This window comes from Oncorhynchus clarkii, chromosome 9, assembly GCF_045791955.1.
Source record: "Oncorhynchus clarkii lewisi isolate Uvic-CL-2024 chromosome 9, UVic_Ocla_1.0, whole genome shotgun sequence".
In the NCBI taxonomy this organism is placed as follows: Eukaryota; Metazoa; Chordata; class Actinopteri; order Salmoniformes; family Salmonidae; genus Oncorhynchus; species Oncorhynchus clarkii.
The window spans coordinates 70,697,854-70,769,942 of NC_092155.1; the positions used below are offsets into that span (position 1 = coordinate 70,697,854).

Genomic DNA, 72,089 nt, shown 5'->3' on the forward strand with positions numbered 1-72,089 from the left:
CATTTGTGAACAGCAGTTTTCAGTTCTTTCCACAGATTCTCGATTGGATTCAGGTCTGGACTTTGACTTGGCCATTCTAACACCTGGATATGTTTATTTTTGAACCATTCCATTGTAGATTTTGCTTTATGTTTTGGATCATTGTCTTGTTGGAAGACAAATCTCTGTCCCAGTCTCAGGTCTTTTGCAGACTCCATCAGGTTTTCTTCCAGAATGGTCCTGTATTTGGCTCCATCCATCTTCCATTCAATTTTAACCATCTTCCCTGTCCCTGCTGAAGAAAAGCAGGCCCAAACCATGATGCTGCCACCACCATGTTTGACAGTGGGGATGGTGTGTTCAGCTGTGTTGCTTTTATGCCATACATAATGTTTTGCATTGTTGCCAAAAAGTTCAATTTTGGTTTCATCTGACCAGAGCACCTTCTTCCACATGTTTGGTGTGTCTCCCAGGTGGCTTGTGGCAAACTTTAAACGACACTTTTTATGGATATCTTTAAGAAATGGCTTTCTTCTTGCCACTCTTCCATAAAGGCTAGATTTGTGCAATATACGACTGATTGTTGTCCTATGGACAGAGTCTCCCACCTCAGCTGTAGATCTCTGCAGTTCATCCAGAGTGATCATGGGCCTCTTGGCTGCATCTCTGATCAGTCTTCTCCTTGTATGAGCTGAAAGTTTAGAGGGACGGCCAGGTCTTGGTAGATTTGCAGTGGTCTGATACTCCTTCCATTTCAATATTATCGCTTGCACAGTGCTCCTTGGGATGTTTAAAGCTTGGGAAATCTTTTTGTATCCAAATCTGGCTTTAAACTTCTTCACAACAGTATCTCGGACCTGCCTGGTGTGTTCCTTGTTCTTCATGATGCTCTCTGCGCTTTTAACGGACCTCTGAGACTATCACAGTGCAGGTGCATTTATACGGAGACTTGATTACACACAGGTGGATTGTATTTATCATCATTAGTCATTTTAGGTCAACATTGGATCATTCAGAGATCCTCACTGAACTTCTGGAGAGAGTTTGCTGCACTGAAAGTAAAGGGGCTGAATAATTTTGCACGCCCAATTTTTCAGTTTTTGATTTGTAAAAAAAGTTTGAAATATCCAATAAATGTCGTTCCACTTCATGATTGTGTCCCACTTGTTGTTGATTCTTCACAAAAAAATACAGTTTTATATCTTTATGTTTGAAGCTTGAAATGTGGCAAAAGGTCGCAAAGTTCAAGGGGGCCGAATACTTTCGCAAGGCACTGTATTTGTAAACAACAGCTGGTGCACGAAATCTAAGGAAGTCTTGATTTTGCTAGCCTGAAGTAGAGTATATTATGATAAATTGCAGGCCACACTACTTGCCTAGAGAGTTTTCAGCTATACTTTTCGTGGCTGCTTATTTACCACCACAGACAGATGCCAGCACTAAGACCGAACTCAGCCAGCTGTATAAGGAAATAAGCAAACAGGAAACCACTCACCCAGAGGTGGCGCTCCTAGTGGCCGAAGACTTTAATGCAGGGAAACTTAAATCAGTTCTACCAAATCTCTATCAACATGTTAAATGTGCAACCAGAGGGAAAACAATTCTAGATCACCTGTACTCGACACACAGAGATGCGTACAGAGCTCTCCCTCGCTCTCCATTTGGTAAATCCGACCACAACTCGATCCTCCTGATTCCTGCTTACATGCAAAAATTAAAGCAGGAAGCACCAGTGACTCGGGTCTATAAAAAAATGGTCAGATGAAGCAGATGCTAAACTACAGGACTGTTTTGCTATCACAGACTGGAACATGTTCCACATCCGTCACTGGCTTTATCAATAAGTGCATTGAGGACGTCGTCCCCACAGTGACTGTACGTATATACCCCAACCAGAAGCCATGGATTACAGGTAAAGTGTCAATACAGGGCTAAGATTGAATCATACTACACCGGCTCCGACGCTCTTTGGATGTGGCAGGGCTTGCAAACTGTTACAGACTACAAAGGGAAGCACAGCCGCGAGCTGCCCAGTGACACGAGCCTATCAGATGAGCTAAATCACTTCTATGCTCGCTTCGAGGCAAGCAACACTGAGGCATGCATGAGAGCGTCAGCTGTTCCGGACGACTGTGGGATCACGCTCTCCGTAGCCGACGTGAGTAAAACCTTTAAACAGGTCAACATTCACAAGGCTGCGGGGCCAGGTGGATTACCAGGACGTGTGCTCCAGGCATATGCTGACCAACTGGCAGGTGTCTTCACTGACATTTTCAACATGTCCCTGATTGAGTCTGTAATACCAACATGCTTCAAGCAGACCACCATAGTCCCTGTGCCCAAGAACACAAAGGCAACCTGCCTAAATGACTACAGACCCATGGCACTCACGTCCGTAGCCATGAAGTGCTTTGAAAGACTGGTAATGGCTCACATCAACACCATTATCCCAGAGACCCTAGACCCACTCCAATTTGCATATTGCCCAAACAGATCCACAGATGATGCAATCTCTATTGCACTCCACACTGCCCTTTCCCACCTGGACAAAAGGAACACCTATGTGAGAATGCTATTCATTGACTACAGCTCAGCGTTCAACACCATAGTACCCTCAAAGCTCATCACTAAGCTAAGGAACCTGGGACTAAACCACTCCCTCTGCAACGGGATCCTGGACTTCCTGATGGGCCGCCCCCAGGTGGTGAGGGTAGGTAGCAACACATCTGCCACGCTGATCCTCAACACTGGAGCTCCCCAAGGGTGCGTGCTCAGTCCCCTCCTGTTCTCCCTGTTCACCCATGACGGCATGGCCAGGCACGACTCCAACACCATCATTAAGTTTGCTGACGACATAACAGTGGTAGGCCTGATCACCGACAACGACGAGACAGCCTATAGGAGGAGGTCAGAGACCTGGCCGGGTGGTGCCAGAATAACAACCTATCCCTCAACATGATCAAGACTAAGGAGATGATTGTGGACTACAGGAAAAGGAGCACCGAGCACGTCCCCATTCTCATCGACGGGGCTGTAGTGGAGCAGGTTGAGAGCTTCAAATTCCTTGGTGTCCACATCTACCAAGAATGGTCCAAACACACCAACACAGTCGTGAAGAGGGCACGACAAAGCCTATTCCCCCTCAGGAAACAAAAGATTTGGCATGGGTCCTGAGATCCTCAAAAGGTTCTACAGCTGCAACATCGAGAGCATCCTGACCGGTTGCATCACTGCCTGGTACGGCAATTGCTCGGCCTACGACCGCAAGGCACTTCAGAGGGTAGTGCGTACGACCCAGTACATCACTGGGGCAAAGCTGCATGCCATCCAGGACCTCTACACCAGGCGGTGTCAGAGGAAGGCCCTGAAAATTGTCAAAGACCCCAGCCACCCCAGTCATAAACTGTTCTCTCAACAACCGCATGGCAAGCGGTACTGGAGTGCCAAGTCTAGGACAAAAAGGCTTCTCAACAGTTTTTACCCCCAAGCCATAAGACTCCTGAACAGGTAACTAAATGGTTACCTGGACTATTTGCATTGTGTGCCCCCCCAACCCCTCTTTTACGCTGCTGCTACTCTCTGTTTATCTTATATGCATAGTCAATTTAACTATACATTCATGTACATAGTACCTCAATTGGCCCGACCAACCAGTGCTCCCGCACATTGGCTAACCAGGCTGTCTGCATTGTGTCCCACCACCCGCCAACACCTATTTTACGCTACTGCTACTCTCTATTCATCATATATGCATAGTCACTTTAATCATACCCACATGTACATACTACCTCAATAAGCCTGACTAACCGGTGTCTGTATATAGCCTTGCTACTCTTATTTTCAAATGTGACAGCTAGTATTAGTGGGGTCTGACAAATAACGAAAAGACATTAAAGACAAAAGACTTGATAATTTACATACATTTAAAAACATTAACATGTAGTGTGTGTGTGCATCTATCAGTTACACATACATGTCAGTACATACACACAAGTAGGTCACACGGGGGAGAGACGTTGTGGCGTGAGGTTTGCACACTCTTGTCATTCTCTCAACCAGCTTCATGAGGAACGCTTTTCCAGCAGTCTTGAAGGAGTTCCCACATATGCTGAGCACTTGTTGGCTGCTTTTCCTTCACTATGCGGTCCTACTCATCTCAAACCATCTCAACTGGGTTGAGGCTGGGTGATTGTGTAGGCCAGGTCATCTGATGCAGTACTCCATCACTCTCCTTCTTGATCAAATAGCCCTTAAACAGCCTGGAGGTTTTGGGACATTGTCCTGTTGAAAAACAAATGATAGTCCCACTAAGTGCAAACCAGATGGGAGGACGTATCGCTGCTGTGGTAGCCATGCTGGTTAAGTGGGCCGTGAATTCTAAATAAATCACTGACACTGTCACCAGCAAAGCAGCCCCACACCATCACACCTCCTCTTCAATGCTTCACGGTGGGAACCACACATGCGGAGATCATTGGTTCACCTACTCTGCGTCTCACAAAGACACGGCGGTTGGAACCAAATATCTCAAATTTGGACCCATCAGATCAAAGAACAGATATTCACCAGTCTAATGTCCATTGCTCATGTTTCTTGGCCCAAGCAAGTCTTTTCTTATTATTGTTGTCCTTTAGTAGTGGTTTCTTTGCAGCAATTTGAGTTGGTGCCCCCCCTTGGGTTGTGCCGTGGCGGAGATCTTTGTGGGCTATACTCGGCCTTGTCTCAGGATGGTAAGTTGGTGGTTGAAGATATCCCTCCAGTGGTGTGGGGGCTGTGCTTTGGCAAAGTTGGAGGGGTTATATCCTTCCTGTTTGGCCCTGTCCCCATCCTCAGTTTTCTCCAGTCATAGCCATTATTTCAACTCTGTAACTATTTGCCTCATCGTAAAACCCTTGAGCAGTTTCCTTCCTCTCTGGCAACTGAGTAATGAATGACACTTGTATCTTTGTAGTGACTGGATGTATTGAAAGAACATCCAAAATGTAATTAATAACTTCACCATGCTCAAAGGGATATTCAATGTCTATTTTTTTTACCCATCTACCAATAGGTGCCCTTCCTTGTGAAAACCTCCCTGGTCTTTGTGGTTGAATCGGTGTTTGAAATTCACTGCTTGATTGAGGGACCTTACAGATAATTGTATGTGTGGGGTACAGAGATGAGATAGTCATACAAAAAAACACTATAGTTGCACACAGAGTGACTTTTATAAGTAAATGTTTACTTCTGAACTTTCTTCTGAAAATGTAGGCTTGCCATAACAAAGGGGTTCAATAATTATCGACTCAAGACATTTCAGCTTTCGAAAAACTTAATTCCACTTTGACATTATGGGGTATTGTGTGTAGGCCAGTGACAAAAAGATTCAGGGTGTAACACAACAAAATGTGGAAAAAGTAACAACAAAACCTGGGAAAAAATTAAGGTTTGTAAATACTTTCATAAAGTACTGTATGAGAAAAGATACTTGAACAAGGAGAGGATGCAGGGCGGTAGCTCCACCCCACTCACTCTGCAAGTTTCGCGTCAAATCTATGGGCCAAATGTCCCCTGCCTTTTCAAATTTCAAAAGATGCTTACACCCTGCTAAATCGTGATTTGTTCCAAATAACCAGTGAGGAAAAACCTGCGAGCCGGAACAACTACAGATAGCTGAATAATCAAAATGTCAGAATGAACTAAATCTAAACTTTTGCATGATAACCAGGCATTTTCTGAACTCTTCCACCACATTTTGTTCTATGAATGGTTGTGTTTGATTACCACCTCCTGCTACTCACGAAAGCTGTGAGAGCACCTTCTGGTCTGCCATTGAAAGATAATGTGTAGTGTGGTCTGGCACAGTGCTGGGGATAAAACATTAAGCAGCTGAGATGTGTCTCTGGAGGTTTTGGGTAGAGATGTCTATCATAATCTAAGCATTAGGTCAGACACAATCAGTTTGGCTACTGTAGTTATAGGGAAACATAGAACTGCCTTTAGAAATGCACAACAATTACTTGTAGCCTAGATTATACATGATATTGGCAAGGAACATTCAAATCATACAGAATTTCAATGCTGGGTGACAGGTAGGGGCAAAGTTACTACATGAAGCAGAAACACTTACATTTGTGTATAGCCAAAAAACACTGATGGGAGTGAAGACAATACTATCTCTCATTGAGCTTGTCGGAAACATCACACAATGTCTGTAAATGTTAGCTATTTAATAAAAAGTAAGACTTAGAAAATGTGATTCAAAGAAACAGGAGGCATTCGATGACAATAGCGTCAATGCACTAACTGCTATTCAGTTCTCTCCAGTGCTGTAAGCTTCATAAATCAATTTCCTCCCAGTAAGACTGACTTCCTGTTGCAGAGACTCTGCAGCCATGCAGAGAGTTCAACAGCACTTTGCTTACTTACTCAGAATAATGTCTATGTATCTACACACTGAGCATTAGCGGGAAAATGTAGTCAGGTTGCCATGGAAATGTCCTGTGCAGCTCATCAGGAGAATCTATGATCAGGAACTCCACAAGGACGTGGCTACTGAGTGCCCCTCAACCATCTTCCTTCTTTCCTTCCTTCAGTCTGCCAAAAGGAGAGGAAAGTCTCACCCTGTATGAAATCACACCCTGTATGTTCATTTCACTGTGTCTTCCTCCTTTTCACACATTTCTTTCATTTGGGACTACTCATCTCAGCTGTTGTCTTCTTCTAAGTGTCGTAGCCTGTCCCCTGTCTCAGGGCCACTCTGTCATCTCAGTGTTGTGGCCTGTCCTCTGTCTCATGGCCACTCTGTCATCTCAGTGTCACGGCCTGTCCCCTGTCTCAGGGCCACTCTGTCATCATAGGTCAGTGACTTTATTCTCCACGGCAGCCGAGATCTGCTGGAGCCTGTATCCCAGCTGCATCTTCTGAGCTGTAGAGTCCTCCTCTAGAGCAGTGATGATCTGGGAGGAGGGAGTACCAATAACAGGTTCAAGTAACTGTCCAGTGAAAATCACACTTTTTTAAATGTTTTATTTTTCCCTTTCTTCATTTTTTTACACTCCAAAAACAAACTCATACATTCGAACGACAACTTACAGACACATACAAACAATGACTACATCTCATCTGTCCAGACCAGCCTGCTCACACCCCCATCTCTCGTGCATTATTGTTTGCAACTTTTTGTCTCAGTCGTCCATGCTATTACAATATTTAAATAATACATAAGTAGATGTTTCCATTGTGTCAATGATTGGGATTGATTGACTTCCACGTTTTTAGTATACATTTTTTTCAAAATGAGTGATGATAAGAGAATCGTCCAGATCATTGTGTATCTCACTACACCCTATATGTCATGTCTTGAAATATGCAGACTGATGGATTAAAAGTAAGTTTATATTGTAATACTTCCAACAGCAAACGTTCTAGCTTCTCCCACAACTTCAGAATTGAATGGCATTCCCAGAAAGAATGGATTATTCAGTCATTATTAGTCTTACACTTTTCCAGCCTTTGTGCTGTATAATTTGTGAATTGTCTTATGCATAATACATTCTGTACATTCGTTCATACTGGAGCGTTAACTGTCATTTCATTAGTTATGCTCCAACTTTCCCTCCATTTTATGCCAACATCAGTTCCTTTTAAATCTTGTTTCCAACAGTTTATATATATTTTTTCTAATAGATGGTCAGGTGGATATGGTCTCTGCAAGGTTTTGTAGATCTTTCATATGAACATCCTTTTCTGACTCAAATAAGATTCCCTCAGGTTGCTCTTGTCACGAGTCCGACCGAGTGTGTTTCCCTTTCCCGGGCGGGTGGCGCCGGGTGGCACCGGCCTATTAGCTGCCACTGATTGTTTTTCCTCCCCCTCCTTGTATGTTGAGTGGTAGCACCTGTGTATGTTTAATTAGTTTGTCTTTATTAGACAGCCGGCCCGCCTGGTTGTTGTGCGGGATTATTTCTATGTAACCTTCGGCTCTGTGGTATAGGCACGTGTTAGTGCCCGGTCGGGATTGTTTCCCATTGTACATTTTGATTCCCTGTGTTTTGGGAACGTAACTTTTGTGAGCACCCTGTGGTGCGTTGGTGCGGTTAAAAGACGCGCAGCATTGAACTCTCTGTCTCCTGCATTTGACTCCACACCCACGACACCCGGAGCATTACAGAATCCCGCACCTATCAAATTGAATGGAGTCAGCAGGAGCAGCAGCCAACCCTCTCCCATCGATGGAGGAACGGGTTCTCCACCACACCACCGTCCTTCATCAGATCGGATCCGCGATGGATCAAGTGATGGAGAGAATGGACAGATGGGAGAGGAGTGGGCTCCTCTCTCCACCTTCGGCACCCACGGTTCCGGACTCCCCATCTCCCGACTCCAGCACCCTCCGTCTGACGCTACCGAGGGCTTATGATGGAGCGGCGGCGGGTTGCCAGGGGTTTCTGCTTCAGCTGGAGCTATACCTGGCCACCATCAGACCCACTCCCTCAGGAGCAGAGAGGGTGAGTGTCCTCATCTCCTGCCTCACGGGTCGTGCCCTGGAGTGGGCGAACGCAGTCTGGAATGGCCCAGACTCAGCGCGGGAGCACTACCCAGCGCGGGAGAACGACTATTTCACCTCAGGCAGGAGAGGAGGAGCGCCCAGGATTACGCGCTGGAGTTCCGGACCTTGGCAGCCGGATCTGGGTGGAACGACAGGGCCCTTATGGACCACTACAGGTGTAGTCTCCGAGAGGACGTCCGCCGGGAGTTAGCGTGTCGGGACACCACTCTGTCACTGGATCAGCTGATTGACATGTCCATTCGACTGGATAATCTGCTGACTGCCCGCGGGCGTTCAGAGAGGGTCCTGTGCGTTCCACCACCCAGCCCCTCCGCTCCCATTCCGATGGAGTTGGGAGGGGCTGCGCCGAGGGGTACCGGAGGAGGAGGCCTTCCCTGCACCAACTGTGGTCGGAGAGGAAACACGTCTGATCGGTGCTGGGGGGGTCCGTCTGGGAGTAGAGATGGCAGGCGGAACGCTTCTCGGTCACCCCAGGTGAGTCAGCATCAAACTCACCCAGAACCCTCTGTTGGCCACATGTTTGTCTTAACTTTTTTCCTTCGCTTTTTTCCCTCTTCCCAGCATAGGGCGTTAGTCGATTCAGGTGCAGCTGGGAACTTTATGGATCGCGGACTCGCCCTTAAGTAAGGGGTTCCGCTGGTGCCGATAGATTCTCCTTTCCCCGTGCACTCCCTAGATAGCCGGCCATTAGGGTCAGGGATGGTCAGGGAGACCACGGTCCCACTGGACATGGTGACGCAGGGGAATCATAGGGAGCGTATCAGTTTCTTTATTATTGATTCGCCTGCGTTTCCAGTGGTGCTGGGGACTCCCTGGCTGGCCCGGCACAATCCTAAAATTTCGTGGAGACAGGGGGTTCTCCAGGGGTGGTCAGAGGAGTGTTCTGGAAGGTGTTTGGGAGTTTCCATCGGTGCCACGTCGGTGGAGAGTCCAGACCAGGGTTCCACGGTGTGCATTCCCCTCGAGTATGCCGATTTGGCAATCGCTTTCAGTAGTGAAAGCGACTAAATTACCACCTTATCGACCGGGAAGGGATTGTACGATAGATCTCCAGGTAGACGCTGCGCTTCCCAAGAGTCACGTGTACCCGCTGTCCCAGGAGGATACGTTGGCAATGGAGACATATGTCACGGAGGTGCTGGGACAGGGGTACATTCGGTCCTCCATTTCACCCGTCTCATCGAGTTTCTTTTTTGTGAGGAAAAAGGAGGGAGGTTTGCGTCCGTGTATCGATTATAGAGGTCTAAACGCCATCACAGTGGGGTATAGTTACCCTCTACCTCTCATCGCTACGGCGGTGGAATCGTTCCACGGAGCGCAGTTCTTCACAAAACTGGATCTCAGGAGCGTGTATAGTTTGGTGCGTATTCGGAAGGGAGACGAGTGGAAAACCGCATTTAGTACTACATCAGGCCACTATGAGTACCTCGTCATGCCGTATGGGTTAAAAAATGCTCCAGACGTTTTTCAATCCTTTGTAGACGAGATTCTCAGGGACCTGTGCGGGCAGGGAGTGGTTGTTTATATCGATGACATTCTGATCTACTCGGCCACTCACACCGCGCATGTGTCTCTGGTGCGCAAGGTGCTTGGTAGACTGCTGGAGCATGACCTATACGTCAAGGCTGAGAAATGCGTGTTCTCTAAACGAGCCGTCTCTTTTCTGGGATATCGCATTTCCACCTCGGGGGTAGTGATGGAGGGTGACCGCATTAGGGCCGTGCGTAATTGGCCGACTCTGACCACTGTAAAGGAGGTGCAGCGGTTTCTGGGTTTTGCCAACTACTACCGGAGGTTTATCCGGGGTTTTGGCCAGGTAGAGGCTCCCATCACCTCACTGCTGAAGGGGGGCCCGGTGCGTTTGCAGTGGTCAGCAGAGGCGGACGGAGCATTCAACAAGTTGAAGGCGCTGTTTACTGATGCGCCCGTGTTGGCGCATCCGGACCCCTCTCTAGCATTCATAGTGGAGGTGGACGCGTCCGAGGCTGGGGTGGGTGCCATGCTATCACAGCGCTCGGGTACGCCACCAAAACTCCGCCCCTGCGCTTTCTTCTCAAGGAAGCTCAGCCCAGCAGAGCGTAACTATGATGTGGGGGACCGGGAGTTGCTAGCGGTGGTTAGAGCTCTGAAGGTGTGGAGACACTGGCTTGAGGGGGCTAAACACCCCTTTCTCATCTGGACCGACCACCAGAATCTGGAGTATATTCGGGTAGCTAGGAGACTTAACCCACGTCAGGCAAGGTGGGCCATGTTCTTCCGGTTTACTTTGTCTTATAGACCCGGCTCCCAGAACGTGAAGGCTGACGCACTGTCCCGCCTTTATGACACGGAGGATGGGTCCACCGAACCTACTCCCATCCTTCCCGCCTCGAAGCTGGTAGCCCCAGTGGTATGGGAGGTGGACTCGGACATCGAGCGGGCGTTACGGGCTGAACCCGCGCCTCCTCAGTGTCCAGCGGGGCGAAGGTACGTGCCGCTTGGTGTTCGGGACAAACTGATTCAGTGGGCTCACGTCCTACCCTCCTCGGGTCACCCTGGGGTGACGAGGACAGTGGGGAGCCTTCAGGGGAGGTATTGGTGGCCTACGTTGGCTAAGGACGTTAAGGGTTATGTCTCCTCCTGTTCAGTGTGCGCTCAGAGTAAGGCTCCTAGGCACCTTCCTAGAGGGAAGCTACACCCCCTCCCCGTTCCACAGCGGCCATGGTCACATCTGTCCATAGATTTCCTAACCGATCTCCCGCCGTCTCAGGGGAACACCACGGTTCTAGTGATTGTGGATCGGTTCTCTAAGTCCTGCCGTCTCCTCCCGTTGCCCGGTATCCCTATAGCCCTACAGACTGCGGAGGCGCTATTCACCCATGTCTTCCGGCACTACGGGGTGCCGGAGGACATCGTTTCTGATCGGGGCCCCAAATTCACGTCCCGGGTATGGAGAGCGTTCATGGAACGCTTGGGGGTCTCTGTCAGCCTGACCTCCGGTTATCACCCCGAGAGTAATGGGCAGGTGGAGAGAGTGAACCAGGAGGTGGGTAGGTTTCTGCGGTCGTATTGCCAGGATCGGCCAGGGGAGTGGGCACGATACATTCCCTGGGCTGAAATGGCTCAGAACTCACTACGCCACTCCTCTACTAACGTGTCCCCTTTTCAGTGTGTGTTGGTGTACCAGCCGGTCCTGGCACCATGGCATCCGAGCCAGACCGAGGCTCCTGCGGTGGAGGAATGGGTACAGCGCTCCAAGGAGACCTGGAGGGCCGTCCAGGAATCTCTACGACAAGCGAGTGGACGGCAGAAGAGGAGTGCTGACCGCCACCGCAGTGAGGCCCCCGTGTTTGTACCGGGGGACAGGGTCTGGCTCTCGACCTGAAACCTACCTCTCCGCTTGCCCTGCCGGAAGCTGGGTCCGCAGTGTGTAGGGCCCTTTAAAGTCCTGAGGAGAATAAACAAGGTGTGTTATCGATTACAACTCCCTTCCTATTATCGTATTAACCCCTCGTTTCATGTGTCTCTCCTCAGGCCGGTGGTAGCTGGTCCCCTGCAGGACAGTGAGGTACCGGAGGTCCCTCCCCCCCCGCTGGACATCGAGGGGTCCCCGGCGTACACGATCCGGGCCATTCTGGACTCAAGACGCCGGGTGAGGGGCCTGCAGTACCTCGTGGACTGGGAGGGGTACGGTCCGGAGGAGAGGTGCTGGGTACCGGTGGGGGACATCTTGGATCCCTCCATGTTGAGGGATTTCCATTGCCTCCATCCGGATCGCCCTGCACCTCATCCTCGGGGGCGACCTCGAGGCCGGTGTCGGCGCGCTGCGGGAGCCGCGCGTCAGGGGGGGGGGGGTACTGTCACGAGTCCGACCGAGGGTGTTTCCCTTTCCCGGGCGGATGGCGCTCGGCGGTCGTCGTCACCGGCCTATTAGCTGCCACTGATTGTTTTTCCACCCCCTCCTTGTATGTTGAGTGGTAGCACCTGTGTATGTTTAATTAGTTTGTCTTTATTAGACAGCCGGCCCGCCTGGTTGTTGTGCGGGATTATGTCTATGTAACCTTCGGCTCTGTGGTATAGGCACGTGTTAGTGCCCGGTCGGGATTGTCTCCCATTGTACATTTTGATTCCCTGTGTTTTGGGAACGTAACTTTTGTGAGCACCCTGTGGTGCGTTGGTGCGGTTAAAAGACGCGCAGCATTGAACTCTCTGTCTCCTGCATTTGACTCCACACCCACGACACCCGGAGCATTACAGCTCTGATGTCCAAAAGATTTCAAATCGAAATTTTGTGATATGTAACTTTTACGCTGCATGTATTTGAAACTATCTACATTGGTCAGTCAAAAATTACTTTTAATCCTGTCATGGAAAAAAAAATATTTTCGGTTACCAAGTAAATTACGGTTTCTACGCCTTTTGATTTCCATGTGGGCCTATTCCTTGATTCATTCTGTAAAGCTATCCAAGGATTATTCCGTAAGGTTGTGTTTCTAGGGAGTGATATTGGTTCTCGTAAAATATTTTTCATTTTCTTCCATATCGTTATAGTGTTCTTAACTATGAAGTTGTTAATGTTCTTAGCTCTATCCTCCGAAAATAGACACGTAAAAAGATTCTGAGGATGAGCATGCACATCTTAAACATGTACCCGTTGTTCTTCTTTAGTGCATTTACCTATATGTCACATGTAAAAGCCTTGGGTAGCGAGTTGATACAATTCCAAGTTTGGAAGGTTAAAACCACCCTCAGATTTAAGAAGATGTAAAACTTGTATTTTTATTCTAAGAATTTTATGTGCCCATATAAAGTCTATAATGATCGAGTATACTTTTTTACAGAATGTCTTCGGTGGGATAATTGCTATTACCAAAAATAATACAGAAAATGTATACAAAAACGTTGGCAGCCATTCTAAAGAGGTTTATTCTACCTATAAGATTTTGGGGAATATTATTCAATTGAATTAAATCTCAACTTTATTCCATTACTCAACAATATGAATTATCTTTATATATGTGTTGTTTATGGTCATTTATTAAGCATCCTAAATATTCCATATTTGTTTGTGGTCCATTTAAAGGCTTTAATTCATCAGTTATTCTTTTCCTTTTTTCCTATTGCCATTATTTTGATTATTCCACGTTAATTTTATAACTTGAGATTTTTGAGTATTCTGAAAAAATCCAATAATGTATTTTTTTTGTGTACATTTTTGCTTTAGGATATTTATACAATATCTTTAATTACATGTATTATTTCCGCTGGAAAGTTAAAAGCTTCCAAAGTTTTGAATAGAAAAGGCCATTCAAGACGATCAAAAGCCATTATTGATTAGAAGTTAATATTCTGTTAACTCATACCCAAATAATGTTGCTGACTCATCCTATACTCTTATTTGTGGCAAAAATTGAAAAACATGTATATCTGAAACAGACCGATTTAAAAAATGCTTGCTATTTCCTCATAGAACATGATGTCATTCTCAGCGGTCTACTCGCTTCTTTTTTAACATACTTAATCAAAACTATTTGGAAGGAAAACTATTTCACTCATATTGTAATTAATTATAGGTCATATTAGAGAAATCTGGAAACACTGGACAGTTACTTTAAGACAGACAATTGATTTTGTTTATCTCAGCTAGCTTAACATCTAATGGAAATTACAAGGAAGGGGCTGAAAAGCCTCGATGGATAGAAATGGAGGACTCACCTGATCATAGTACTTGTTGATGTACTTATACAGTTCATGCAGGGCCACAAGGTAGTTCACCTCGCCAGCATAATTCTGTAAAGAAAGAAGGTAGAAATACTCAGTAAAACTTTGTTGGTACAAAACTTCTACGTGATCTATAGAAAAACAACCTAAGACCTACAGCACAATATTCATCTCAAAACATGCACCAAGGTGTAGTTATTTTAAAATGTAACATACTCGAGACAGTTCTGCAAGTGCAGAATTCATTTCCTGGTCACTGGCAGAAATGGTCTGCCTGATGTCAGCATAGTATCTGAAAGGAGGGGGGGGTAGTGAAGGAATGGGAATCTGAGATTATTGCACCTTCCATAATATCCATATGCTATCCATGTCTCATACAACACTAATTCATCAATTTCATGCAAATGAATACATTACAATTCTTCTGACATGAGTTCCCTATATAGCTACGGCAGTGGTGTGTGCTGCCAAGCCGACAGACTCTCCCCAGAAGAATCCCTGCATGCTCAGTGAGCCCGCTCCATGGCACTGACAGATTGGCTGTGCCCTCTCTGCCTTGCCCAGGGTCATATTCTCACCTCTCTACCATCTGCTTGTACCGTGGGATATCTCTGGCATACAGCAACTTGTTGATAGGAGAGTCCTAGAATGAAAAAATAAAATGTTCTACTCAAAACACAGTACGGTTCCATGAGTGTTTAGCACCTGCATGCTCTCGTACTCTCTCTCTGTTCTTCTTTATTTCATTCAATCCCCCCTGGCATCTCTACTTTCCCTTCATTTCTGCTAGACCTTCCATTCCTCCAGGCCATTAACCTTCTCAGTAATGTCTCCTCTCCGTGTTTGTCTCACCCTGCCCAGCTTGTGCTCTGCAATGGTACAGGAATCCATGAAGGTCTGGGCTATGACAGACAACACAGCATCCACGTGGTCTGATGCCTGAACGTCAAAGATGAACTGAGGGTTCTTCAGGATGTTAATCCAGAACCTCAGGGGTAAACTGGTGGGAAAACAAACAAGTAGCTCAATCAATTTAGGAGTCTACAATCTCACCATGTTCAACCCGTAGACCAATGTGCCTCACAGAGTGTAGTCTAACATTCGCAATCGCAGATGTACTTTCGAGAAGATGGGTAATATTGCCCATGCTACGTCAATGGGCCACCCGGTGCATTCTGGGCTATTGTGGGAGTGAATGTGATTCTATTGAGTGCAAGCTTAAAAATCTAACATTAGCACAAATTTCCTCAACAAGAACTTCAACATTACAAATATTTTCTGAGATGTGAGATAATTGTAATAATAATGTAAGTAAGATGGAGCAGAAGGCAGACGTTTTATGTGCCCAAACCGATTGTGTTATTTTGGTAGGTTATTTGCGTTGTTTGTAACATATTTGTTTACTTGTTTTGTACATAATGTTGCCGCTACCGTCTCTTATGACCGAAAATAACTTCTGGACATCAGGACTGAGATTATTCACCACGGACTGGCAGAATAATTTTCTTTAACGAGTCTGGCGAGGCTGACGCGAACGATATACTGCTTTCTCGGGAACAGACCCAGATTCCCGTGATTTGTGTGAAGAGGAGGCGGAGAAAAAGGGGCCGGAGGGCGGGCTGCCTTCTGAGAATTCGTAGGCAATCGAATAAACCCCCACTTCCTTTCATTCTACTAGCAAACGTGCAATCTTTGGACAACAAAATAGATGATCTACGCGGAAGATTAAACTACCAAATGGATATTAAAAACTGTGATATCTTATGCTTCACGGAGTCGTGGCTGAATGATGACACTATCAACATACAGCTGGCTGGCTATATGCTGCACCGACAGGATAGAACAGCGGCATATGGTAAGACAAGGGGCGGCGGACTGTGTATTTTGTAAATAACAGCTGGTGCACGATATCTAAGGAAGTCTCGAGCTATTGCTCGCCTGAGGTAGAGTATCTCATAATAAGCTGTAGACCACACTATCTACCTAGAGAGTTTTCATCTGTATTTTTCGTAGCTGTTTACATACCACCACAGTCAGAGGCTGGCACTAAGACAGCATTGAATGAGCTGTATTCCGCCATAAGCAAAAAAAATAACTCCTAGTAGCCGGGGACTTTAATGCAGGGAAACTTAAATCTGTTTAACCAAATTTCTATCAGTATGTTAAATGTGCAACCAGAGGAAAAAAACACCTTTACTCCACACACAGAGAAACATACAAAGCTCTCCGTTGCCCTTCATTTGCCAAATCTGACCGTAATTATATCCTCCTGATTCCATAAAAAATTAAAGCAGGGAGCACCAGTGACTAGATCAATGAAAAAGTCTGATTAAGCAGATGCTAAGCATGACTGTTTGGGATTCCTCCAATGGCATTGACAAGTACACCACATCAGTCATTGGCTTCATCAATAAGTGCATCGATGACGTCGTCCCCTATGTGACCGTACGTACATACCCCAACCAGAAGCCATGGATTACAGGCAACATCCGCACTGAGCTAAAGGCTAGAGCTGCCACTTTCAAGGAGCGGGACTCTAACCCAGAAGCTTATAAGAAATCCCGCTACGCCCTCCGACGAACCATCCAACAGACAAAGTGTCAATACAGGACTAAGATCGAATCGTACTACACCGGCTCTGATGCTCGTCGGATGTGGCAGGGCTTGCAAACCATTACATTCTACAAAGGGAAGCACAGCCGAGAGCTGCCCAGTGACACAAGCCTACCAGACGAGCTAAACTACTTCTATGCTCGCTTCAAGGCAAATAACACAGAAACATGCATGAGAACACCAGCACAACAACACTGTGATCACACTCTTCGCAGTCGATGTGAGTAAGACCTTTAAACAGGTCAACATTCACAAGGCCACAGGGCCAGACGGATTACCAGGACGTGTACTGTCCGGGTCTGTAATACCAATATGCTTTAAGCAGACCACCATAGCGTCTGTTCCCAAGAACACTAAGATAACCTTCCTGAATGACTACCTGTAGCCATGAAGTGCTTTGAAAGGCTGGTCATGGCTCACATCAACACCATTATCCCAGAAACCCTAGACCCACTCCAATGTGCATACTGCCCAAACAGATCCACAGAAGATCCTTTCCCACCTTGAAAAAAGAAACACCTATGTGAGAATGCTATTCAATGACTCAGCATTCAACACCATAGTGCCCTCAAAGTTAATCAATAAGCTAAGGACCCTGGGACTAAACACCTCCCTCTGCAACTGGATCCTGGACTTCCTGACGGGCCACTCCCAGGTGGAAAGGGTAGGTAAAAACACATCCGCCACGCTGATCCTCAACACAGGGGCCCCTCAGGGGTGCGTGCTCAGTCCCCTCCTGTACTCCATGTTCACTCATGACTGCACAGCCAGGCACGACTTCAACACCATCATTAAGTTTTCCGACGACACAACAGTGGTAGGCCTGATCACGGACAACGATGAGACAGCCTATAGGGAGGAGGTCAGAGACCTGGCCGTGTGGTGCCAGTACAACCACCTCTCCCTCAACGTGATCAGGACAAAGAAGATGATTGTGGACTACAGGAAAAAGAGGACTGAGCACGTCCCCATTCTCATCGACGGGGCTGCAGTGGAGCAGGTTGAGAGCGTCAAGATCCTTGGTGTCCACATCACCAACGAACTAACATGGTCCAAGCACATCAAGACAGTCGTGAAGAGGGCCCGACAAAACCTATTCCCCCTTAGGAGATTAAAATTATTTGGCATGGGCCCTCAGATCCTCAAAAGTTTCTACAGCTGCACCATCGAGAGCATCCTGACTAGTTGCATCACTGCCTGGTATGGCAACTGCTCGGCCTTCGACCGCATGGCACTACAGAGGGTAGTGCGAACGGCCCAGTACATCACTGGGGCCAAGCTTCCTGCCATCCAGGACCTCTATACCAGGCGGTGTCAGAGGAAGGCCCTAAAAATTGTCAAAGACTCCAGCCACCCTAGTCATACCGGAGCGCCAAGTCTAGGTCCAAGAGGCTTCTAAACAGCTTCTCCCCCAAGCACTAAGACTCATGAACAACTAATCAAATGCCTACCCAGACTATTTGCATCCCCCCTTCTTTTACACCACTGCTACTCTCTGTTGTTATCATCTATGCATAGTCACTTTAATAACTCTACCTACATGTTTTGGCCTTTCTAGGGAGTTTTTCCTAGCCACCGTGCTTCTACACCTGCATTGCTTGCTGTTTGGGGTTTTAGGCTGGGTTTCTGTACAGCACTTTGAGATATCAGCTGATGTACGAAGGGCTTTATAAATAAATTTAATTTGATTTGATGTGCATATTACCTCAATTAACCTGTTCCCCTGCACATTGACTCTGTACCGGTAACCCCTTGTATATAGTCTCGCTATTGTTATTTTACTGCTGCTCTTTAATTACTTGTTACTTTTGATTTCTTATTCTTATCCATATTTTTTAAAACTGCATTGTTGGTTTGGGGCTCTTAAGTAAGCATTTTACTGTAAGTTTCACACCTATTCGGCGCATGTGACTCATAACATTTGATTTGATTTGAATTAACTTGCTATCTGTAGTATCGTATAGCTTTGGAATCGTAACATTACGTACTTTAGAGAAAAATAGACGTTTCTCCACATATACACTGACTTTGAGAACATTGGCCAGTATTGAAATCTGACATGTATGATAGATGTTTTCACTATCTAAAAGTCATATTCCTATTAACTTCTAGTGTAGTGAGAGACTTTATCGCGATGCTTTGTCACATCGGCCGGATTTCTGCCTGCTTGAACGCCAATAACTCAGATACTCATGAAAACGTGAAATGACCCAGAGAATAGATATAACATCACTCGGAGATGCACAAAAACAATATAACATTCAAAATGGGTGAACCTTTCCTTCAATGACGAGGCCCTGATCTGTATTGGTTGCTGTTATTATAAAAGATATGAAACACTTCAGTGTTTGCAAGCAAATAAACCAGTAGTAGTGCTGAGTTGTTACCTGTTAGTCTTCCAGATGTGGATGGTCTCAGAGTCTGTGATGTTGTGTTGCAGAGCCTGCTCATCCAGCAGGTCAAAGAAGTACTTGACAGCCATGGGAACTGGCTGGTTAGTGCTCAGGATCACTGTGAACAAGTCATCCACAAACTTTTGCAGTGTGCCCTGGGAGGGTGAGCAGGAAGTTATGGGAATAAATATGTGCAAATGTTGAGTGTAAATTGTTACAAATACTGTTTTTGGGTGAGCCTGTGTGTGTGGGATTGTGTTGCATGTGCATTATGGCACCTTCATGGAGAGTAGGCGAGTGAGGTAGATCTCAGGGATGGCTTTGGCCCTCTCTCTCTCCCTCAGGCTGCCACGCCTGTGTTTGGGAAGCTCTGGCTCCTCGTTGGCTTTCACCAGGTGCCAGAGCTTCACGCCTCCCTCGTCCCCATCGTCCAACATAGGTGTCTCTGTAAGACAGAGGAACACGCATGGTCACACAGTGCCCCTGCAGGCCATCTCTGACCTAGTCTTGGTAGATAAGGTAAGGTCCCCCATAATACAGTTTCTTCAGAAAAACACCATTGCTAGTTATACAGTATCACACCATAACAAAATAATATTGTGTGAATTGTCTGAATGTGGTTGTTGTGTTCTATTGATGCTAAACACTATCCTATGACCATGCTGCCCTAGATTATAGATTAGTTGAGACTCAATCTCTCCAGGAGTGTAATCATGGCTGTCATTGTGCAGACTCACTCTCTCCAGGAATGTAATCATGGCTGTCATTGTGGATGTGTTTGGTGTTCCGGGGTACCAGTGCAACAGTGGCTCCATCCGGAACCTGCAGACCATTTGTGAAATCATGAAATCAAGTTAACCTCTTATGGCTGGGGGCAGTATTGAGTAGCTTGGATGAATAAGGTGCCCAGAGTAAACTGCCTGCTATTCAGGCCCAGAAGCTAAGATATGCATATTATTCACTGTGAACAAGTCATCCACAAACTTTTGCAGTGTGCCCTGGGAGGGTGAGCAGGAAGTTATGGGAATAAATATGTGCAAATGTTGAGTGTAAATTGTTACAAATACTGTTTTTGGGTGAGCCTGTGTGTGTGGGATTGTGTTGCATGTGCATTATGGCACCTTCATGGAGAGTAGGCGAGTGAGGTAGATCTCAGGGATGGCTTTGGCCCTCTCTCTCTCCCTCAGGCTGCCACGCCTGTGTTTGGGAAGCTCTGGCTCCTCGTTGGCTTTCACCAGGTGCCAGAGCTTCACGCCTCCCTCGTCCCCATCGTCCAACATAGGTGTCTCTGTAAGACAGAGGAACACGCATGGTCACACAGTGCCCCTGCAGGCCATCTCTGACCTAGTCTTGGTAGATAAGGTAAGGTCCCCCATAATACAGTTTCTTCAGAAAAACACCATTGCTAGTTATACAGTATCACACCATAACAAAATAATATTGTGTGAATTGTCTGAATGTGGTTGTTGTGTTCTATTGATGCTAAACACTATCCTATGACCATGCTGCCCTAGATTATAGATTAGTTGAGACTCAATCTCTCCAGGAGTGTAATCATGGCTGTCATTGTGCAGACTCACTCTCTCCAGGAATGTAATCATGGCTGTCATTGTGGATGTGTTTGGTGTTCCGGGGTACCAGTGCAACAGTGGCTCCATCCGGAACCTGCAGACCATTTGTGAAATCATGAAATCAAGTTAACCTCTTATGGCTGGGGGCAGTATTGAGTAGCTTGGATGAATAAGGTGCCCAGAGTAAACTGCCTGCTATTCAGGCCCAGAAGCTAAGATATGCATATTATTAGTACATTTGGATAGAAAACACTCTGAAGTTTCTAAAACTGTTTGAATGATGTCTGTGAGTATAACAGAACTCATATGCCAGGCAAAAACCTGAGAAAAAAATACAACCAGGAAGTGGAAAATCTGAGGTTTGTAGGTTTTCAAGTCTTTGCCTATCCAAGATACAGTGTAAATTTGGTCCGATTGCGGCCGTGAGAGCGACCTGCGTTCCTTTTCATTTCTAAAGACAAAGAAATTGTCCGGTTGAAACATTATTGAAGATTTATGTTAAAAACATCCTAAAGATTGATTCTATACATCGTTTGACATGTTTCTATGAACTGTAATATAACTTTTTTGACTTTTCGTCTGGACTAAGTGACTGCGCCTCGTGAATTTGAATTTGTGAACTAAACACGTGAACAAAAAGGAGGTATTTGGACATGAATTATGGACTTTATTGAACAAAACAAACATTTATTGTGGAACTGAGATTCCTGGTAGTGCATTCTGATGAAGATCATCAAAGGTAAGTGAATATTTATAATGCTATTTCTGACTTCTGTTGACTCCACAACATGGTGGGTATCTGTATGGCTTGTTTTGGTGCCTGAGAGCATGGTGTGCTTTTTCCATAAAGCTTTTTTGAAATTATGGAGAAGTATATCTTTAACAAAGTAACAAAAAGGAGACTTTACAGTGATGTAGTTAGTCATTCTGTTTAAAGGGATTGTTACACATTTTATCTACTTCCCCAGAGTCAGATAAATTCATGGATACCATTTGTATGTCTCTGTGTGCAATTTCAAGGTAGTTTCTGGAGGCATTGCTAACTGATGTTTGCGCAATGACAAAGTCTGCAGGAGCAGCTAGCATGTTAGTAGAAAAAATGGCTTTATAGCCAAAATATTGAACTTTCCCTTTAAGGGGGATAGGGAGGGATATAATGTGATGGGATGTTTGATCTGCTGTGTCTGACCTTGTAATGCTGCAGGGTGTTGAGGCGTTTCCAGGAGCCCTGCACCACTGACGTCAGGTCCTCGTCAGACAGAATCAGGTGACCTGCTGTGCCCGCACGCCACTCTGATCAAGGACACAATACAGAAAATGAAACAGTTCATTTTAAATGACACGACCAAGGAGGGATTCTGAGTATGTCCATTAACTTGGATACATGTTATTTGGCTTGACTTCAACCTGGCATGCCAGGGTGGACGAGGATGTCACCTTTTCATATTAACAGTGAATGATAGAGAGCTGTAGCGGAGGCTCACCCAGGTGGAGAGAGTCTGTGTGGGGCCTCTGGGAGAAGGACATGCTCTTCCATGCTTGCTCCAGGAGCTTCTCCTTCACCTGGGTTATGGTGTCACAGTCCAGCACCTTGGCAGGAGCCGTCTGGGGCATGCCACCGTTGCCTGTCGCTGGCATGAGGACATTCAGTGTCTGAAAGGTTATTGGTGGATCATTATACCACTATCCTGAAACAAGGACTACTTCACCATGCTGCACAACTCCTTCCTTTCCAGCCTCTGCTTTGTAATGCAACAGAAAGCCTTGCATGTAGATGTGTATTAATGGTAAAGGGACATCAGGGATTGTGTGTGCTGTGCTCTCACCAGGGTTTTGTAATCTACATCCTCGCGGAGCAGCCTGTTGTCGTTGAGTGTATACTTGGCCTTTCCTGTCACAACGTCCACCGGTCCCTTGTCCACCTGGTGTTTAATGGCTCTGAACAGCATGTAGAAGGATTCCCCTGCAGTGTCCTAATAACACAACACAGAGACATGGTTCTCTGTCTCTTTAGTAAGGAGACAAGGGGTGAATGGGGACATGGTTGTCTGTCTCTTTAGTAAGGAGACACAGGGGGTGAATGGGGACATGGTTCTCTGTCTCTTTAGTGAGGAGACACAGGAGGTGAATGGGGACATGGTTCTCTGTCTCTTTAGTGAGGAGACACAGGGGGTGAATGCGGACATGGTTCTCTGTCTCTTTAGTAAGGAGACAGGGGGTGAATGGGGACATGGTTCTCTGTCTCTTTAGTAAGGAGACAGGGGGTGAATGGGGACATGGTTCTCTGTCTCTTTAGTGAGGAGACAAAGGAGGTGAATGGGGACATGGTTCTCTGTCTCTTTAGTGAGGAGACACAGGAGGTGAATGGGGACATGGTTCTCTGTCTCTTTAGTGAGGAGACACAGGGGGTGAATGCGGACATGGTTCTCTGTCTCTTTAGTAAGGAGACAGGGGGTGAATGGGGACATGGTTCTCTGTCTCTTTAGTAAGGAGACAGGAGGTGAATGGGGACATGGTTCTCTGTCTCTTTAGTGAGGAGACACAGGAGGTGAATGGGGACATGGTTCTCTGTCTCTTTAGTGAGGAGACACGAGAGGTGAATGGGGACATGGCAGGCTGAGAGACTCACCCTCAGGAAGGTAAACAGACACATTGACATCCAGTTGGTCAGCAGCTTCTCCACCACTGACTCAGTTCTGAAACAGGACATCATATTCGATATGAATGTGTCTGCTATTGATAAGAACACCCATCCACAACAGACTTTAGAAGACCTCGCAAGAAGCCTGTCATTACCAAGACTGAGGAGAACATCCTACAGATCATCCACCTCACCTTCGGAGCATCAGTCTGGGGTTCTTGGCCATGTACTGCACCACCAGGTCATTGAGCAGAGTCTTCAGGATGTCAGTGAAGTACTCCAGCTTCCCATGCAGGGCCACGGTGAGCAGGGAGGCCACGTAGGCCCGGTCCCGAGGGGAGAAGGTCCGCTGCACCTCCAGGGTGTGGATGAACTGGGGTCAAAACAGTGACACAGTGAAAGAGAAGCATTAAATATATGCATTATGATATTACTATGATATTACTATAGATGTTTTAGAGTCTGAATGCCATTGAGGTAGTTTGAGTTCAGTCAACAACAAAAGAGACTGGACATCATACTTATTCAGAGTCAGTTGAGGTTACCGTGGTGAGGAATAGTTTGCTGTTGAGGAGGTTGGACAACTGAACCAGCCCCTGCTCCACCGTCTGTCTACGGCACTCCGGCACGTCCAAATCTCGCCTCAGTGGCGACTCCCGGTGGCCAGGGAAGAAAATGCGCTCTGCATATGCCCTGTAGTCCAGGAAGGGGATACCAGAACCCACCAGGTCACTGGAACAGTCCATCATTTCAGTCATCAGGTCTGCACAAAGGAAGAGGGAGGGAAACAAAACACATTGAGATAGAATTAAAATCTTTTTAGCAACAGCATATGCAACCCACACCCGAAAAAAAACCCACTTTATTTATGTCCACTTTAGGTTTTTGAGATATAAGATGCTGTTATGTCCAGGTCTCGCTTGAAAAATAGATGTTTATCTCAACAAGAAAAACCTGGTTAAATATAAATTAAATAAAGAAATAAAACATTTATATGTGAATTTATTGCTTATGGTGCTTTCTCATACCTGTGAACTCCTTCTTGCAGCGGTCCCTCACACTGGTCTCCAGATTCTCCAGCTGAATCTGGACCTTCTTGTAGTCTCTCACGGCCTGTTTGCTCTTCCTCCTGACAGAGAGACATATGGACAGACAGAAGAACTCACATCCAGTATACCGAGCATTACTTTGAACAGATGAAATGGTTTATACTTGGTAGACTAATGACTGTGTCGGCACCCACCTGTATATGAGCACTATGACGAGGATGATGAGGGCTACGATGGAGGCCCCACACCTACCTGTATATGAGCACTATGATGAGGACAATGAGGAGGCCCCACCCCCACCTGTATGTGGGCATTATGACGAGGACGATGAAGGCTATGATAGAGGCCCCACACCCACACCCACCTGTATATGAGCATTATGACGAGGACGATGAGGGCCATGATGGAGGCCTCACACCCACCTGTATATGAGCATTATGATGAGGACGATGAGGGCTATGATGGAGGCCCCACACCCACCTGTATATGAGCATTATGACGAGGACGATGAGGGCTATGATGGAGGCCCCACCCCCACACCCACCTGTATATGAGCATTATGATGAGGACAATGAGGAGGCCCCACCCCCACACCCACCTGTATATGAGCATTATGATGAGGACTACGATGGAGGCCCCACCCCCACACCCACCTGTATATGAGCATTATGATGAGGACAATGAGGAGGCCCCACCCCCACACCCACCTGTATATGAGCATTATGACGAGGACGATGAGGGCTACGATGCAGGCCCCACACCCACCTGTATAGGACCATAATGATGAGGACAATGATGAGGCCCCACTCCCACACCCACCTGTATATGAGCACTATGATGAGGACGATGAGGGCTACGATGGAGGCCCCCACCCCCAAGCCCACCTGGGCCTCCAGTGGGAAGGTGGACTGGACCTGGGTGTCATACTGCACTCTGCCCAGGGAGAAGTTCAGGTTGCCCATCTGGACCTGGGACAAGACAGCGATGGATTTTAGAGTGGGAGGATTGATGTGTTTTATACTGTACATCTCAACCGCACATCTCAACCCTACTATCACCACAAATATAGTCACTAGATCATCCATCAACAGCATTACTCATCACATTCAGAGTTACAGGTGTGACTATCCTCCAGAATGTAAGACGTGCCCTCTCTGATTTCCAATTTCAACAGTGGTAACCCAAGGAGTGAGGACGTACAGTGAACTCGGGGAGAGAATCCATGCCCTCCTGCTTCTTGCTGGCCATCACTGAGGGCTGCTTGGATGGAGGCTCACAGTAGAGGTGGTTATGGGTCAAGGTCTTCACCGAGCACACCCCATCCCCGATCAGAGCCACCACCTCCTCCTTAAAGATGGCCAGGTCCAGGTTCTCCCCCTGATTCAGAACCATACTGATATTAGACAAAAACAGACAACACTCATAGGCTCTGAAAAACTGTTGCAGAAGCTGTTATGGTAGTTGAGATGGGATGTAGCAGACACCTCCACAGAGATGATGCTGCCAGGTTTGTGCTGGTAGGGTTTGCTGGGGTCATTCTGGTTCAGTGGGATTAGGATGGGGTTGAGCTCGTAACTGAAAGCTCCGCTGCCCACAGCGCTGAAGTCAAAGTGCAGGTTATCCAGTAGGAAGTCCACCTTGACCCGGGCACTGTGGGCCTCCGTCCCCACGGCAGGCGTAGGGCACAGCATCAGAGAGGAGCTGCTCACGGCACAGCGCGTCTCAAACTGGAGAGGGGGAGATGAGACAGAGGAGTTGATTTATAAACTGGAGAGGGAGATGAGACAGAGGAGTTGATTTATAAGCTGGAGAGGGAGATGAGACAGAGGAGTTGATTTATAAACTGGAGAGGGGGAGATGAGACAGAGGAGTTGATTATAAACTGGAGAGGGAGATGAGACAGAGGAGTTGATTTATAAACTGGAGAGGGAGATGAGACAGAGGAGTTGATTTATAAACTGGAGAGGGAGATGAGACAGAGGAGTTGATTATAAACTGGAGAGGGAGATGAGACAGAGGAGTTGATTTATAAACTGGAGAGGGAGATGAGACAGAGGAGTTGATTTATAAACTGGAGAGGGAGATGAGACAGAGGAGTTGATTTATAAACTGGAGAGGGAGATGAGACAGAGGAGTTGATTTATAAACTGGAGAGGGAGAGATGAGACAGAGGAGTTTATTTATAGATCAAGCACATAGAAACGTGATATTTTTTGCAGCAAAAAGAGTAAGGATGTTTTGCCATTTGCTATTTAGGGAAAGCAGTGAATAATTCTCAACTTTACGGTGATACATCACAGGACATTATCAAAGAAAAGAGTGTCTATCCCTAAATGGAAGCAAGGAGACAACTGAACATCATATTAGAGGACTCAACACGCATTTCCAGTTGACCTGTTTGACAACACAGAGCATGTCTTCAGGACAGTCTGGCTCAGGAACTATCCGTCTTTGCCTCTTGAGTGGGATTTCTCTACGTCTCACTCTACTCTCTCCATCTCTGCTGCTCCTCCTCGTCCGCCTGTTCTTCCTCGGAGAGAGGGACTCCAGAGGACTAACTGTCACCCGGATTCTGGGCTCCTGGACTACATCTCTGCTGCTCCTCCTCGTCCTCCTGTTCTTCCTCGGAGAGAGGGACTCCAGAGGACTAACTGTCACCCGGATTCTGGGCTCCTGGACTACATCCAGGTTTTGTCCGGACACACGTATCAGTCTTCCACCACTGGACACAGAGAGAGAAGACTTTAATAACAAAATTGTATATATTTCTGACACAATGTGTTGTGAGTGACAGTGTTCCACCCACCTGAGAAAGCTTTTGGAGGGTGTAGCCATGGTTACGTTAGGGTCTGAGGTGTAATAGTAAATGTCTCCCTCTAGATGGCGCTCTGCTCTACCAAATCGGACAGTGATTCCATGTGCTCCAGTTCTGTTGCTGCCTCCAGTCATACATGTAATCTGGTCATCCTTGACCTCCGAGGAGCTAAAGAATGAGTTGAACCAGATATCACAACTACCGCTACAGAATGTTACAGGGCTTTTATTGAGGAAACTGAACAAATGAATTATGAATTATCTCACATAACGCAGACACCACTGTAAACCACTGTTTGATCTGGTGACGGAATGTTACAGATACGTAAGAGGCTCACATGAGGCATGGGACTCCTCCAATCAGCACGCTGACCTCACTGAGGTGTCCAGTCTTCAGGCTCTGGCCCATTACGGTCAATGCAGAGCCCCCAGCCTTGGGCCCCTTACGAGGGGCTATCTCCAACAGAACTGGGTCCTGAGAAGAAGAGAAAGGGCATTAGAAAAGAAAACTTTATCAGACTTCATTTGAGGGCCAGTATTGTCCACTCGGCTAGATCAGCATTTTAATAGAAGATAACAAAGTCTGTTATATATACCTGGAAGCTGAACCTTTGACTGGAGAGTCCAAGCCCTCCTCCTCTCACCTCGACTGAGGCCTGGCCACTCTTCTGTCCCCCACTGGCTGTGGTCTCACACACAATCCTACAGAACAATGGAGGATTAAAGCAGGTTACTACTCTGAATGCAGATACAACTAGAGATGCAGAATATAGAAAAAAATAAACGTATTTGCATGAGAAGAACATTACCTAGAGGAGATCTCATATCTGCTGTTGATGACCGTGCAGGGGACACCAACTAAAGTGACAGAGTTCTGGATGTCTTCAGCTTTCTGTCCCAGATTGGAGCCTGAGATGGTCACCACAGTACCACCATCTACTGGTCCAGAGATGGGCTCCATCTGCAACACAGTCGTGGAGAAGTCAACAAACGAGTCTATTTCACTGTCTGAAGACGAAAACACATGAAAGGACAATGACCCAAATCAAGCCTCACAAAGTGGATGACGGGTGCTGGGCAGGACTGCTTGATCTCGCCAGCGCAGGAGTCCCGGTAACTGCACCTGGAAAGAGCTCCCCCGCACCACACACAGCCGTACTTCTGATCAGCCATACGACACCGGCTGCAGTCTGACCGGCCCACAGAGCAGTTAAACAACGTCACTGGAACAGAGAGGATACCACAAGTCAACGACCCAACAACAGCACAGATCTACATCAATAGGTCTTCTCCTTTGTAACCTACCATGAAGGTCGTCAGCACTATCAATCTGAAAGGTGTCTCTCCTCCTCACATTGATCACGGCATCGTACTCCTCCACAAAGGCAGTATAGGCATACTGCAACAACATGACAAAATAAGTCAGTCTTAGCCGTGAACGTAATCATAGCTTTCCTGCATAGCTCGGGGCGGCAGGGTAGCCTAGTGGTTAGAGCGTTGGACTAGTAACCAAAAGGTTGCAAGTTCATATCCCCGAGCTGACAAGGTTGTTCTGTTGTTCTGCCCCTGAACAGGCAGTTAACCCACTGTTCCTAGGCTGTCATTGAAAATAAGAATTTGTTCTTAACTGACTTGCCTAGTTAAATAAAGGTACAAATAAAATAGTTGAAATATCACCCTTCAAAAAACATGAAACAACCTACAGACAAACACTGTTCAAATGAACAGCATTTTTGCAATACCACATAATCTGATATTGAATAGAGAGTGACCTGGTGTAGCTGGCAGGTGATGAAGTAGAGAGAGGGCTGGGTGTCCTCTGTCTCCACGTACGCGTCCACCACCACTGACCGCCCCTCGATGGTCAGGACACACTCATAGTCCAGACCCTCGTCCTGATCACACACAGGCACATGCCAGTAGATGACATACAGACCGCATTTCACACACCACGCACCTGAAGACAAGTAAACCCTCAGCCAGCATTCCTCACCCACCTGGAAGAGGTGAAGGTGGCGTCCCACCAGAGTGATCTTCCGCTCCACATTAACAGGAAGTAGAGAGGAGCCCTGGACCTTCTCCACACACGGGCAGTCCTACTCACATTATAGAACATATGTTAAAGGACACACACACAGGGGACATCAAACGTATCAGCATCCTACATCCCCAGGTGATGTCTCGTCAGTTTCAGTCATTAAAAGGGCCGTTCTGCAGTTGCTACATACATTTCGTTGACTTATAAATTAATGATATGTACCCTTTTATTCTTGAAAAATATAACTTATAAATAAATGCCTCATGAACTTAATTCAACTGTCGTATCCCATCAGAACCCAAACATAAGCTTGTTTTACCCCGATGTTTTTAAACGAAGTAAATAAATAAAAAAACACTCTATAACATCAAAACATGGCTAAAACTATATTTTTTTACGTCACGGATGGTGAGTCCATGCATTCATAGCTGTCTATGAATTTGAGAGTGGCTACATTTCTCTCAGCCCCATCCCTCATCTGTTGACCAAACCAGGGACACTTTGTTATTGTTTAAAACTATAATTGCTGCTTTAAACCAGATTTACTGTTAGAACAATTAACAATTAATCCCACTCCAAAATGTTGCTCTATAGTCTAAAGGTCTATGACATGAGATCGAGGAAAATAACAAAGAAACACTGACAAACATGGTGTAAAACAAAAAACAGCAGGTTTAGTGTGAACTGAAGACAGCCATGTTTTGATGGCTTGAGCTCCAAAGCAAAGCAACTTCAATGACACTCAAAACACACAACATAATGGTGATGCTGTTTACACACATCACACATATCATGACATAAATAAGAGGGTAGGAATTTGGGATCAAATTAAGAGTAATCTATTTAACACAATGCAAATGCACTTATCTGATTAAACGCATGTCTTGTACTGGGTGCATCAGCTAGACAGCCACTGGCAGTGGAAGCCCTGGCCCACTCACCAGCAGAGCAAAGGAGTCAGACTGGTAGTCTGGTGAAGACTCAGACTCAGGGTCAGTTGTGAGGGTAAATGATTGAGAGGGCTGGTTTGGTTCATCAACTCCAGAGGGCACTGTGGCAGAGGATGTTGCAGGGTCCATCTTTGTCTTGGTCTCTCCCTCCCCCTTGTCCCATTCCCCGGTCCAGGGGGGTGAGGCTGTACTTTGGAAGGGGGCAAGGGGGATCTCATCCCTGTCAGAGCCAGTGGGCAGGTCTACTAACAGGGGGACAACACTGGAGATGGTTGAGGTGGTGTCAGGGGACGAGGGCTCCATCCCAGTGAGGCCAGTCAGTCCAGCAGTACTACTAGGAAACATCTCTAGAGCCTCGGGCCAGTCTAGCAGCTCAACCCTGGTGACTGTTGTCTGCTCTGTTCCACCAGTAGTCCTGGGGAGACTCCCGTCTCCATCTCCCTCCACTTTGGTCTCTTCTGCAATGGCCCCTGCCTGCAGACTGGTTGTCACTTCCAGTGCAGTTGTAGCCTGGGTGGCCAGTGTGGTTGAAAATGTGGTGGTGGCGATGGTTTGTGAGAGGGTGGTGGGGACTGCAGTGGGCTCGGCGGTGGTGGGGAGAGTGGCTAAGGGCACATCCGTGCTGGCTGGGACTGGGGGAGTGGTCCTAACAGATACCTCTGTGTATGGGAGTGTTGGAGTAGCCAGAACAGTTGGAGTTACAGTATCAGATTGTTTGGTTGCTGGGGGAGTGGCTGTTGGTGGTTTCAACTTGAGATGGTAACAACATGACCAGAGAGAAGGAGAGAGGAGGGAACGACAGTAAAACGACAGGATAGGCAAGAAATATATGCAAATAAGACTGACATCACAAAAAAAAAAAACTAAACGTTTACAAACAAAAAAAACTAAAAACAGAGACAATGGAATACGACAAGACATGAATGAACTAACAGTTACCCTAGGGCAGTTACCAGTTTCTCTACAAAGCAAACCTGAATAGGCTGGTTAGTAGATATAGTACGTTCCAGCTAGCAGTCCTGTAACTGCACTGACTGATAACCGTAGGTGGACTTACGTGTTTGTTGTAAATTGTGACTCCATCATCACAGGAAGTGTTGGGGGTGCAGAAGTGCTGGTGAATACACCAGTTACAGCCCCAGCGACTGCTCACACACCCTCTGCACCTGAAAACAGAGAGAAGACGGAGACAGTGAGAGGTTAACAGGGAGAGAAATACAATTGTATTGAGGTAAAATGTCAGCATTTTAACTTACGGCATGCCTCCAGAGAGCTGTTGGACCACGCCACAGTCAAAGAAGGTGAACTCCCATGCAGCCACTGTCACATTGAGGAAGCGAAGGGACAGAGGGACGGTGACGGAGTCTGAGTAGGAGACGACATTAGTAGGATAGTTAACTATGGTGATAATTGAGAATGAGTGGAATCATTTCGCATTGTGTATTGGTCTCCCACCAATGTCACTCACCTTCTCCTTGGCCAATAAGAGGCAGCCTTCTGGAGTCGGGGGTAGAGCAGGTCACACCAGTGTCTGTTACGTTGGCAGGACTTTCCACATCCTGGTAGAAACATTTGTATTCTTCGCCTTCCACTAGACAGGGCAACCCCTTCACTGAAACAGCAATCTGAGAGATCGACAGACCGAGACAGAGAGAGACAGAGACAGAGACAGAGACAGAGAGAGAGAGAGAGAGAGAGAGAGAGAGAGAGAGAGAGAGAGAGAGAGAGAGAGAGAGAGAGAGAGAGAGAGAGGAGAGAGAGAGAGAGAGAGGTCAAAGGGTATTCATCTTTTTTTTAAAAGCTCAAAACAATCACTGTATCTTGCTCTTCTCATGTCTTACGTCTGTCTTCACTCCAAGGCTGATGTTATACAGGCTCAGGGATTGGATACTGAGACACTGCTGCTGCTGGTCAAAGCTCCACAGCCACTGGCCCTGCAGAGCCCCCCGACTGCACTGGGAACGCTGGCCACACCTGACATCACAGGGGGATGTGGGGGTGAGGGGTGGAACACAGGTCCAAAGAGAGGAACAAGTGAGAAGTTAACTTCTATTAACTTGACTCTCTGTGGTATAGAATTAGAATAGTCAGTTGGTGCTTCCTCACCTGCCCTCCAGAACACACCAGCCACAGTACGGCTCTCGGGCTGAGAGACAGGACTGACAGTCCAGGTGATCTCCACACTCTGCCACCGGCCGCTTCTCCACCTGAAATGTTACCCACACATCCCTTTCTTAAGAACATCTGTACTGTATGTACTGTATATACATGGACAATGAAGCCATAGAGGTGCTATAATTGTTTTTCCTAGCCAGGTTTTCTAATCTAAAAGGGAGAGTGCCAACAGACAAAAGGCAACAACACACCTGTACCTGCCCTTGATCTACTTCACTGCATTCCGCCCACCCAATCAAGGAAAAAAACGACACGTGGCTAAATCTAGTTGATGATTCCTTTTATTTATTTACCTTTATCTAACCATGCAAGTCAGTTAAGAACAAGTTCCTATTTTCAATGACTGTTCAGGGTAAGAACGACAGACCTTGTCAGCTCGGGGGTTTGAACTTGCAACCTTCCGGTTACTAGTCCAACACTCTAACCACTAGGCTACCCTCCTGCCCGATATTAGGAGAGTCAATTAGCTAGAGATGATGTGTTTGAGCTGTGTCTTGCTGTGTGGCGTCCACTCAGACTAACCATTGTGCTGGTCATGATGTAGATGTGCGTCTCCATCTGGTCCAGGAGGAGGTCACTGCTGATGAGTGAGTTGGGCTGGATGAGTATGGAGGAGTACTTCTCCACCCTACCTCCAGAGCCTAGAAACACCTGGAAGGAAGCAGATGGTTATTGTCATAAACTAACAATAATTGCCAAGTAGGGCTGTGGCCGTCACAAAATTTCGTCACACGGTGATTGTCAAGCAAATAACTGTTGGTCTCAGGGTAATTGGCCGTTAATTAACGTAAACACATCTAGCATCTCCTGGCTTCCACACAGAGCCTACAAGCCACTGATGCAGACCTTTGGAACATCTACATTTTAAAAAGTCTATAAAATCCATGTAATATAGCCTACACCTTCACAATAAATCCATGTAATATAGCCTACACCTTAACAATAAATCCATGTAATAGAGCCTACACCTTCACAATAAATCCATGTAATATAGCCTACACCTTAACAATAAATCCATGTAATAGAGCCTACACCTTAACAATAAATCCATGTAATAGAGCCTACACCTTAACAATAAATCCATGTAATGTAGCCTACACCTTCACAATAAATCCATGTAATATAGCCTACACCTTCACAATAAATCCATGTAATAGAGCCTACACCTTAACAATAAATCCATGTAATAGAGCCTACACCTTAACAATAAATCCATGTAATATAGCCTACACCTTAACAATAAATCCATGTAATAGAGCCTACACCTTAACAATAAATCCATGTAATAGAGCCTACACCTTAACAATAAATCCATGTAATAGAGCCTACACCTTAACAATAAATCCATGTAATATAGCCTACACCTTAACAATAAATCCATGTAATATAGCCTACACCTTAACAATAAATCCATGTAATATAGCCTACACCTTAACAATAAATCCATGTAATATAGCCTACACCTTAACAATAAATCCATGTAATATAGCCTACACCTTAACAATAAATCCATGTAATAGAGCCTACACCTTAACAATAAATCCATGTAATAGAGCCTACACCTTAACAATAAATCCATGTAATAGAGCCTACACCTTAACAATAAATCCATGTAATATAGCCTACACCTTAACAATAAATCCATGTAATATAGCCTACACCTTAACAATAAATCCATGTAATATAGCCTACACCTTAACAATAAATCCATTATTTATTTTAGACAGTACTAAAGAAGCATGATTAATATTTCAGAAGAACAGCATACTCGGAGTTGTCCTTATGTTAGGTCCTGATCTGGCTATGCCAAATGGCTGTGGGCTACACTAGTTCATTTAGCAGACAAGATTTGCTTAGAAGTCTGTGGCATTATTTTATAGTATGAAGAATACAATTGAATAAAGCCGAATAAAATAGAAAGGATATGTTCTCCAAACGATTTGAGGGAGTGCGCACATGCGGCTATTTTGTGGCATTATAACCAGAGAGGCCCGGCTTCCGAGGACGAGCTCGGCATCAATTGTCCCGTTGAGCGTAATTTCAGTTTGCTTCAGGTAAATAGGATTGGTTGTTGGACTCCCAATAGTATGTTATACCTCATCCCCTCCTTCAGGGAACAGTAGTTATATTCATAACTGTACGTTTTATGTTTTATATGTTCTGTATGTGCTGAGTGTGTACTGTACTGTACGTTTTATATGTTCTGTATGTGCTGAGTGTGTACTGTACTGTACGTTTTATATGTACTGTATGTGCTGAGTGTGTACTGTACTGTACAGTACGTTTTATATGTTCTGTATGTGCTCATTGTGTACTGTACTGTATGTTTTATATGTTCTGTATGTGCTGAGTGTGTACTGTACTGTATTTTATATATGTTCTGTATGTGCTGAGTGTGTACTGTACTGTACGTTTTATATGTTCTGTATGTGCTCATTGTGTACTGTACTGTAGGTTTTATATGTTCTGTATGTGCTGAGTGTGTACTGTACTGTATTTTATATATGTTCTGTATGTGCTGAGTGTGTACTGTACTGTACATTTTATATGTACTGTATGTGCAAACCCCCTGACGGCACGGGGACAAACGTTATACCTCGTTCCCTCCTTCAAGGAACCATAGTTATATTCATAACTGTACGTTTCCTTTTAGATATAAAATCACACCCCAACCCGGCTCAGAGGGTACCAAACTAGGAGGCCCACGGCAGCCCACACAGTTTCCACGGGCTCCAAATAGGGGTTACAGAAGCCACCTTCTTCCCTAATACTTAGCTGAGAAGCCTAAACTGTCAGATCCCCATATAGGGAACCAGAACCTGCTGCAACTTGGCTATGTGTACTGACATACTGCCACTGCAGCCCAAGTCCCATGATCCCACAGTTCCAGAAACAATACTTAACTTGCAAGCCTGAAATGTCACAACGAACCGCAAGTCGAAAACAACAGAACACCTCTCGTGACCTGGTAAAGAGCACACGCACGCTGCATAGCAACGGCCAGAGTCGATGAACCATGGCAGGATGAGGGTCAAACCCACAGGGAACTGTGGTAACCCTACTTAATGCACACTCTGCGCACTGTCGCACAACTCGGCAGCCCAAGGCTAAAACCTGCAGGAAAACTGTGTTAACCCGGTCAAAATGCTGCCTAACATCGACCAAGTCCATAAACCCTACCGGTTTCCTAAAAGGCTCACACCGAGACCTGAGGAGTCTGGAATGCCAGAACACACACAAGGAACCGCAAATCCAAGACCACAGGGCACCTGCTGTGACTTGATAATGCGTTATCGACGAACCACGGCAGACCAAGGCTCAAATCCAAAGGGAAACTGTGGTAACCCGGATAAATAAATAATCTGCTCGCTGCCTAACATCCACTCCTGGACCCAGCCATAAGAACACTATGAGACACACTGGGAGCACCTACGCCCAAGCAATAAAACCTCACAAAGGTATGTGGGGAACCCCCAACTCGCTGCAGCACAGATATCACCAATCTTCATGCCCTTGAACAATGCCCAAGAAGCCGCCACACCCCTAATGGAGTGAGCATGCATGCAGCGCTAGGCAACCCTTGTCCTTTGCTGTCACAAGCCAGGGAAATGGCTTCCACAATCGAATGAGAAAGACTCTGCTTAGAAAGTGCCCTACCCCGAGCTGGATTAGGGAAACAGACAAAAAAGCTGGTCACAAATGTGGATCTCCTTGTTCCTGTCCATATATGTGCGTAGTCTGCACCGGACCCAGGCCATGCAACCTCCAGTGTTCACTGGAAGCAAACAGAGGAGGTGAGATAGGGACCTGTAAGACATAGGTATAACCATTGGAGCAAAAGCTGCATTAGGACGTAACCTCACATTGGACTCGCCAGGCGCAAACTCAAAACAGGAAGGGTGTTTTGAGCGTGGAAATTCCAAATGCGATTGACCGACGCCAAGACTATGAGCAGGGCAGTCTTGTAGGAAGAACCTTCAGGTCCACAGACACCTTTGGTTCAAACGGAGGTTCATTCATTGTGGAACCGCACCACCAGAGGATGAGACCATGAGGTAGAGCCATCAATGGCTACATGACATACCGAGATGGCTGCCATATAAACCTTCAATGTGGAAAAAGGCACTGCTCAAAAATCTCTTGCAAGAATTTCAAAATGTCCACCAAAAGAGCTCTGAAAAAGGATAAACTCCTTTACCCTGACACCAACTCTCAAACGCAGTCATAATCACATTCAAGGGTAAACCCCAAGCCAACAAATTCAACCATTCAGGGTCCAAACCCACAGACCCGTGCGCCTGGGACAATAGATCCAATAATGCAGCCCAACAGGCGGATTATCTCTGGGAACCAGGGTTGTCTGGGGCAACGGGGAGTCACCAAAATCGACAACAGATCCCCCTGATGGACCCTATCTTCAATGGCCTGAATCAGGTTCACTGGAGAAACACATAGAACCTTATCCGAGGCCAGTGATGTGCCAAAGCGTCCGTTCCCAATGGAGTGCCTGGATCCCTTATTGAGAAAAACAGACGACAATGTGTGTTCTCGCGATGCATAAGATCTAGGTCGACTCGGACGAACCGGTCTCATATCTGGGCCACCACTAAGTGGTGCACTCTCCACTCCGTAGAGGTAGGACCACCCCCCTGGAATGTAGATCCTCACCCACGTTGAGAAATCTGGGAAGATACGTCACCCGGAGCAACAGGAAATGCACACTGGTCCATATGAGCAGATAACAGGCCAGAGAGAGTGACCGCGTCCCTCCCGGCATGTTGATGTAGCCACCACCATCCTGTTATCACCCAGCGCTGAAACAGACACATCAACACATCAAGTCCCAGAGCCACCATATAGAGGCCATCAGATCCAATAACCGCAGGCACAGAGAAAAGGCACTGAGTGCCCAAGCTGAAACCGTGTCAGACAGATCCAGAATGTGACCCTCCTCTGTTGGGACAAAAATACGGTTCAGAACCGAGTCCGGAGCGAGACTCAGAAACAATGCGCTGAGCCAGAGTCTTTTGATTCACTATGAACCCCAGAGACTGAATATGGGAAACCAGCGTGGCAGTGTAGAGCTCCACAAGTTCCCTCAACTCCGCTACGACCAGCCAATTGTCCAGATAAGCCAATACCCTGATCCCCTGGCACCACACCAGTGCCAAAGACGCCTCCACCACTATAGAAATGATGGCGGAGATGGAGAGGACAGGAAATATAGTACAGCACATGAAAATATCCATCCTTTATATCTATGGACATGAACCAATTGCTACAATAGCCGGAGAAGTGTGAGCATTTTAAACTTGCAACCTTGAGGTGCTTGTTTAAAACACGGACCATTGACGCCAAGAAAAGGAGGAGGACACACAGCAAACTGTTGAACTGGAAGAACTCCACTGGGGGGGGAGAAAACACCATCAAAGCCACGTTCAACACCAACACTCTCCCCTGTCAAATCCAAAGCCAGGGCTTCAGGCTGGCCCGGACTGATGTCATCCGATTCACACTCTGAAAACACTCCAGAGCCATTCAGGGATAGTATATCATCCCAGGAATCCTAACTCTGAACACTGCCAGAGAAACCGGAATGAGCCTCACTTGGCTGGGCTCTACTCTATCCACCAATCTTCTACACAAAGTCAGCCCGACTCCCAATGGAAGTTGACCCCAGCTGGAGACAATGGTCACACAACTGGTCTGAGCCAAGGCCTCTTGAGTGTGTTTCAACCCAAGGAAATAGGACAGCACTCGTGAGTATCTTTTAATTTTCATTTTGAAAACCACATGAGATTTTAGTTCATTTTTTCAGAGTTTCCCTCGCGATGTCAGATGTGTACGTACTGATAGCAAAATCAGGTGCAGGAGAGCAGAGATTTGTGAACAGGCGCACACTTTATTTAGGCAAAAGTGCAAAACGCGCAAAACAGTCACACGCGACCCCAGGAGGGGCTTTCGAGGGCGGGCTCAGCATCCATTGGCCCATTGGCCATGATTTCCGTTTGCTTCAGGTGAATAGGATTGGTCGTTGACTCCCCATAGTATGTTATACAGAGTGACCGACTGAAAGGCAACTGAAAAAGAGAAGTGACATTTGTGGCTAGCATATGTGGCTAAAAGCAAATTAAAGGTGCATTTGCACTATCTACAGGATTGTATTGGGAAGAGAACAGTTAATTTGATTGTCAGTCAGTAAATCTAATCTGGAGGATACCATGACACCTTTTCCTAAGTGAATCATAAGCCCTCAAACTCTCAAGTTACCTGAGTTTAATGAGATTAGCATAGATTTGATGTTGGCCTCTATAAGCCTCCAGTGAACGCAGTGCTGTAGGAATCTCTTTGGTTTGTCAAGTGGACTCTCAGAACATCTTAGCGAGCCGACACAATGGTTTAGAAACCTGAAGGTGGTACCCACATTGTGTGTGTGTGTGTGTGTGTGTTCACGCATGCATTTGCACGTGTGTGTGTCTGAATGCTGTTTGTGGAATTTGGTGTACACAGATGAGATAATCCTTTTAAAACAGGTAACTTCAGTGGGCTGCATGCTGAGGGACTCAAAGCCCTCTCTTCTGTTCTGTCTGGGGCTGAGGAGAGAAGGGCTGAACGAGGAGGGCTGAGGGTGGAGAGATGAGGAAGGCCGAGGGGTGGAGGGCTGAGGAAGGAGGGCTGAGGAGAGGAGGGCTGAGGGTTCCCCCACCTCCCCTGGCAACGGCTTTAACAACACTACTAAACGATGTCTAGCTCCATTTGAGTAGAAGTATGTCTGAAACAATGCTATCTTGATCTAAATCTCATGTATTACCTCAAACATGCTTCATAACCTACTGTAACTTGGCATACCTTGTGCAAATTTCCTTTAGAGTCTCCTAAAAAGGCAATTGTGTGCCCCGCCCTCACACTGACAGCCACAGCAGTGAGACGGGCGGACGGGCTATCCAATACTGCCTCAGCTTCTATGGGCACCCTGCTGGCCATTGGACTGGGGGTGTGGTCAGAGCCACAGGGATAAGCCTTCAGGGTGTTCTGGAACACAGAGAACAAACAATAGATTTCTCTCTAGAGAATGTTCCGTTCACATTATCACCGGAACCTGGTTAGTCATTTCAACAGTATTACTTCCATTCAGTAATAATTATTCACATCATTGACTCACAGTCTAACCAATCCTCTTAGTTCTAATAAAAGGATTAATATTAGATTAGAAGCATACCAAAACTGCAATCTTGCTCCTTTGATTTTGCTTAACACCCTTAAATCCATACCAATAAGTCTTCAGCAAACTCCAGTAAATTGGGATGTATTTTGTTCCAGGACTTGTTTACTTTAAGATGCATTGTTTACCAAACTAACTTTCTGTTACAATCCATCTGTCCGTCTCGTTGGACTTCAAAGGGCTCCTCCCCATCCTTGTCAGCCTTCATTTAACAGTCTGATAGCTGAGTTGGGACAGTTTGTTTTATTAAAATGCTCCAGGCAAGCAGGCCTGATGAGCTCTGGGCTCCGGGCCCAGACTGGAGGTCATCCCGGGGTCGTAAGCCTGCATGGCTACTTCACTCACAGGCCTCAGGGATCTCTTGGCTGTTTGACACAGGGTTCGTTAAGGCCCTTTATGTTCCATTTGCCTTCCTCTCTCTATGGCTGTTCTGCTTTAAGCATGGATCTAGTCCACTTCCTGACTGCGGAAGCCAATAAGCATTACAGCGGTGGTAGGTAGAGATAGATAGAGAACAAGTAGGATTTCACTAGATTATAAGGCATTCCATTGCTAGTACCCTGACGTTAGGAAAAATAAGGTACATGCTTGACATTGAGCAGTGGAAACCTACACTTTCATTCTGATGAACCAGAGGAATCATGTGAACGGTTACATCTGCTTCTCTGAATAACTTACCGTGGGTAAATTGGCACAGCTGGACTTGACCTCGTACTCGATGTAGGCCACCTCCCCTCCTCCCTCCACCCGGCCATCCTGCGTGTAGCACAGGTCTCGTGTGGAGTCGATGTGTCTGTCCAGCTCGTCCAGGGCGTACACACACAGAGCCGAGTCGTCTGAGGGCCCGTTGGAGGAGCTGGCCCTGGTGGAGAAGAGCCCAAGAAGTTTCTCCCCCTCTCTGCCGCCCCCCTGACCCACCTGGGCTGCCTGCAGAAGGTTGTAGTTCCTCTCTGGGGAGGAGGTAGAGGAGGAGTGACACACCAGGGGTACCTCTACATAGGAGTAGTAGGAGGAGTCATCCAGACACACGCGGGCAGCATACGTACGGTATTCCCGCGTCACAGCCTTAATGTCACGGCGATAGAACAAGAAGTACACATGCCCATGCCGAGCGAAGGCAGCTACAAAATGGTGGTCGTACTCCGAAAGCCTTCCCGCCACGGCCAGCTTGGCGGTTTCGTCGTATGAGAACACAGGCTCGTGGGCCAGATGGCGTGTGGAGATGGGCGGATGGCTGCTTGTGTAACCACGGCCCACATAGAGCACAGCCCGCTCCCCGCCTCGGGGCCCCACCACCAGCCCCACGGTGGACACCCCCGGGTCGTTGGCCGCCACGTACTGGGTATCCACCGGCCTCTCTGTGGAGAACAGCACCTCCTTCACAGAGGTTAGGCTGCGCTTCTGGCAGGTGCCTTGGTGGACGTTACCACAGGTGATGAGCTCCATGGCTGAGGGGTCCACCAGGAGCAGTTTGTTGTGGTTGGAGGTGTGCCGGGCCTGGGGGCAGTTGGCCTCTGTGACAGGGGGAAGACACTCCTTACTATCAGTCACTGGGCCGGTCCTCTCCTCCTGCTCCAGACGCAGGCCGTCCAACCCGTCCAGTTGGAAGAGATGGTCCCTGGCCCCCACGTAGACCGTGCCTACAGAGGGGTCTGGGTGCAGGACCAGGTGCTCAAATGAAGTATCATTTCTGGAGAAGCGGGGATAAGTGCAGACAGCGAGGGAGCATGTGGTGGTGACCAGGAGGAAGATGAGCGGGGCTGAGATCAGAGACATCCCAAGTGGCATGGCAAATATTCTGCAAAGACAAATACAGTTAAAGGACGCTCAACATCAAGTTTGCTACACAAATATATTTCTATACAGTTATACAATGTCTAACCATTTGTGTCCGACGTTAAGCTCAAGTCTCCTCCTCATCCACAAACATAAACCATTCTTGTTCACTCCACCTGTAGAGAAAAGAAAATTACATTACAATCGAATATCACCCAATAATCCATCAGGAGTTACATTGGTTGGATCATGTTCAAGGACCTGCCATGCAGACACTTTAATGAAGTGATGCAGCACGTTCTCCGTTTAGACACTTGTCACTCGTCACCTCACTACTCCAGTGAATCAATGGGCCAGTGGGACACCGGGAGCCCTCTAGTACAGCTGAAACCCTTCAATAATTAAACATCTCTCCCCAGTCCTCCCCCTAACGAAGAACTTAGTGCCACAGGGGGTGGTCACGTCTTGGACAGTAACCTCCACACACACTGTCACAGGGGGTGGTCACGTCTTGGACAGTATCCGCTAAGCCCACTGCCACAGGGGGTGGTCACTTCTTGGACAGTATCCGCCAGGCTCACTGACACAGGGGGTGGTCACGTCTTGGACGGTAACTCCACACCCACAGGGGGTGGTAACATTGTGGACAGTATCCACCTAGCCCACTGCCACAGGGGGTGGTAACATCGTGGACAGTATCCACCCGGCCCACGGCCACAGGGGGTGGTAATGTCTTGGACAGTATCCGCCTAGCCCACTGCCACAGGGGGTGGTAACATCGTGGACAGTATCCGCCTAGCCCACTGCCACAGGGGGTGGTAACATCGTGGACAGTATCCGCCAGGCCCACTGCCACAGGGGGTGGTCAAGTCTTGGACAGTATCCGCCAGGCCCACTGCCACAGGGGGTGGTCACGTCTTGGACAGTATCCGCTATGCCCACAGCCACAGGGGGTGGTAATGTCTTGGACAGTATTCGCCAAGCCCACGGCCACAGGGGGTGGTAACGTCTTGGACGGTAACTCCACACCCACTGCCACAGGGGGTGGTCACGTCTTGGACAGTATCCGCCAGGCCCACTGCCACAGGGGGTGGTAACATCGTGGACAGTATCCGCCTAGCCCACTGCCACAGGGGGTGGTAACATCGTGGACAGTATCCGCCAGGCCCACTGCCACAGGGGGTGGTCACGTCTTGGACAGTATCCGCCCGGCCCACTGCCACAGGGGGTGGTCACGTCTTGGACGGTAACTCCACACCCACTGCGACAGGGGGTGGTCACGTCTTGGACAGTATCCGCTAAGCCCACTGCCACAGGGGGTGGTAACGTCTTGGACAGTATCCGCCAGGCCCACTGCCACAGGGGGTGGTCACGTCTTGGACAGTATCTGCCAAGCCCACTGCCACAGGGGGGGTCACGTCTTGGACAGTATCCACCAGGCCCACTGCCACAGGGGGTGGTCACGTCTTGGACCGTATCCGCCAAGCCCACTGCCACAGGGGGTGGTCAGGTCTTGGACAGTATCCGCTAAGCCCACTGCCACAGGGGGTGGTCACGTCTTGGACGGTAACGCCACACCCACTGCGACAGGGGGTGGTCACGTCTTGGACAGTATCCGCTAAGCCCACTGCCACAGGGGGTGGTAACGTCTTGGACAGTATCCGCCAGGCCCACTGCCACAGGGGGTGGTCACGTCTTGGACAGTATCTGCCAAGCCCACTGCCACAGGGGGGGTCACGTCTTGGACAGTATCCACCAGGCCCACTGCCACAGGGGGTGGTCACGTCTTGGACAGTATCTGCCAAGCCCACTGCCACAGGGGGTGGTCACGTCTTGGACCGTATCCGCCAAGCCCACTGCCACAGGGGGTGGTCAGGTCTTGGACAGTATCCGCTAAGCCCACTGCCACAGGGGGTGGTCACGTCTTGGACAGTATCTGCCAAGCCCACTGCCACAGGGGGTGGTCACGTCTTGGACAGTATCTGCCAAGCCCACTGCCACAGGGGGTGGTCACGTCTTGGACCGTATCCGCCAAGCCCACTGCCACAGGGGGTGGTCACGTCTTGGACAGTATCCGCTAAGCCCACTGCCACAGGGGGTGGTCACGTCTTGGACAGTATCCGCTAAGCCCACTGCCACAGGGGGTGGTAACGTCTTGGACAGTATCCGCCAGGCCCACTGCCACAGGGGGTGGTAACATCGTGGACAGTATCCGCCAGGCCCACTGCCACAGGGGGTGGTAACGTCTTGGACAGTATCCGCCAGGCCCACTGCCACAGGGGGTGGTCACGTCTTGGACAGTATCCGCTAAGCCCACTGCCACAGGGGGTGGTAACGTCTTGGACAGTATCCGCCAGGCACACTGCCACAGGGGGTGGTCACGTCTTGGACAGTATCCGCTAAGCCCACTGCCACAGGGGGTGGTAACGTCTTGGACAGTATCCGCCAGGCCCACTGCCACAGGGGGTGGTAACATCGTGGACAGTATCCGCTAGGCCCACTGCCACAGGGGGTGGTCACGTCTTTTATGGTAACTCCACACACACTGCCACAGGAGTGGAACGAAACATACAATTCCATGTGCATCACATTTTATTGAGATAAACTTACAGGTAACTGCCAAAATAAAGGAAAGACCAACATAAAGTTCCTTAATAGGGTGTTGGGCCACCATGAGTCAGAACAGTTTAAATGCACCGTGCCATGTCTGGAACTGGAGAAAGCTCTGTCCCAGGGGCCGCTCCAGAATCTCCCATAAGAAATCAATTGGGTTGAGATCTGGTGACTGAGACGACCATGACACATGATTTACATCATTTTCATGCTCATCAAACCATTCAGTGATGGGGACTATGTCATCCCATGGAGGCATAGCCATGGGAGCCAAAATAATGGCCTGCCCAGTATTTTATACATGACCCTGAGCATGATGGGATGTTAACTGCTTAATTCACTTAGGAACCACACCTGTGCGGAAGCACCTGATTTCAATATATTGTATCCCTCATTTATTCAAGTGTTCCCATTATTTTGGCAGTTACCTGTATGTCCAGAATAGTATGGGGGGGTGTCACTTTATAATTGCTTTATAGAGCCGTTATCCCTATCAAGATTACTCTTTACATCTATATGTGGGCCTCTAAATCCCTGCCACTGTTGTCCTTGATGCTCAGTTTCTGTCTATTCCAGCGGTTCCCAAACTAGGGGTCGAGAACCCATGTGGGGTCGCCGAATATGAAAAGGGGGTCGCAGGAGAATTTCCAAAATCCTTAAATATATATATATTCTACAAAATATATTATAATATCGTCTTTGTACTGTATCGTATTGTAATATATTTAACCTTAAAAATCTAAATTATTCAAATCTAAAAGATAAAATTCAACGAGATAGAGCCCTTAGATCATGAGAAAGGCAGCACTTGATCATCACACTTGAATAATTCTCAGGGTGAATGGCTAGGTCTGCTACACTATGAAACCACACACTATTACAGAGACTGATATTACTGGCAGCAATTGATATGAGGAAAACAATGTGTGGGGGGACAGAGGCACAGATTCTCACATCAATAACATTGTCAGATAACACTGTTAAACAAATCATTTATGGTCGGACTGAAAGACTCACTTCCCAGCTAGCACAGTGGATCTGGGCCGATTCCGGCTGAGAGTCAGACTCGGCCAACGTCATGTCTGGGCCGCCATCGGCATTATTACTTATGGCTAGGATGCGGCGATTGAGCTCGGGACGATTCCGGTGAGAGTTATCTGGCCCAAATGTATTACATGGGGCTCGGACCGATTGGGGCTACTCTCTGGCAGATGATTACACAGGCTGCTTTATATATTTAACATTTATTTATTTTTCCAGATTTTCCTCATTGTTTCTGTGATCAAAAAATACAATTAACATTTAAATGAAATTCTTTAAGAGTCCTGTGTAGTATTTTAGTATTTTGCTACTTTGTGGAAGGCAATTGATAAGCATTAAAAACATTGTGGATGGAACTTCCCGAGTGGCGCAGCGGTCTAAGACACTGCATCTCAGTACAAACTGCGTTTCAACAGAAGCTGGTTTGAGACCCGTGCCAGCCGTGACCGGGAGACCCATGAGGAGACACACAATTGGCCCAGCGTTGTCCGAGTTAGGGGAGGGTTTGGCCGGCTGGGATGTCCTTGTCCCATCGAGACAATTTTTTGAATGTATAATAGTAATATAGTAATATTTAAAATAACTAAAATCTGGTAATTTTGTATACATTTATTTAAATTTGCATCGGGCCGCTTCTGGGGGGATTCTGGTAAGATGCCGGCAAAGTTGGCTGGATTCTGGTAGACGGAAACAGGCCAATGTACTTGGGTTGATTCTGGGCAGTCATTCATTTTGATTCCGGGCCGAGTCCGACACCCGATTCCGGGGAGATTTAATTAGTTCCGGGCCAAGATTCCGTGCCAAGAGGGTCACTTCTGGGCTAATTCCTCATTGCTAGCTGGGTCCCCAACTTATGCTCTCCAAATGGAGGTTAGCTGTGAGGGCAGAGATGCACTGGTTTTGTTCGATATACATGTCGGGGGATGCTATTCACGAGGACATAATGTTCTGTCTCACGATTCCCGAGCATGAAAAAGCATAGGCGATGTTCAGTGTGCTGTGTGACTATGTTGACGATAAACAAATTCCATGGGATCGAATGCTGGGCTTTTGCAAAGATGGGGCTCCGTCTATGGCGGAACTGCGGACAGGCCTCTGCACTGTACTTATGAAAGTGTCTCCCTCTGCAATATGAACGTATTGTATGATACACAGAGAGCAACTGGCGGAAAAAAAGAGCAGAGCACAGAACCCGTGAGATATAATGCAGCAGGTAACTTCGATTGTAAACTACATCAAACCACATCCACATGTCTGTTCACAAAACTATGTGGAGTTATGGGATCAGAGCATGACAATGTTCTATTTCATAGTGAGGCTTGGTGGTTATCGAGGGAGAGTGCTGCAAAGATTTCTAGCATTGCGAGAGGAACTGTTGTCATTTGCAATGGATGTAAAAAAAAAGAGACTTGCTTAACCTTCTGTGTAATGAAAATAAATTAACAAATAACAGCATCAGTAAATGAACCACACGAATGATGACTGCTCACCTCTAACGCTTGGAAGAGCACTTTGGGACTTACTTCCCAATCCGTTTGACTGTGATCCTGGCTCAGTTGACATGCCGGTAAGTCAAATCGAAACAGCTGATCAAGATGTCATGTGACCGAATGCTGCAGACAAGGCACTCACGGGTCACTACAGAGGAGTTTTGGTTCCTGACTCAAAGGGAATACCCTGCCATCTCCCTCTGAGCATTAATGCCGCATTCAAAACAACTGGGAACTCAGAAATCTCCAACTTCCGAGCGTTCAAGACAACTGGGAACCCTGAAAGAAACGAGCTCCGACTGCGAAAAGTCATCCAACTTGGAATTCTAACTCGGGATCTCTGGCCTCTTTCTAGAACGCCAACTTTCAGATCTAAAGATCATTGAAGCCATGATTTGACATTGCATTTTTCTGAGTTCCCAGTTGTCTTGAAAGGACCATAAAACTCAGGGTAGGCTACCCTTCCACAGCTTCTGTTTGAAGCTGTATTCATTGCTCTTGTCTGGATTAAAACCAAATATCGATCCAGGTTGGATGTGACAGCAGAGATGAGGTGCGCACTGTCGACCACGCCCCCTGACTTTTAGACATACATCAAGCCACACCCATCTCATTAGTGGTTGTGAGATAAGATAAATTATATCAGACTAATTTGCAGTTGACTGTCACACCATCACATACTTCTAATGTGGGGCTGAGTTGAGAAAACAATCATAAATAATGTTAGAATGTTTTTCAATTGACTGCCATAGCCCATAATAAAGAAGTAAACATTGGTTGTTAATTACATAATTGTTTTCACATGGTTGGGGTCATGAGAATCTTCAAATATCAATATGGGGTCGTGGGCCAAAGAAGACCTAGTGGCCCGTGGTACACAAATCAAATTTCAAATAACATTTATTTATATAGCCCTTCTTACATCAGCTGATATCTCAAAGTGCTGTACAGAAATCCAGCCTAAAACCCCAAACAGTAAGCAATGCAGGTGTAGAAGCACAGTGTCTAGGAAAAACTCCCTAGAAAGGCCAAAACCTAGGAAGAAACCTAGAGAGGAACCAGGCTATGAGGGGTGGCCAGTCCTCTTCTGGCTGTGCCGGGTGGAGATTATAACAGAACATGGCCAAGATGTTCAAATGTTCATAAATGACCAGCATGGTCATATAATAATAATCACAGTAGTTGTCGAGGGTGCAACAAGTCAGCACCTCAGGAGTAAATGTCAGTTGGCTTTTCATAGCCGATCATTAAGAGTATCTCTACCGCTCCTGCTGTCTCTAGAGAGTTGAAAACAGCAGGTCTGGGACAGGTAGCACATCCGGTGAACAGGTCAGGGTTCCATAGCTGCAGGCAGAACAGTTGAAACTGGAGCAGCAGCACGGCCAGTTGGACTGGGGACAGCAAGGAGTCATCATGCCAGGTAGTCTTGAGGCATGGTCCAAGGGCTCAGGTCCTCCGAGAGAGAGAAAGAAAGAAATAGAGAATTAGAGAGCATACTTACAGTGCCTTGCGAAAGTATTCGGCCCCCTTGAACTTTGTGACCTTTTGCCACATTTCAGGCTTCAAACATAAAGATATAAAACTGTATTTTTTTGTGAAGAATCAACAACAAGTGGGACACAATCATGAAGTGGAACGACATTTATTGGATATTTCAAACTTTTTTAACAAATCAAAAACTGAAAAATTGGGCGTGCAAAATTATTCAGCCCCTTTTCTTTCAGTGCAGCAAACTCTCTCCAGAAGTTCAGTGAGGATCTCTGAATGATCCAATGTTGACCTAAATGACTAATGATGATAAATACAATCCACCTGTGTGTAATCAAGTCTCCGTTTAAATGCACCTGCACTGTGATAGTCTCAGAGGTCCGTTAAAAGCGCAGAGAGCATCATGAAGAACAAGGAACACACCAGGCAGGTCCGAGATACTGTTGTGAAGAAGTTTAAAGCCGGATTTGGATACAAAAAGATTTCCCAAGCTTTAAACATCCCAAGGAGCACTGTGCAAGCGATAATATTGAAATGGAAGGAGTATCAGACCACTGCAAATCTACCAAGACCTGGCCGTCCCTCTAAACTTTCAACTCATACAAGGAGAAGACTGATCAGAGATGCAGCCAAGAGGCCCATGATCACTCTGGATGAACTGCAGAGATCTACAGCTGAGGTGGGAGACTCTGTCCATAGGACAACAATCAGTCGTATATTGCACAAATCTGGCCTTTATGGAAGAGTGGCAAGAAAGCCATTTCTTAAAGATATCCATAAAAAGTGTCGTTTAAAGTTTGCCACAAGCCACCTGGAAGACATACCAAACATGTGGAAGAAGGTGCTCTGGTCAGATGAAACCAAAATGAACTTTTTGGCAACAATGCAAAACGTTATGTTTGGCGTAAAAGCAACACAGTTGAACACACCATCCCCACTGTCAAACATGGTGGTGGCAGCATCATGGTTTGGGCCTGCTTTTCTTCAGCAGGGACAGGGAAGATGGTTAAAATTGATGGGAAGATGGATGGAGCCAAATACAGGACCATTCTGGAAGAAAACCTGATGGAGTCTGCAAAAGACCTGAGACTGGGACGGAGATTTGTCTTCCAACAAGACAATGATCCAAAACATAAAGCAAAATCTACAATGGAATGGTTCAAAAATAAACATATCCAGGTGTTAGAATGGCCAAGTCAAAGTCCAGACCTGAATCCAATCGAGAATCTGTGGAAAGAACTGAAAATGCTGTTCACAAATGCTCTCCATCCAACCTCACTGAGCTCGAGCTGTTTTGCAAGGAGGAATGGGAAAAAATTTCAGTCTCTCGATGTGCAAAACTGATAGAGACATACCCCAAGCGACTTACAGCTGTAATCGCAGCAAAAGGTGGCGCTACAAAGTATTAACTTAAGGGGGCTGAATAATTTTGCACGCCCAATTTTTCAGTTTTTGATTTGTTAAAATTTTTTGAAATATCCAATAAATGTCGTTCCACTTCATGATTGTGTCCCACTTGTTGTTGATTCTTCACAAAAAAATACAGTTTTATATCTTTTATGTTTAAGCCTGAAATGTGGCAAAAGGTCGCAAAGTTCAAGGGGGCCGAATAATTTCGCAAGGCACTGTAAATTCCCACAGGACACCGGATTAGACAGGAGAAGTACTCCAGATATAACAGACTGACCCTAGCCCCAGACACATAAACTACCACAGCATAAATACTGGAGGCTGAGACAGAAGGGGTCAGGAGACACTGTGGCCCCATCCGATGATACCCCCGGACAGGACCAAAGCTGCACTGTGAGGCCTGGGAAGAATAGAGAACACAGCCATGCTACTGGTCTGGTGTCCTCACTTGCTCTTTGACTGGTTGACGTCCCACTGTAGATATTTTTAGTGAAACAGGAACAATAGTCATGGGAACTTCCTCTTAGTAACAGGAGTAGCAGCGTAGGACAGGACTGGGAAAACAATCATTCCTTTTTACCAACATAAAAAGGAGCCTAATTTCCAATGTTTTCTTTACATCCTATCTCTACTAGATCATAACTGGAGAAGATTCTTCAGCTGAATAGCCACTATAGTACTTCTACTAATACCATCAATCAGAATCTATGTACTTCTGGAAACGTGGAGTGTCTGCCAAATGCCCAAATTGTAATAAGAATGTAACACTTAACTGTTACTACTACTACTGCTACAGTACAGTTTGTAATGATTAAACACAATGGGAGGAGAGGGGCTCTTGGACAGGGCACGCAGAGCCAACAACCTCCAGAGTTCATGGGCCATGTCTGGAATGCATGGCTCTGCCCTGGTGCAGTCCAAGAAACCTATAAATAACTACTGCTAGACTATTAGGCTGCCAACAGCACTGGTGGTCTGACCAGGGTTTTACAATCCCACTACACGACAGCCAAGTCCACAAAGCTCCACTGCTCTACGCATAGAGACACCTCAGAAACAGAGAGATCGGGAGACTCTCCTCTATGTTGATCAATCATTGAAAGTGGCTGCAGTGCACGTTTGAACCTTCAACTCCTAATGACTTGTAACAGGGTTCTAAAAGCTAAAACCCCATAAAAATGAGAGATCAGCAGCGAATGCCTCCAAAAAGACAGGGGTGCGATTATTTTCAGGCGCCGTCTGAATGAGATGGGCCTTAGGCTTGGAGATCTGACATTCTTCTGTTGCTCCTGGCATCTCCTCCTTTGGTACACGGCCAAATGGTGCTGTACCGTCTGCTTGATTTATGACAGGCTCCGATGAGCACACACAGCCATCATAGTTCATAGTTTCATGACTACGAGAGAAAGGTAGCATCCAACTACAGTACAGTTAATCTAACACATAGATTTTCTGTTTTACAGAAAGCATAAATGTCACAGCATAGGGTGTAGTTGTCAGACTTCGAGGGTAGGGAATAACACTGACCAGTCACAGCCACAGATGTCTTCTATTGTAGTATATAATACAAAATGTTGGTATAGACAAAGATCAATGTAAACGAGATGATATCAAAGGCGGACGTACACACACTTGGCCCTCTGCCATTTCCGTCCACTTCTATAGGTCTATAGCAAGCAGCCCTCACATAAACACACAGAGGGTCTTTCTCTATGTCCCCAGTGTTGAAAGGGGGTCTGTGAAGCCCTTTGGTGGGAATAGTGTCCCTTTCAGTCCTCTCTGACCAAGTGGCTTCTCTGACCGGTTGGAGAATAAAGCCACTTCCTTGTGAAGAGCTTCACACAGTCGGTCTTATAACGGGACCCTTCATGTAGGCCTAGACATTTCTGATGGTGGTTTGTCATGGGGAATCAACGCAGACTTATTCCAGTTGGCTCTAGAGTCTGAGATCAAGCCAAACACTACACTGGTCTGCCTTATGCACAGTAAAGAGAGAGGGGAGAAAGAGAGAGCAGGGGAGAGAGAGAGCAGGAGAGGGCAGGGGATAGAGAGAGAGCAGTGGAGAGAAAGAGAGCAGAGGAGAGAAAGAGAGCAGGAGAGAGAGAGCAAGAGAGCAGGGGAGAGAGAGAGAGCAGGGGAGAGAGAGCAGGAGAGAGAGAGTAAGAGAGCAGGGGAGAGAGAGAGGGGAGAGAAAGAGAGCAGGAGAGAGAGAGCAAGAGAGCAGGGGAGAGAGAGAGCAGGAGAGAGAGAGCAAGAGAGCAGGGGAGAGAGAGGGGAGAGAGAGAGAGAGCAGGGGAGAGAGAGCAGGAGAGAGAGAGCAAGAGAGCAGGGGAAAGAGAGAGAGCAGGGGAGAGAGAGAGGGGAAAGAGCGAGAGAGCAGGGGAAAGAGAGCATGAGAGAGAGAGCAAGAGAGCAGGGGAGAGAGAGAGGGGAGAGAGAGAGCAGGGAAGAGAGAGAGAGCAGGGGAGAGAGAGAGAGAGCGCAGGGGAGAGAAAGAGAGTGAGCAGAGGAGAGAGAGAGCAGAGGAGAGAGAGAGCAGGGGAGAGAGCGAGAGAGTAGGGGAGAAAGAGCGAGAGAGCAGGGGAAAGAGAGCATGAGAGAGAGAGGAAGAGAGCAGGGGAGAGAGAGAGGGGAGAGAGAGAGAGCAGGGAAGAGAAAGAGAGCAGGAGAGAGAGAGAGAGAGAGCGCAGGGGAGAGAAAGAGAGAGAGCAGAGGAGAGAGAGAGAGCAGAGGAGAGAGAGAGAGCAGGGGAGAGAGAGAGGGGAGAGAGAGAGCAAGCAGGGGAGAGAAAGAGAGTGAGCAGAGGAGAGAGAGAGCAGAGGAGAGAGAGAGCAGGGGAGAGAGCGAGAGAGTAGGGGAGAAAGAGCGAGAGAGCAGGGGAAAGAGAGCATGAGAGAGAGAGGAAGAGAGCAGGGGAGAGAGAGAGGGGAGAGAGAGAGAGCAGGGAAGAGAAAGAGAGCAGGAGAGAGAGAGAGAGAGAGCGCAGGGGAGAGAAAGAGAGAGAGCAGAGGAGAGAGAGAGAGCAGAGGAGAGAGAGAGAGCAGGGGAGAGAGAGAGGGGAGAGAGAGAGCAAGCAGGGGAGAGAGAGAGCGAGCAGGGAAGAGGGAGAAAGAGAGAGCGCAGGGGAGAGAGAACGAGAGAGCAGGGGAGAGAGAACAAGATAGCAGGAGAGAGAGAGCAGGGGGGAGAGAGAGAGAGCAGGAGAGAGATAAAGAGAGAGATTATTCCGCAAGAATGATGGATGTATGCAGCTGAAGGATTATGTATTCATACATACCCTATATATCAGAATAAATATACTTATAAATAGTCATGTGTAAAACTAAAGTATACAGCGCATCCAGACCGTATTCAGACCCCTTGACTCTTTCCACATTTTGATATAGCCTTATTCTAAAATGTATTAAATTACGTTTTTTCTCTCATAAATCTACACACAATACCCCATAATGATAAAGCGAAAATAGGTTAAAAATAATAATTCAAAATATATATATTTAGATAAGTATTCAGACCTTTGCAATGATACTCGAAATTGAGCTCAGGTGCGTCCTGTGTCCATTGATTATCCTTGAGATGATTCTACAACTTGATTGAAGTCCACCTGTGGTAAAATCAATTAATTGGACATGATTTGGAAAGGCACACACCTGTCTATATAAGGTCCCACAGTTGACAGTGCACGTCAGAGCAAAAACCAAGCCATGAGGTCAAAGGAATTCTCAGAGAAGGTCCTGTTGAGAGGCTGGTGGTCAGGTCCTGTTGAGAGGCTGGTGGTCAGGTCCTGTTGAGAGGCTGGTGGTCAGGTCCTGTTGAGAGGCTGGTGGTCAGGTCCTGTTGAGAGGCTGGTGGTCAGGTCCTGCTGAGAGGCTGGTGGTCAGGTCCTGCTGAGAAGCTGGTGGTCAGGTCCTGTTGAGAGGCTGGTGGTCAGGTCCTGTTGAGAGACTGGTGGTCAGGTCCTGTTGAGAGGCTGGTGGTCAGGTCCTGTTGAGAGGCTGGTGGTCAGGTCCTGCTGAGAGGCTGGTGGTCAGGTCCTGCTGAGAAGCTGGTGGTCAGGTCCTGCTGAGAGGCTGGTGGTCAGGTCCTGCTGAGAGGCTGGTGGTCAGGTCCTGCTGAGATGCTGGTTCAGGTCCTGTTGAGAGGCTGGTGGTCAGGTCCTGCTGAGAGACTGGTGGTCAGGTCCTGCTGAGAGGCTGGTGGTCAGGTCCTGCTGAGAGACTGGTGGTCAGGTCCTGCTGAGAGGCTGGTGGTCAGGTCCTGTTGAGAGGCTGGTGGTCAGGTCCTGCTGAGAGGCTGGTGGTCAGGTCCTGCCGAGAGGCTGGTGGTCAGGTCCTGCTGAGAGGCTGGTGGTCAGGTCCTGCTGAGAGGCTGGTGGTCAGGTCCTGTTGAGAGGCTGGTGGTCAGGTCCTGCTGAGAGGCTGGTGGTCAGGTCCTGCTGAGAGGCTGGTGGTCAGGTCCTGTTGAGAGGCTGGTGGTCAGGTCCTGCTGAGAGGCTGGTGGTCAGGTCCTGCTGAGAAGCTGGTTCAGGTCCTGTTGAGAGGCTGGTGGTCAGGTCCTGCTGAGAGACTGGTGGTCAGGTCCTGCTGAGAGGCTGGTGGTCAGGTCCTGCCGAGAGGCTGATGGTCAGGTCCTGTTGAGAGGCTGGTGGTCAGGTCCTGCTGAGAGGCTGGTGGTCAGGTCCTGCTGAGAGGCTGGTGGTCAGGTCCTGCTGGTCAGGTCCTGATGAGATGCTGGTTGTCAGGTCCTGCTGAGAGGCTGGTGGTCAGGTCCTGCTGAGATGATGGTTCAGGTCCTACTGAGTGGCTGGTGGTCAGGTCCTTTTGAGAGGCTAGTTTAGGTCCTACTGAGGGGCTGGTGGACAGGTCCTGTTGACTCTGCTGTGGCCACAGCACCAGGACAGGAGTCAACTACTCCAACCAAATTACAGCCAACACTACTGACTGTGGGGTTTTTCAGGGAATGATCTGACCAACATTTGAACATTGAGGAGCGTGTGAATGTAGAAAAGAATAAAATAAAAACACATTCTGTCTTCCTGGATTTCTATCTGTCTTTTACACTCTTTCCTCTTTCCTCTGCTGTGAACTTTAAAGACCAAACCAACATGATCAGATTGACCAATCCATTTGCAAGTGAAATATAGTTGGCATTTAGCAGTTCGGCCACAAGTGTTCTGCAGAGCAGAAGTAGCTACAATGGAAGTGAGATTAAAGAAGAGTGTATGTTGTGTGATTGTGTCAATATGTTTTATTCAGATAATATGGCATTATTAGCATCCTGTGAATAGGATATTGATAATGTATGTCTTTGTGTTGCCATCACAGGAGGCTGAAGAGGGGGAGAAACAGGCGTATTCATGCATTTGTGCCCTGGCTGCATACCTTACCACCTACTGCATGTGTTATTATGTCTCTGTAAGTGGAGGCTGATGAGGTGAGGACGGCTCATAATAATGTCTGGAATGGAGTCAATGGAATGTTATCAAACACACGGAAACCACATGTTTGATACCATTCCATTGACTCCATTCCAGCCATTATTATGAGCCGTCCTCCCCTCAGCAGCCTCCACTGATCTCCGTCACACAAAACAGCCTCTCTTTCATATCGCTGAATAGACTGAGAAAGCCCTTTGTCATTTGTGGTTGTCTTGACGACGTCCCGTGGTTGGATGAAAAGAAAGCCTAGCGTCAACTCATAGGCAATTAAATTAGAGGCAACTGTACAACCACTGATGCTTCCCTGACAAAATAATTCATGGTTAGGTTGATGGGATTATAATTTAAGAATAGAAGTCATGGTAAGAAACGCTCCATGTGCTGCATTGAATTATTCCCCTCACTTCACGAGACATTAGTATATTTAAACAAAAAGTACACCAATAAAAATTATTTTCGATGCACCCTGCAAGCAAAAGCTATTTGTTTCCGTAATCTGGGAATCTACAGAGATGGACTGAAAATAACAAGACACATTTTTCATAGAGGAGTGAGGAAACTAAATAAACAAGTGCTCAGCAATTCATAAGTAAACAAAGGCAACAGCAGAGGGGCCCCATAAGCCTATAAGAACAGAGACCCATTGCACTCCTCCCTCTCCTCTTCCTCAGTGACTGGTGTCACAGGCTCCTATCAGAATGCCAACTATTTGTTTAAGGCTTGGCAGTGAGGACTTCTCCCAAGCTCTGGCCTAGAGCAGTGTGGATGAATGTATATTCTAACAAAACACTCCACTACTGGGGAATGTAAAATGGGGAAGCTTTAGTTTACTGGCAATAGAGGCCTCAACGACTAGGATGGCAGGTAGCCATCTGCTAAATTACTCAAATGTAAAATGGAAGCACTAACACTAAGTGCACAAAACATTAGAGACACCTTCCTAATATTTAGTTGCACTACCTTTCGCCCTCAGAACAGCCTCAATTCGTCGGGGCATGGACTCTGTGCTGCTCCAATGCTTTCCAGAGTTGTGTCAAGTTGCCTGGAAGTCCTTTGGGTAGTTTACCATTCCTGATACACATGGGAAACTGTTGAGCGTGAAAAACCTGCAGCGTCGCAGTTCTTGACCCAGTCAAACCGGTGCACCTGGCATCTACTACCATACCCTGTTCAAAGGCACTTAAATATTTTGTCTTGCTCATTCACCCTCTGAATAACACACATACACAATCCATGTCTCAATTGTCTCATGGTTTAAAAATCCTTCTTTAACCTGACTCCTCCCCTTCATCTACACTGATTGAAGTGGATAAAGGATCATAACTTTCACCTGGATTCACCTGGTCAGTCTGTCATGTAAAGACCTGATGTCCCCAATATCTTGTACACTCAGTGTATACTTGGCCCTTAAGTACTCAGAGTAAACACAGGCCAGTCAGCCAAAAAGCCTATTCAGTTCAGCATATGTTTTATTTTCAAGAAGAAACAAGCACATCTCTGCTTAGTATCATGGTACTCCCTGTATATAGCCATGTTATTTTCTACTCCCTATAAATGGAGATAGCCATGTTGGTTTCTACTCACTATATACAGTTGAAGTCGGAAGTTTACATACACTTAGGTTGGAGTCATTAAAACTCGTTTTTCAACCACTCCACAAATTTCTTGTTAACAAACTATAGTTTTGGCAAGTTGGTTAGGACATCTACTTTGTGCATGACACAAGTAATTTTTCCAACAATTGTTTGCAGACAGATTATTTCACTTATAATTCACTGTATCACAATTTCAGTGAGTCAAAAGTTTACATACACTAAGTTGACTGCCTTTAAACAGCTTGGAAAATTCCACAAAATGACATCATGGCTTTAGAAGCTTCTGAAGCTTCTAATTGACATCATTTGAGTCAATTGGGGGTGTACCTGTGGATGTATTTCAAGGCCTACCTTCAAACTCAGTGCCTCTTTGCTTGACATCATGGGAAAATCAAAAGAAATCAGCCCAGACCTCAGAAAACAAATTGTAGACCCCCACAAGTCTGGTTCATCCTTGGGAGCAATTTCAAAACGCCTGAAGGTACCACGTTCATCTATACAAACAATAGTACGCAAGTATAAACACCATGAGACCAAGCAGCCGTCATACCGCTCAGGAAGGAGACGAGTTCTGTCTCCTAGAGAGGAATGTACTTTGGTGCGAAAAGTGCAAATCAATCCCAGCACAAGAGCAAAGGACCTTGTGAAGATGAATTGTGAATTGTGAAAAACTGACAAAACTCACATGTATTTGGCTAAGGTGTATGTATGTAAACTTCCGACTTCAACTGTATGTATATAGCCATGTTATTTTCTACTCCCTATATACAGTGCCTTGCGAAAGTATTCGGCCCCCTTGAACTTTGCGACCTTTTGCCACATTTCAGGCTTCAAACATAAAGATATAAAACTGTATTTTTTTGTGAAGAATGACAAATCATGAAGTGGAACGACATTTATTGGATATTTCAAAAAAATTTAACAAATCAAAAACTGAAAAATTGGGCGTGCAAAATTATTCAGCACCCTTAAGTTAATACTTTGTAGCGCCACCTTTTGCTGCGATTACAGCTGTAAGTCGCTTGGGGTATGTCTCTATCAGTTTTGCACATCGAGAGATTGAATTTTTTTCCCATTCCTCCTTGCAAAACAGCTCGAGCTCAGTGAGGTTGGATGGAGAGCATTTGTGAACAGCAGTTTTCAGGTCTTTCCACAGATTCTCGATTGGATTCAGGTCTGGACTTTGACTTGGCCATTCTAACACCTGGATATGTTTATTTTTGAACCATTCCATTGTAGATTTTGCTTTATGTTTTGGATCATTGTCTTGTTGGAAGACAAATCTCCGTCCCAGTCTCAGGTCTTTTGCAGACTCCATCAGGTTTTCTTCCAGAATGGTCTTGTATTTGGCTCCATCCATCTTCCCATCAATTTTAACCATCTTCCCTGTCCCTGCTGAAGAAAAGCAGGCCCAAACCATGATGCTGCCACCACCATGTTTGACAGTGGGGATGGTGTGTTCAGGGTGATGAGCTGTGTTGCTTTTACGCCAAACATAACGTTTTGCATTGTTGCCAAAAAGTTCAATTTTGGTTTCATCTGACCAGAGCACCTTCTTCCACATGTTTGGCGTGTCTCCCAGGTGGCTTGTGGCAAACTTTAAACAACACTTTTTATGGATATCTTTAAGAAATGGCTTTCTTCTTGCCACTCTTCCATAAAGGCCAGATTTGTGCAATATACGACAGATTGTTGTCCTATGGACAGAGTCTCCCACCTCAGCTGTAGATCTCTGCAGTTCATCCAGAGTGATCATGGGCCTCTTGGCTGCATCTCTGATCAGTCTTCTCCTTGTATGAGCTGAAAGTTTAGAGCACATATGTCAGAGTCAAGGCCCGCGGGCCACATCCGGCCCGCAAGAAGGTTTTTTACGGCCCCTGGGATGATCTTGATTTATTATTAGAACCGGCCCGCAGCAAGCCGGCAGCCCGCAGATCTTTTACACGCACCAATACTACATTTCCCACAATGCAAAGGTGACGCACCGAGCAGTAGGCTGCTTCATTTCAATATTTATTGGCACAGCAGTCGTCAGCATCACAGTAAAATTAACTTTCAGATACCCATCAAAAATGGCAAAACGGAAGGTGGATACTGAGAACCGGGGGTTTCAAACAAGGTGGGAGTCGGAGTATATGTTCACGAAGGTAGCTGGAAAACCTGTGTGTCTTCTGTGTGGAGAAAGTGTGGCGGTACTGAAAGAGTATAATCTGAGACGACATTATGAAACGAAACACGCGGACAAAAACAAGAATATGGACATGGAACAAAGGCTACAAAAGGCAGAGGAATTAAAACGAGGCCTCAAATCTCGACAGGCTCTGTTCAAAAAAGCCAAATCACAAGGCCAGGCTGCTGTCAAGGCCAGTTTTATTTTGGCAGAAGAGATCGCTAAATCAGCCCGGCCATTTACGGAGGGGGATTTCATCAAAAACTGCATGATTAAAGTTTGTGACGAAGTTTGCCCAGAAAAAAGGCAACTCTTTTTAAATGTGAGTCTGAGCAGAAACACCATTGCCGAGAGAGTAGACCAGTTGTCCATCAATCTAAAAGAGCAGCTTGTGAAAAAGGGAAAAGATTTTATTGCATATTCCTTGGCTGTGGATGAGAGCACCGACATTTCTGACATTGCCCAGTTGTCAATTTTCATCCGCGGAGTGGACTCCAACCTAAGCGTGACAGAGGAGTTTTTGGCTTTACGTCCTATGCATGGCACAACTACGGGGCATGATTTGTATGAAGAGGTGTCAAGATGTGTAAATGAGATGGAGCTGCCTTGGGAAAAACTCGTGGGTTTGACAACCGACGGAGCACCTGCGATGTGTGGACACAGGAGCGGACTGGTGGCGAAGATACGGGAAAAGATGCAAGAGGAAAACGCGACAGGTGAGCTGACAGCTTATCATTGTATCATACACCAGGAAGCGTTGTGCGGTAAAGCCTTGAAAATGGAGCATGTAATGAGCATCATCACGCGCACAGTTAACTTTATCAGAGCCAAAGGTTTGAATCACCGCCAGTTCAAGGCATTTCTGACGGAGTTAGAAACGGAGCATGGTGATTTGCCTTATCACACAGAGGTGCGATGGCTAAGCCAGGGAAAGGTGCTTCAAAGATGTTTCGAGCTTCGTGAGGAGATTTGTCTGTTCTTGGACAGCAAAGGGAAAGACACAACACAACTCCGAGACGAAATGTTTCTGTGTGAAATGGCTTTTCTGTGTGACATTACGAGTCATCTGAATGCAATAAACTTGCAGCTGCAGGGTCGGGATCGTGTCATCTCTGATATGTACAGTACAGTGAAGGCATTTAAAACCAAACTGACTCTGTGGGAGACGCAGATGCGGAAAGAAAATTTGAGCCACTTTCCCAGCTGCCAGACCATGAAAGAGAAGCTCTCTACCAGTGCGTTCCCGAGCACACAGTTGGCTGATAAAATAGGTATGCTTGCCGCTGACTTTCGACGCCGATTTGCTGACTTTGAAGCACAAAAAAGCAGGTTGGAACTGCTCGGTAACCCATTTGCTGTTGACGTGGAAAGCTCACCACCAAACCTCCAAATGGAGTTGATTGACCTCCAATGCAATGATGCACTGAGGGCAAAATATGCGGCAGTGGGTGCTGCGGAGTTCGCCCGTTTCCTCCCCGGCACAATGCCCCAGCTGCGCATCCAGGCTGCTCAAACGTTGTCTATGTTTGGCAGCACATACCTGTGTGAACAACTGTTTTCTTTGATGAACCTGAACAAAACATCACACAGAAGTCGACTTACTGCTGAACACCTCCACTCAATTCTGAGGATTTCTTCAGCTCAGAGCCTTACCCCGAACATTGATGAACTTGTGGAAAAGATGGGACACCACCAAGTATCACCCTCAACCTCAAACAAGTGAACATTACTGTGCAATCACATATTTAGAGTTTTTACTCAGTTCAAGTTTAAAAGTTAAAATTTAATATTTGTTTTCACTGCATGTTACTTCTCCTTAAACAAAGTGTTGTTTTTGATTAATAGATTTTTGCACTTTATTTTTTTGTATTTCAATCCAATTATATTTTTAAAATATTTCAGTTGAGTGGATGATAGAAAATTGCTATTATTGTTTTTTCTTTGAAGTAAATTTAGCCCACTTTTGCTAAAATAGAAAATATAGTCTACTGATGGTGCCTTGAATACCGGTTTCTTTCATTTAATGTTCATGTTATGGGGATATTTATATAAAGGAAATTTGTCTTTTGTGTCTGTTGAAAATTAAAGATTACTGACAGAGCCATAAGAAAATATTGCTTTATTTATCTGATCATATTGTAATATATTTGTTAGGTTTTCAGTAGGTTCAATTAGGTTCACTAGACTATATGCGTCATTTAAACATTTTTCAATGAACATTCGAACAGTCCGGCCCTCGTCTTGTAGCTGATTTTTTTATTTGGCCCTCCGTCCATTTGACTTTGACACCCCTGGTTTAGAGGGACGACCAGGTCTTGGGAGATTTGCAGTGGTCTGATACTCCTTCCATTTCAATATTATCGCTTGCACAGTGCTCCTTGGGATGTTTAAAGCTTGGGAAATCTTTTTGTATCCAAATCCGGCTTTAAACTTCTTCACAACAGTATCTCGGACCTGCCTGGTGTGTTCCTTGTTCTTCATGATGCTCTCTGCGCTTTTAACGGACCTCTGAGACTATCACAGTGCAGGTGCATTTAAACGGAGACTTGATTACACACAGGTGGATTGTATTTATCATCATTAGTCATTTAGGTCAACATTGGATCATTCAGAGATCCTCACTGAACTTCTGGAGAGAGTTTGCTGCACTGAAAGTAAAGGGGCTGAATAATTTTGCATGCCCAATTTTTCAGTTTTTGATTTGTTAAAAAAGTTTGAAATATCCAATAAATGTCGTTCCACTTCATGATTGTGTCCCACTTGTTGTTGATTCTTCACAAAAAAATACAGTTTTATATCTTTATGTTTGAAGCCTGAAATGTGGCAAAAGGTCGCAAAGTTCAAGGGGGCCGAATACTTTCGCAAGGCACTGTATGTCACACCCTGATGTTTCTCCTGTCCTTGTTATGGTCTCCACCCCATCCAGGTGTCGCTTGTTTTCCCCAGTGTATTTATCCCTGTGTTTCCTGTCTCTCTGTGCCAGTTCGTCTTGTATGTCCAAGTCAACCAGCATTTTTTTTCGCGTTCTCCTGCTTTGATATCCCTGAAAGACCCCAACCTCCCGGTGCATTTTATCCTTTTAGTGGCGAGTTGGTACAGCCTACCCCGGTTCCATGAGAACCCCGCTTACCTCCTCCGGAGCGAAATTCTGGAGATCCTGCTACCTGTCGGGGCTTTCTTTCTCAGTGCTCGCTTATTTTTCGCTATAGCCATCTTCGTTCCCTTCGGACCGATCGAAGATAGCGTATATTATTACGCTATTGTCGGGAAGGGTGCTCTCTTGGGCCACGGCTGTTTGGTAGCAATAATCCACCCTTTGTTGTCATCTGGAGGAATTCATGGTGGAAGTGAGGAAGGTATTCAAGTCTCCAGTATCCGGGAGAGAGGCGGCCAGTAAGAGAGAGGCGGACAGTAAACTTCTTGATTTACATCAAAACTCCGGTAGTCAGACTATGCGGTTGATTTTCACACGTTGTCCGCCGAGAGTGCCTGGAATCCGGAGTCTCTCTTCGATACCTTTCTTCACGGATTATCTGAGGTGGTAAAAGATGAGCTTGCTGCTCGGGAATTGCCGGTGGATCTCGACTCCCTCATCGCCCTAACCATTAAATTTGAGGGAACACAAAAGTGAGAGGAGATCTTAACTTCTTCGGGCTAGGGGGCAGTATTCGGAAGTTTGGATGAATGAGGTGCCGAAAGTAAACTGCCTGTTACTCAGGCCCAGAAGCTAGGATATGCATTTAATTGGTAGTATTGGATATAAAACACTCTAAAACTGTTCAAATAATGTCTGTGTGTATAACAGAACTGATATGGCAGGCAAAACAAATTCTGGATGGATTTTCCTCTGGTTTATTTTCAGCACATCTCTGATTACAATCCCTGGGAATGGGAATATAAAAGGAAGTCCTCCCAGATTGCAGTTCCTAGGGCTTCCACTAGATGTCACCAGTCCTTAGAAAGAGTTTTAGGCTTCTTTATTGAAAATGAGTTAGAATTCGTAGGTTTTCTAAGTGGCTCCCAGTATGGCTGTAGTGTTTGTGTTGCATTCCTGTGAGTGCACGTACTTCGTTATTTATCTCCGGTAATGGTCTCCGGTATTCTCAGTCTTAAATTGTATCATTTATTTACATAATAGGGTACCTGAGGATTGATTAGGAACGTTGTTTAACTTGTTTCAAAGAAGTTTATTGATAACATTTTGTATGCATTTTGAAAGAGGGAAACCGGTGGATTACTGAGTCAAGCGTGCCATTGAAACATACTTTTTTGGGATATAAATAAGGACTTTTTCACCGGATGTTGGCCAGGTGGGAAGGTAGCATCCCAATGATCCGCAAGAAGTTAAGGGAACGCAGGAGTGAGAGGAGGTCTGGCCTCGGGCACACTTGTTCACCCGCTATGGCTCGCTCATCTTCGAAGGAATCCGGAAGTTCCCGAAGGCAGTTTTTCCAAAAGGATCTGAAGCCACCCGAGCTCCCTCGTGAAGTATCAACGACAGGTGAGTTGGATTCTTCTGAGCCTATGCAATTGGGAAGAGCTAGGTTATCGGTTGGGGAAAGCTCACGTAGGCTGAATTCCAACTGTTGTCTGTACTGTGGAGGGGCAGGACATTACATAGCTGCCCTGTTAAGAAATCATTGTCTCTGGTGGGTACAAGTACTTTGGTGAGTCAGACTGGGAGTTCCCTAATTCCCATCACCCTCACACCTCTTTTTGTGGTTTTGCTGTGGGGAGAACAATCTAAGTCTCTCCGAGTGCTTATTGACTGAGGGGCAGATGAAAGTTTTATGGATGCCACTATTGTTACTGAGCTAGGTATTCCCATTCAACATTTCTCGGTTCCCATGGATGCTTGGGCACCCATGGTACTGTGCCCATTCAAATACGGATTTCCGGTAACCACAGTGAGACCATACAGTTCCTCTTCATTGCATCTCCCCATGTTCCTGTTGTCTTGGGGTTTTCCTGGCTCCAACCCTGGTATTGACTGGACCAAAAGCTCCATCATGGGTTGGAGCCCATTTCATTTTGCCATTCCCACTGTCTTCAAGCAGCACAGCCTTCCCCCAGACGTCTTCCTCAGGACATCAGCAAGACTTTGGATATTTCTGTCATTCCCACTGAATACCATGACCTACTTGAAGTTTTCAGCAAGGCACGTGCTACTTCCTTACCCCCGCACCGGCCTTATGATTGTGCCATTGATCTTCTCCCAGGCACCACACCACCTCGGGGTCGGCTATATTCTCTATCCGGGCCGGAGACCAAGGCTATAGAGGAGTACATAGAGGAGTCTCTGGTTACTGGGGCCATCCGTCCGTCTGCATCTCCTGCCGGCACAGGGTTTTTCTTTGTGGAGAAGAAGGACAAGACCCTGTCTGTGCATTGACTACCGAGGACTAAATGACATTACTGTCAAAAGTCATTACCCCCGAACACTCCTCTCTTCGGCTTTTGAACTTCTCCAGGGGGCCACCATTTGTCCCAAGTTGGACCTTCGGAATGCCTACCACCTGGTTCGGATACGCGAAGGGGATGAGTGGAAGACAGCCTTCAACACAGCCAGCGGACATTATGAGTATCAGGTCATGCCGTTTTGACTCACCAACGCCCCCGCTGTCTTTCAGGCTTTGGTAAACAATGTGCTCCGGGACATGTTCAACCATTTTGTGTTTGTCTACCTTGACGACATCCTGTTTTTTTCTCGGTCTGTCCAAGAACATGTTCTTTACGTCAGGCAGGTCCTTCAGCGCCTCCTGGAGAACCAACTGTTTATGAAAGCCGAGAAGTGTGAGTTCCACCGCTCTACAATCGCTTTTCTGGGATATGTCATTGCTGAGGGTAATGTCCAGATGGATCCTGGAAAGGTGAAAGTAGTGGTGGTTTGGCCTCAACCTACGTCCAGGGTGCAGTTGCAACGTTTCCTGTGATTTGCAAACTTCTACCGCAGTTTAATTCAGGGTTACAGCACCCTGGCGGTCCCCCTCTCGGCCCTCACTTCTCCCAAGTACCGTTCAAATGGTCTCTGCTGTCATCAAAGCCTTTGTGGACCTGAAGTATTGGTTCACAACAGCACCCATCCTCATCCATCCAGACCCGTCGTGTCAATTTGTGGTTGAGGTGGATGCTTCTGTCCCAGCGTTCTGCCCAGTACCAAAAGCTTCATCCCTGTGCCTTCCTGTCCCATCGTCTCAATTCAGAGAGGAACTACGACGTAGGCAACCGAGAACTCCTGGTGGTCAAGATGGCGTTAGAAGAGTGGCGGCACTAGCTGGAAGGAGCAGAACAGCCATTCTTGGTCTGGACCGACCATAAAAATCTGGAATATCTCCGTACAGCCAAGCGCCTTAACCCCAGGCAGGCCAGGTGGGCTCTGTTGTTTACCAGATTCAACCTTAACATCTCCTACCGCCCAGGGTCCAAAAATGTGAAGCCTGACGCTCTCTTTCGCCTATACAGATCCTCTGCCACACCCTTGGTCACCGAAACCATTCTCCCTTCCTCATGCCTAGAAGCCACAGTGGATTGGGGTATTGCGACCCTGGACCTGAAGGGGACCCGGATAACCGGCTGTTTGTCCCCAACTCAGTCCGGTACCGGTAACCTGGAATGGGCTCAATCCTCCAGGCTAACCTGTTGTCCTGGTTCCCGCCGTACCATAGGCCTTCCTTCGACAATGTTTCTGGTGGCCCACAATGGTTCCCGACATCTCTGCCTTCCTGCCCGCATACACAGTTTGTGCCCAGAACAAGACTTCACGGCAAGCTCCTTCTGGCATTCTTCAGTTACTACCGGTCCCTCATCGTCCCTGGTCCCATATCTCTCCGGACTTTGTCATGGGGCTTTCCCCGTCGGATGGCAACACCGTCATTCTGACAGTGATGGATCGGTTTTCTAAGGCCGCTCATTTCATCCCTCTCCCTACACTACCCTCTGCCAAGGAAACAGCCCAGCTCATGGTGCAGCACATCTTCCGGATCCATGGATATGGTTGCCGACCGGGGTCCTCAATTTTCATCTCAATTTTGGAAGGCGTTCTGCACCCTTATTGGGGCATCGGCCAGTCTATCCTCCGGATTCCATCCCCAATAGAAGGCCAGTCAGAGCGAGCTAATCAGGACCTGGAGAACATCTTAAGATACCTGGTCTCAACCAACCCGTCTACCTGGAGCAGTCAACTGGTCCGGGTGGAGTATGCCCGGGAACACCCTTCCCTGTTCTGCAATTGGTACTCTCCCCTTTCGAGTGCTCCATGGGGTATCGGCATACCCTCGGCCCAGATGTTTGTCCACCGCTGTCGACGTACCTGGAGAAGAGCCAGGGTGGCTATTCTTAAGACCAACTCTAGGTATTGTTGACAAGCGCGCCGTCGCCGGGCCCCAGCTCCCCGCTACCGCACTGGGCAGAGGGTACGGCTTTCCACTCAGGATCTGCACCTTCGGGTGGAGTCCTGCAAGCTGTCTCCCCGTTTCATTCGTCCTTTTCCCATCTCCAGAGTCCTGAGTTCCACTGCTGTCCGTCTTCTGTTTCACTGCTGTCCGTGTTCTGTTTCCAGGCCCATCCCTCCCCCCGGGTCATCGATGGCCAAGTTATTTTGTACTCCCTGTATATAGCCATGTAATTTTCTACTCCCTATATATAGCCATGTTATTACTCCCTATATATGCTTATAGTCATGTTATTTTCTACTCATTATATCAAATCAAATTTTATATACAACAAGTGTAGACCTTACCATGAAATGCTTACTTACAAGCTCTTAACTCTTCTTCAACTGCATTGTTGGTTAAGAAAATATTTACCAAAAAAACTAAAGTATAAAATACAAATAAAAAGTTACAAAATAACAACCATAATGGGGATATATACAGGGGGTACCGGTACCGAGTCAGTGTGTGGGGGTAGAGGTTAGTTGAGATAATGTTGTTTAGAATCAATCCTCAAGGTGTTTTTCACATATCTCTTCAATGATATATCGTTCGTGGAAGCATGGTTTCTCCCCTCAATCAAATGGAAAAGTACAAGCAGCTGGCGTTTGCGCACCGAATTCCACGCAGGACACCAGGCGGACACTTGGAAAATGTAGTCTCTTATGGTCAATCTTCCAATGATATGCCTACAAATACGTCACAATGCTGCTAACACCTTGGGGGAACGACAGAAAGTGTAGGCTCATTCCTTGCGCAATCACAGCCATATAAGGAGACAATGGAAAACAGAGCTTCAGAGATTCTGCTCATTTCCTGGTTGACGCATCATCTTGGTTTCGCCTGTAGAATGAGTTCTGGGGCACTTACAGACAATATCTTTGCAGATTCTGAAACTTCAGAGTGTTTTCTTTCAAAAACTGTCAAGAATATGCATAGTCGAGCATCTTTTCGTGACAAAATATCGCGCTTAAAACAGGAACGTTTTTTATCCAAAAATGAAATAGCGCCCCTAGAGATCAAAGAGGTTAATAAGCCCTTTGGTCCTAGACTTGGCGCTCCGGTACTGCTTGTCATGAGGTAGCAGACAAAACAGTCTATGACTTGGGTGACTGGAGTCTCTGACAATTTTATGGGCTTTCCGCTGACACCACCTGACACCACCACCTTATAAAGGTTCAGGATGGCAGGAAGCACTACTCTGTGCAGCGTCTTACAGTCAAATGCCCGAGAAGTTGCCATACCAGGCGGTGATGCAACCGGTCAGGATGCTCTCGATGGGGCAGCTGTAGAACTTTTTGAGGATCTGCCAAATCTTTTCAGTCTCGTGAGGGGGAAAAGGTTTTGTCGTGCCCTCTTCACAACTGTTTTGGTGTGTTTGGACCATGATAGTTTGTTGGTGGACACCAAGGAACTTGAAACTCTTGACCCGCTCCAATACAGCCCTGTTGATGTTAATGGGGCCCTGTTCAGCCCGCCTTTTCCTGTAGTCCACATTCATCTCCTTTGTCTTGCTCACATTAAGGGAGATGTTGTTGTCCTGGTACCACACTGCCAGTTCACTGACCTCCTCCATATAGGCTGTCTCATCGTTGTCGGTGGTCAGGCCTACCACTGTTATGTTGTCAGCAAACTTAATGATGACGTTAGAGTTGTTTTTGGTCATGCAGTCGTGGGTGAACAGGGAGTAATGGAGGGGACTAAGTACACACCCCTGAGGGGCCCCAGTGTTGAGGATCAGCGTGGCAGACATGTTTTTTGCCTACCCTTACAACCTGGGGGCGGCCCGTCAGGAAGTCCAGGATCCAGTTGCAGAGAGCTGTGTTTTGTCCCAGGGTCCTTAGATTGGTGATGAGCTTTGTGCGGAGTATGGTGTTGAACGCTGAGCTGTAGTCAATGAATAGCATTCTCACATAGGGGTTCCTTTTGTCCAGGTGGGAAAGGGCAGTGTGGAGTGCAATAGAGATAGCGTTACATGTGAATCTGTTGGGGCGGAATGCGAATTGGAGTGGATCTATTGTATCAGGGATGATGCTGTTGATGTGAGCTATGACCAGCCTTTCAAAGCACTTCATGGCTACTGACGTGAGTGCTACGGGGCGCTAATCATTTAGGCAGGTTACCTTCGCTTCCGTGGGCACAGGGACTATGGTGGTCTGCTTGAAACGTAGATATTACAGACTCAGTCAGGGAGAGGTTGAAAATATCAGGGAAGACACTTGCCAGTTGGTGCGCGCATGCTTTGAGTACATGTCCTCATAATCCATCTGGCCCCGCGGCTTTGTGAATGTTGACCGGTTTAAAGGTCTTTCTCACATCAGCTACCGAGAGCGTTATCACACAGTCGTCCAGAACAGCTGGTGCTCTCGTGCATGCTTCAGAGTTCCTTGTCTCAAAGCAAGCATAAAAGGCATTTAGCTCGTCTGGTAGGCTCTCGGCACTGGGCAGCTTGCGTCTGGGTTTCCCTTTGTAGTCCATTAAAGTTTTCAAGCCCTGCCACATCCAACGATGCGTCAGAGCCGGTGTAGAATGATTCAATCTTAATCCTATATTGACACTTTGCTTGTTTGATGGTTAGTCTGAGGGCATAGCAGGACTTCTTATAAGCGTCCGGATTAGTGTCCCGCTCCTTGAAAGTGGCATCTGTAGCCTTTAACTCGATGCGGATGTTGCCTGTAATCCATGGCCAATTGGAAGAAGAGGTATTGAAGCCCAGGAGTTACTGGTGCTTGCTTCGGGACAGAAACCCCCTCGGACGGTTACGTCGGTAGACCAGTCGTGCGGGGCTCCGTGTCGGCAGCAAAGGGTCCATGCCAATTGGCAAAAGAGTTAATTGAAGCCCAGGAATTGCTTGATGGACCTCTTCGGGCCTGGTTCGATCCTAGCTCCAGGCTAACTGGTGCTTGCTCCGGGACAGAGACGTTAGACAAGAGTAGCCACTCGGATAGCAGCTAGCTAGCTGCGATGATCCGGAGTAAAGGTTCAGAGCTTGCGGTAGGAATCTGGAGATGTGGTAGAGAAAAGCAGTATGATATGCTCTGGGTAGATATCCGAGTTAACGGTGATGACCGCTAGCAGTGGCTAATTGACTACTAGCTAGTAGCTAGTTAGCTGGCTAGCTCCTGAAGGGGTTCAAAAGTGTAAAAATAGCAGATCCATACCATATTGGGTGAGGCGGGTTGCAGGAGAGTATGTTCAGTCCATAGATGGACAATGAGATTAAAAAGAATAAAAATATATACGAAGAAAAACAATATATACAAGGGACGGGACAAGACAATCAAAACAGACATCCCACTGCTAAGCCATCTTGAATCTAAGTTTGAGGAGTTCGGGTCACAAAGAATAACATTCGTGAGACGCAGAAAAAAGAAAAAGATACTGGAGCGGTACTTGACACCATCTGTCAAGCATGGTGGAGGCAATGTGATGGTCTGGGGTGCTTTGGTGGTGGTGAAGTGAGAGATTTGTACAGGGTAAAAGGGATCTTGAAGAAGGAAGGCTATCACTCCATTTTGCAACGCCATGCCATACCCTGTGGACGGTGCTTAATTGGAGCCAATTTCCTCCTACAACAGGATAATGACCCAAAGCACAGCTCCAAACTATGAAATAACTATTTAGGGAAGAAGCAGCCAGCTGGTATTCTGTCTATAATGGAGTAGCCAGCACAGTCACTGGATCTCAACCCTATAGACTGTTGTGTAAGAAGTGCCCATCAAGCCAATCCAACCATCAAGTGCTTCAGGAAGCATGGGGTGAAATCTCTTCAGATTATCTCAACAAATTGACAACTAGAATGCCAAAGGTCTGCAAGGCTCTAATTGCTGCAAATTAAGGATTCTTTGATGAAAGAAAAGTTTGAAGGAAACAATTATTATTTCAATTAAAAATCATTATTTATAACCTTGTCACCGTCTTGACTATATTTCCTATTAATTTTGCAACTCATTTCATGTATGTTTTCATGGAAAACAAGGATATTTCTAAGTGACCCAAACTTTTGAACGTTAGTGTATGTGCAGTGCATGTGTCTGCACTAATTTCAGATGTTCACATCAGTCATCTCTGTCAAACCTCACTGTTTATACATTTCAATGAATGATTTAATAATTAATTATCTTAAATCAGCCACAGTTACCTTCAGTATGTGTTTCAATACTTGATTTTCTGGTCTGATATTTCAACCTGAAAGATATTCTACTTTGCCAAGGATAACCAATTAAATTATGTAATTGTAATTAAAGATACAATATGCAGAAATCACTCCACCATTTCCTGGATGCTAAAATTCTAATATACCACACAATTATATAAATGCAAAGATTTTACTCATTTACAGTTCATGTAAGGAAATCAGTCAATTGATATAAATGTATTAGGCCCTAATTGATGGATTTTAAGAAACCTTTAAAAACAAGTAGGGGCGTGGATCAGTAAAAACAATCAGTATCTGGTGTGACAACCATTTGCCTCATGCAGCGCGACATATCTCCATCGCATAGAGTTGATCAGGCTGTTGATTGTGGCCTGTGGAATGTTGTCCCACTCCTCTTCAATGGCTCTGCTTAGTTGGTGCATATTGGCTCGGAACTGGAACACACTGTCGTACACATTGACCCAGAGCATCCCAAACTTGCTCATTGGGTGACATGTCTGGTGAGTATGTAGGCCATGGAAGAACTGGGACATTCACAGATCCTTGCGACATGGTGCATTATCATGCTGAAACATGAGGTGATGGTGGCAGATTAATGGCATGACAATGGGACTCAGCATCTCATCACGGTTTCTCTGTGTATTCAAATTGTCCTCGATAAGATGCAATTGTGTTTGATGTCCGTAGCTTATGCCTGCCCATGCCATAACCCTACCGCCACCACAGGGCACTCTGTTTACAACATTGACATCAGCAAACTGCTCGCCCACACAATGCCATACACGTGGTCTTCGATTGTGAGGCCGGTTGGATGTACTACCAAATTCTCTAAAACTACGTTGGCGGCGAATTAACATTAAATGATCTGGTAACAGCTCTGGTGGACATTCCTGCAGTCAGCATGCCAAATGCACATTCCCTCAAAACTTTTGAGGCATTGTGACATTGTGTTGTGTAGCCTTCTATTGTCCACAGCACAAGGTGCAACTGTGTACTGATCTTACTGTTTAATCAGATTCCTGATATGCCACACTTTGGCAAAGGAGAAATGCTCACTAACAGGGATGTAAACAAATGTGTGCACAAAAATTGAGAGAATTAAGCTTTTTTTCAGCTCAAGAAACATGGGACCAACACTTCACATGTTGTGTTTATCATTTTAGTAGTTCACCTAATTTCAGTTGGTGACAAAACAAGCAATTATCGTGTATCGAATCATTGTACCATCTAAACTGCTGTGAAATATATTTTCCATAACCCAAAATATTATATTTTCAGGTGTTTGAAGCTGGTGTACAAAACCGAAACTTAAGAACGGGAAGCATAGAAATAGCGCACATAGAACAGATCTACTGCTTCTTAGACTTGCTCTCTATGAGAATGGCAGATCTATAACACACATTTCTATGTGAATTCGGTTGGGTCACCTAAAAGTTACATATTGCAGCTTTAAACCTGTTTGAATCCGAAACGGTACAGAAGCAAGACCAACTACAGTGATCTTGCTTTAAGCCCCATAGCAACTGACGCATCTGGATCTACAGTCCAATCTCTTTATTGGTCTGTAGCTAAACCAAAAGAGAAAAAAAACTTGGCCAGATTACCTCATTGGCATGATTGTGTATGCAAAGACTTACTTTCATCACACGTGTTTCATCGGTTGCCAGAGTCATCATGCAGAAATAATCTCTAATGGTTAGAGGTCCCTTGAGAAGCGTTCCAAATTCACTTTTCACTTTGGACTAGAGACCCGCAAAATAGGACTACTCATGGAGAATTGCTTT

General features: G+C 46.6%; 1 protein-coding gene across 1 annotated transcript; it reads right to left on the bottom strand.

The window, feature by feature from the left end:
- Positions 1 to 5,289: 5,289 nt before the first annotated feature.
- On the bottom strand, positions 5,290 to 41,630 carry LOC139416889 (plexin-B1-like). Its single transcript, XM_071166048.1, has 38 exons — positions 41,579 to 41,630; positions 40,375 to 41,494; positions 39,324 to 39,506; positions 32,997 to 33,125; positions 32,406 to 32,506; positions 32,141 to 32,273; positions 31,768 to 31,924; positions 31,556 to 31,664; positions 31,357 to 31,465; positions 30,291 to 31,049; positions 29,309 to 29,407; positions 29,084 to 29,206; positions 28,617 to 28,710; positions 28,368 to 28,534; positions 28,121 to 28,272; positions 27,908 to 28,013; positions 27,650 to 27,786; positions 27,304 to 27,480; positions 27,146 to 27,219; positions 26,892 to 27,055; positions 25,982 to 26,224; positions 25,698 to 25,874; positions 25,317 to 25,465; positions 24,477 to 24,577; positions 23,994 to 24,211; positions 23,643 to 23,821; positions 23,437 to 23,503; positions 22,634 to 22,780; positions 22,292 to 22,460; positions 21,997 to 22,100; positions 20,817 to 20,901; positions 20,358 to 20,524; positions 19,231 to 19,391; positions 15,083 to 15,230; positions 14,809 to 14,873; positions 14,447 to 14,522; positions 14,225 to 14,299; positions 5,290 to 6,917 (listed from the first exon to the last, which is right to left on the bottom strand). Exons 2-38 carry the CDS (start codon positions 41,482 to 41,484, stop codon positions 6,813 to 6,815), a joined length of 6,519 nt encoding a protein of 2,172 aa, XP_071022149.1. The 5' UTR covers positions 41,485 to 41,494; positions 41,579 to 41,630; the 3' UTR covers positions 5,290 to 6,812.
- Between the last annotated feature and the right edge of the window lie 30,459 nt (positions 41,631 to 72,089).

Bases quoted from the DNA above. Each gene is read 5' to 3' on its own strand.
- LOC139416889 (XM_071166048.1), bottom strand. From the start codon at position 41,484: ATGCCACTTGGGATGTCTCTGATCTCAGCCCCGCTCATCTTCCTCCTG. The intron at 28,273-28,367 runs GTGAGGCTTGAT...ACTGTGTTGCAG, and splicing joins CAGCACCCGTCATCCACTTT to ATGGAGCCCATCTCTGGACC. The intron at 20,902-21,996 runs GTCAGACACAGC...AATGGTCTGCAG, and splicing joins ACACCCTGCAGCATTACAAG to GTTCCGGATGGAGCCACTGT.